Genomic DNA, 64,837 nt, shown 5'->3' with positions numbered 1-64,837 from the left:
AATCGCGCCTGTTTGCCATCCTAAGGTGTGCAGGTCCGAAATCAGGCTCCGGTGTCACTGGCTAACAGTGCGGTACCGCCAGGGCTGCATTCCTCTCTGGAGGTTCTAGGATCGAGCTTACTTTCTTACTTTTCCAGCATCTAAGGGCAGCTTGCCCCCTCAGCTCAAGGCCCCTCCTTCCACCTCCGAAGCCAGCACCGTCTGTTCGAGTCCCTGACTCGCTGCGCGTCTGCCATCAGACCTCCCTCTGCCCCCCTCTTCCATCTCTAAGGACGCTTGTTTACACTGGCCCGGCTACATAACCTGAGAACCCCTAACATAATCGTCTCCGTAAAGTCCCTTTTTCCATGTAAAGTATCGTATTTGTAAGTCCTGGAATTAGGATGCGGCGCGGGCATCTGTGGGGGCCGTCATTCTGCCTGCGGGACAGGAAGGAAGATGGTCTTTCCCACAAATGGTGCTGGATCTAGTCTGCACCCGCCAGGGGGGAGTCATCTCGGACGCCTGCCTCATAATATGCAAAACAAACACATGTCACTTCCAAGTGATCATAAGCCTAAATGTGAAAGAACAGTTACGTTTCTAGGATAAAACATAAGAGAATGTCGTCACGACCTTGGGGTAGCAAAGATTTCTTCAATCATAAAAAGTACTCACCACAAAAGAGATTAAATCATTAAAATCAAGAACTTCTGCCCTGGCTGGTGGGGCTCAGTGGACTGAGTGCCGGCCTGTGAACCAAAAGGTTGGCGGTTTGATGCCCAATCAGCGCACAGGCCTGGGTTGCAGGCTGGGTGCTCAGTGAGGGGCACATGAGAGGCAACCACACATTGCTGTTTCATGCCCTCTCTCCCTCCCTCCCTTCCCCCTCTCTAAAAATAAATAAATAAATAAATAATTTTTTTAACACAAGAACTTCTATTCATCGAAAGACACCATTAGAGTTGAAAAGATAATCCACTGATTGGGAGAAAATGCTTGCAATATATGTATCTAAGGACCCATATCCAGAATATACAAAGAACTCTTAGAAATCAACAAGAAAAAGGCAGGGGACCCATTGGAGACATGGACAAAAAACTAGCTTTCCATGGGCACTTCGCAAAAAGAGGGGACACAGTTGGTCAAGGACATACGAAAACCTGCTTCAAAACCTGTAGGGGTGAAAGGAAGGCAGAATGAACCGCGGTAAGCCCCGTGTTTTCCAGAGTGAACCTCACCATGACGGCAAAAGCGAGGACCGGCAAGGACGTGGGGCGCCCGCCCCGCCCAGTGGGGGGCGGGCTGAGCATGTTGGCAGAGCCGCTCCGGAGGACCACGCGTCGGGAGCTCCTCACGCTGAACTTTAGCGCACCCTGACCAGCAAGTCCACTCCTGTCAAAGCCAGACGTTTGTGCTGCAAATGCCCCATGCAAGTGTTTGTGGCAACGTTATAGCCCAAAATAGCAGGTCCCTCAACTGCAACGCTGATAAGCAAATTGTGGTTGTCTGTCTAATAAGATACTGCACAGCGAGGGAAAAGAGCTCATGTTGCCCACAACGCTGGGGAATTTGACAGACGTAATGGTGAGCGAAAGGAGCCGGACAGAAAAAGGCATACACTGTGTGGTTCCATTCATGTAAAATGAAAAACAGGCTACGTGGATTCTTGGCCGTTGAAACCGGAGGAGAGGTTATCTCTGAGAGGGGTGGGGTCAGCGGGGCACGAGGCAGCCGCCTGCCTGGATTGGACAGGGGGCTGCCGGCCTGTGGCCGAAAACGGCCCCTGACTATGTGGAGGGCTCGAGGGGGCCACTTGGCTATAATGCCACGAGGCAGAATGAAAACGTAACTCATTAAAAATGAAGACTGTCCCTTTTAAAGGTTTACATATGTTTGCAATATGTATTTGCAATCACACTGACCCGGCAACCCAGCCTCTCGGGATCTGTCCTTGACTCCATTGTGCCAAGGTCAGGTTTATACACAGAAATGTCTACAAAGAGCCTGAGAAAGGTGTTTTGTCGGTCATGTGAAACTGGCCGAGGTTGACAGTCCAGGCTCCCTTCCATCCCGCCGCCCATGGTGCTTGGTGGCAGAGGAAAGGAGAAGGGTTAAGGGGCCTCCTTCACTTTAAAGACCGGTCCCCTGAAGTCCCAGTTCTAGCTTCCAGCATCCCTCTCTCGCTGGCTTGCTCGCCCTGGGACCCGACTCTAAACCCCCTTCAGGCCCGGCAGGCCCCACAGGTAAACCTGCCACCTGCCCCCGCCCCCCCTTCCTCTCTCCCTGTTTAAATTTCCTCCTCGAGCCTCAGAGTCGCTCTCTTGCACACACCTCAACTCCGCCTGCCCCTCCTTCCCTTTATCGGTCTTTCGGGCCAAACTCCAACCTGGTCAAATCCAACTCCACCTGCTCTGCGTCTGAGCGTGGCTGAAGTACAGCCCCCAGCCCTGCTGACTCTTCCTCTGGCACCCTGATCCCTCGCCTGACTCCTAACCTGACGCCTAGACCGAGTCCCTATCCCGGTCTCTGACCTGAGCCCCTGACCTCATCTCTAACCTTCTAACCTCCCAACCAGGGCGCTCCTGCTGCCGGGACATGCCGCTCTGTTTCTCTCAACTCTTGTCACTTGTGTAAATGTGGGGCGACTGTGGGAGGTCATGTACATTTTGGGGGAGGACAGGGGCGAGGATAAGGAAGCCCCCCCAAAGAAAAGAGCCCACAGTATTAAAGCCACCCAGCCGTGCACTTGGACTGCTGTGGCAGGGAGAGGCAGGGCGGCGAGACGGCTGAGGTGTGGCAGTATGTTGTGCATTGCAAGCGGTGGGACACCGTGTTTCTACTCTTTTCTACTTATTTTTATAAACTTGAAAAAGCTACTCTAAGTACATGTTCTCTACATAATTAAAAAAAAATCCAGTGAAGTTATTGTTGAAAAATGAGTTTCTCTAAAACTCCAACCTGCCTGGGCTGCAGAGGACTCAAAGCCGGTGCCCAGAGGCCACGGACACAGAGCCCCTGCCCCTCCGCGGAGGCCCTTTTTCTGGCTTCTCCCTCCGACCTCTCCGCAGCCGACCCAGGGGTAAGTCATCCGAAGGGCAGGTGACCAGTGTTGCTACCTTTCTTCACACCTGCAGCCAATGGCAATAGAGGGGGAGGGGGCTTTCCTCCCCCTCCCCAACCCATGTCTTCAAATGTCCTGCAAACAGACACTCCTGTTGGTTGACCCCTCACTGCCTCCTGTTCAGCCTTGTCTTGCACCACCTGAGACCCCTGGGCATCTCCAGGAACCAGCTTTGATTCTCACCTGCACCTTTGGTGGGGCCTCACCTCCCTGCCCCTGCATGGCTTTGGGACAGAGCGGCACGGGGCCTGTCAGCTAGCAGTACCGCGGCAAGCCTACGCCCACACTTCGGGCATTAGGATGCCAGTCCCGTGTAACCGAGTGCCTGTCCACCCTCTTTCAGGCCTGAACTTGGGTGCAGGGACAAGGACTGTCCTTCTTTATCTCTCCCGTTCACCTCCTAGGGGTCTGGGTAGGAAGAGGCCTGGCTTCGTGGTTTTCTGGCATGTGTGCTTAGATTAACTTGCATTTGCTGTCTATGGCGCTCAATGCCGTGCTAACATAGGCACATCGTGTGACTTTCAAAGGGCCCTGCACTAACTGGCACCACCTTCTCCCAACTGGGATGGGGACACCCGGCCCAGCAACTGGCAGCTCTTGGTTAAGAAGGCTGTTTCTTCCAGACGGTAACAGTGAGAGGTGGGGAAGCCTCCTGGGGAGACGTGCCGTTCACCATGTTCTGAAGACTAGGGAGCCTACTGGGGTTAGGAGCTCCACGCTCATGCACCCGAGAACAGACGTGCACTGAGTGTGAACTGCAGGACCCCCCGACCCCGCCCCGTGTAGTGGACGTCAGTGAACAAGGCTGATAGGCGGACGGGGCCGGCGGGGGCGGGGGGGACGGACAAGCCTTTCCAGGCACAGGGCCTGAGAGGAGCAAAGGTGGGAAGCAGTATGGCGAGTCCCGTGGAAGGATCTGGTGGGACTTGGTTGGAGGGCAGGGCGGCGGGAGGATCCCACACGCCGCCTAGACTGCTCTTCTTGCGTGACCTCGTCGATCCCCCCGGGGCCGCTGCGAGTGTGACCTCATCTTAGGGAAGGGAAGGGTGGGGCTCAAAGATCAAGCCGCCGAGTCTCGCTCAGGAGCAGGCGCTGGAGCTCAGTGGGGCGGTCCGCAGGATGGGTAGGCCCTGGTGCGAATTCCGGAGGCCCCATCCCGAACGGCGGATGGGCAGGCCTGAGCGGAACACAACTCCAGGCGGCGGACGCGGCGTGCAGGGTCTAGCTCGTTGCGCGCGCTGCCCCGGGACTGGGCCGAGGCCGACTACGCACAGGCGCGGCGCCTAGCGTCCCGCAGCCCTCGGCGGCGCTGTCTACGCTCGACGCTACGGCACTCGGCTCGGCGGCGCCCGCGCTGCTCGCCGCCGCCGGACTCGGAAGGGTCCTTCACGCATGCGCGGCCCGCGCGCCCGGCGGCGGCGCGGCGAGGACCAGAATGCAGCGCGCGGGGCCGGCCGCGGGGCCCGCCGGGACCGGTAGTAAGGCGCAGGGCACGCTGGGACCTCCCTCACCTGGCCGGCGGCGGGCGCCCCAGAGGCCCGATGGGAGTGGCGCCCGGTCGCCCCGCCCCGCGCCGCCGGACGTCTGTGCCGGGACATGGCCGCCGCCGGTGCCGGGTCCTTGAGCTGAGCGCCCGCCGCCGGGAGCCAACCGCCGCCCTCAGCCGTCCGTGCGGGCGGGCCGAGGCGCCGCCGGGCCAGCGAGGAGCCGCGGAGGAGGAGGCAGCAGCAGCAGGCCGGCGTGGCCGCCGCGGCCGGGCACATGGCGTCCATCTTACTGAGGAGCTGTCGCGGCCCGCCTGCCCGTCTCCCGGCGCCCCGCGCCGCCGCCCGGAGGGGTAAGCGCTCGGCCGGTGGCGCGGGCCGGGGGTCTGGGAGGCGCCGGGACGGACGACACGCTTGCCGGGGCAGGGGTCACCCCGGGCTGGACCCTGGCCGGCCCTGCTCCTGCGCCTCTCCCGGGCGGCCGTGGTTGCCGTGCGCTCGGGACAGCCCGGCACGGGCGGCGCCTGTGACTCACTCGCGCTGTGACCTCAGGCGCCCTGCTGCTGGCCGCCGCGTCGAGAGCGGCTTCGGAAAGTTTTGCAGGGAGCGCGCTGACAGCCAGCCCCGGGAAGCTGTCGGCGCTGCTCTCGGAGCTGAGCTCGGTGGCACGCGCAGCTCATCACGAGGACTGTCGTGTTCTTGGGCCCCTTCCCGGGCTCTCGAGATGAGGTGGCCAGGCTGGCAGACCCTGGCGAGAAGGACCTGCACGCTTGCGGGGTGCCCGTGGGACCGGTGTGGCGTCCTGGGGCGTCTATAGAGAGTCCTCAGGCCTTGCGGGGCCGGGGCCGGGCCCGGTCCGTGGAGCCGGAAGCCTCCGTGACCCTCGCAGTGACGCGGGGATCACACCTACGGCCGGGCCCTTTGGAGTCGACGGGCGGGGTGCCGGCACTCTCTCGCCCCCTGTCCCTGCCTCTCTTTTATGTTATTCCCTCCCGGAGTCTGGTCCTTGGTTGTAAGATTGGGGTAAAGATAACACTTGCCCTGGAAGGCTGAGGCTGAAGTACGATGATGTACTTTGAGGTGCTTCGCAGCTTCCCAGGGAGCTGCGGGAAGGGACGGGACTCCTGCTGTTTCCGGCGGTAGCCGCTCAGACCTCGGGCGGGCTGGCGGGCGCGCGCTCGGTGGAGGGTGCGGACCGGAGCGCTGTGGCCTCTCTGCGCTTCCGTAGCCGCGGCTTGCGGGTCGCCGGACCTGTCTTGGGGTTGTGCCCTTTCGGGAACACGAATGTTTCCTGTGATTACGGCCCCATTATATCAGGTTTGCTGCGGGACCCGTCGGGACCCCGGATCCCTGAACCCCGCGAAACGACACGCAGCGGTGCCGTGGCCTTTGCTGGCTACATCCCCCGTTACTGACATCGGACGTCACTCTGATTCTTTATCACGATTACTGAGTTAGCGTTGCTACGTTGCTGTTAACTGCGCCCCGCACTCCGCGCCAGTCCCCTTTACTGAGCTGACTGTGGTCCTGGGACGCACTTTCCCGCTGCGCTGCAGACTTTCCTGACGGATCGCACTGCGTTCAGCTGCGATTGTCTTCAGCCCGGGACAGCTCCTGACTTCCCCCCTTGCAGGTGTGAGGAGGGCTGCCCGTGCAGCGGCAGGACTCCCCTCTGTGGGGTTCGCCTGATGTTCTCACGGGGTCAGACTGGGGTTGTGGGTTGGGGGAGAAGTGTCCCCATCGCACCCTGAGAAGGAGCCCACGGGTAGCGCGAGTTACGGCGGTCACGCAGCCTGGGTGGGGGCTGAGGTGCGGACCCGCAGGGCCCTCCTGGGCAGTGCCTGCACTTTGCCCGGTTTCACACCCTGCTCTATGGGAGGGAGCGTTGAGTGCCCTGCATACTTGGGAGCTGGCTGGTCTGCCTGGAGGTGGGCTGACCAGATTCACCCCTGGGAGGCTCCAGCCTCTGGCTGTCCTTGAACCCAGGGCCTGGGAGGAGCAGCTGGGGAGCCTGGGGGTCTGGGAGTGGGCGCCTGGGGGGCCCTGGCCCTCTGGGTCCTCTGCCTGCAGCAGCTGGGAGGGCGGCCGGAGAGGAGAGTCTGGTCCCCAGAAGGCAGGTGAAGAAAAGCGTGGGGCATGAAGACGTGAGACTGGGTCCAGCCCCTCCCCGGTGCCAGGCCGGGCCCTAGAAGGCCGTGGAGTGGCCGAGTGGTCCGGCTGTCCTGTCACTTACAGTGGGCCCCTTCCACGACCAGAGGTTGTGTTAACGAGGCGCCAGCAACGCAGGGCTGGGCCTTCCAACCCGCCCAAACCTCCAGGGAGGAGTGGGGTCCGGAGGTTGAGTTCATTTGCCAACGGCCAATAATGTGGCCGGTCATGCCTCGGGGACAAGGGTGCACACTCTTCAACGGGGGCTGGGGAGCTTCCGGGTTGGGGGCGTTGGGCAGCCCCACAGGGCCAGAGTGGCTGCACTTAGGGCCTCAGGCTGGGCACCTCTGCGCGCAGATGGTGTGACCCTTCACAGCAGGGGCAGGGGCAGAGCGCATTCCGAGTCCTGTGTCGTTCCAGCACAGCATCAAAACTGGGGGTCACGGAAGCCCTGGGTTTGTAGTTGGCAGGGTGTGGGTGGCCTGGGGACCCTGCGTGCAACTTGTGTGTGGAGCGGGGACTGAGCCTTAACCTGTGGGCCTGCCTGCAGCCTGGGCAGTGTCAGAAATGAATCGTAGGACGGCACCCGCGTGGAGCGCGAGGGTTGGTTGTGGGACTAAAGATGGAGGGGCTTCCAGGAGGGCGCGGCCCGGGGACCGCAACCCTGCCGCAGGGGGGAGGGGAAGAGGGGACAGAGCCTTGGAGCCCGCGCTGGGTCTCCCCGGAAGGCTGGGGGAGGCCTGCGGAGTGCTGTGTGGGGGAAGGGAGCGGGTGGGGGGTTCATGCCGCTTGCACGTGCGAGGCAGGCCAGGGAGCCCTGGGCTGAGACGGCCGCCTCCTCGCTGGGGCACCTGCGAGGCAGGGAGAGTCTCCGGGCCAGCCTGTGGAGGGGGCTGGCCCAGGCACAGGGGAGGGGAGGCTTCTGTTTGGGGGACAGCAAGGGGGTGCTCCTCAGCTGGAATGGTGTCATCTTTGTCACCTGCTTTTTCATTTTAACTGAAAATGTAACATTTAAATCATGGTGACTGAGCTCATGAGCCCGGCTCCCAACCCAAAACGAGGCTGGCATCCGTCTACAAGGTCTTAAATGTAATGTTTGATGGAAACAGCCGTCTGAACCAGAACGTGAGATTTGCCCGTGTTGGCACCGGCCTCCTATTGAATTACGTAAGTGACAACTGGAAGTCTGTGTCCCCAGAGGGCCCCCCTCGCCGGGCCTGCTCCGAGGGTGCCCAGGCGTGGAGCCTCTTCCCTGCCCTGCCCACCTTCCCTGTGCCAGACACTGCTGCCCGCAGGGCCGTACGGGCCGCCCGCCTTTCCAGGCTCGCTGCCTGGTGGCCCGTCAGGGTCGGTCTGGTCTCCTTGCAGGCTGTTTCGCAGCCCAGGGCTTGATCGCGGGTGGTCCTGAACGTTGGCCATGTGGGTGAGCCTTGAATTTGTGCTTACGGGAACCAGAGTGATCGAAAATACATCAAAACCTTACAATTGTACTGTATTGTTTAACCAAGAAATGGCTTACTTTTGGCACTTGGTTTTCCAGTAACTCTCAGGCCTCGCCCCCTTGTGTGGGCAGGGAAGACTTCAAGTCATTTTCACGTGGCCCTTGCTTGCGCTGTGGGGCTGCCTGTGCGTGGGGGTCGTGTGTATCCTGGCCTCTGCCTGCTAAAGCCAGGCTGGAGCAAGTGGAGCATGGTCCCCGGCTGGGAGACCGGAATGTCAGACTTGCTGGGCCCTTGCCCGGTGGAGCCTGGTGTCCCTACTTGGGATGCGAGGAGCTGGGGGCCACCTTGAGACACAGCGTCCTGCAAAGGGGCTTCCAGCAACTCGGCCCACAGAAGAGGGGCGTGCTCTCCGACTGAAAGCTGGTGTCAGCATCGAGCGCCCGGCCTGGGACTCATCTCAGTTCTCTCTGTTTTTCTCGCAGGTAGCCTGGGGGATCACGCTTGTCTCAGCTGTGCCAGCACCGTGGGGTGGATAAGCCGCGTGTAAGTAAACGAACACCACTGTCCGCCCTGGTGCTGCCTGGGCGCTGCGCGACCCCTGCCGGGGAGCCAGCGTCGCCCGCCTTGCTGTGCTCTGTCTCTCCTGTTGAGCTGTGTCTTTTCATTTTGAAATACACACCACATCCATTGGTGAATCTGTGGGAAATAAACGAACATTCATCATCCCAGTGCCTGTTACAAATGTTATTAGCATTTGGTGCATTTTATTCTGGTCTTACAGCATTTACAGCACAGTGTGCGTGCCGAGCGGGACAAATCTTCCCCGCACTCACACGGCTGCCGTGGTGGTGGCCCATCGCGCGTCTCTGCGGAAAGACGCTGGGTGGGTGTCGGCAGGCAGCGCTGTCAGCACCCGGCTGTCAGCGAACCCCCGGCAGACCCTGCCTCCCACACACAGCCCCTCCAGGGCCGAGTGCTGGCCACGGGGCTCGCCCTGCCGAGCTCTGGGGACATGTCTGGAATGTGGTGGGCTTCCCTTTCGTGAAAGAGGGCCGTCGTTGCTGCTGCGAGGCTGGAGGGCTCCCTGGAGGCAGTGGCACCCACCCTTCTCAGTCCACCATGCCACGCACACCGTAATGTCCCTCGGGGCTGCTGTGCTCTCCCACTGGCCATCCCCTGTCCTGGCACCAGGCTTTTGTCCACCTGCCTGGACACCCAGAGCAGGGGTCCCCTCTCCCAACACCCCCGGTCCTCCCTGTGCGAGGGCACCCGGCCTCCTGGCTGCGTGCTGCTGACCGTCCTCCCAGCCCCGCGCTGTGGAGCTGTGCGATCTTTCGGGTCTCACTCATTTGAGGTTATTAACGCGTCACCTCATCTTGGCTATAAAACTTCCCTGGAGGATGCGTCCTGGGACGGATTTAATTCTCTAAAACTGCACACGTCATCCCTGACAGCTTGGTGGTTAAAGCAAGCCTGTTTCCGCTTTAAGGCCCGGGATGTGCTCACGTGCGCAGCCCGTGCGGTGTCTGTGATGGGACTGGCGTGCGGGCTGGGCCTTGGGACCAGCAGGGCCTGTTTGGAAGCCCTGCCCCGCTGCCCGGTGCTCCGGCCTGTCAGCTTCAACTTCAGCTGGGTTTCTATAGCATGGGACCCGTTGTGAAATCTTTTTTTCTATGGCGTGGAGCCATTGACGTTTCAGCACAGGACATCTTTACTTTCGGCCTTTACAGATTTCATTCGGGAGTAAACTTTGTAGTCTTCAGGTAGCATTTCAGGGGCGTTGGGCCTATGGGTGGCTGGAAGCAGGGTGGCTCAGCGACCCGAAGGTACAGGCATGGTTGCCAGGGAAGTCTCTGGGGTTTTTGTTGTGTTTTTGTTTTGTTTTTAGAGAGAGGGGAACGGAAAGAGAGAGGGAGAGAAACTGATGTGGAACATTGATCTGTTGTTGCCTTTCGTAGGCACCCTGAATGGGGACCTAACCTGCAAACCTAGGCGTGTGTCCTAAGTGGCGGCCCTCTGCTTTGTGGGATGACACCCAACCCACCCAGACCCGCCGGTCAGGCAGGGCACGGGGTCCGGCTCTAGAGCGCCGAGGGTTCGGGGAGGCCGGGGCGCTGCGCGCTGGGGTCTGCCGTCAGGGGACAACCCTGCGTGGGGGTGGCACCGCGGGCCCGGGCCCAGCGCACGCAGGACCAGCACGCCCGTCCCTCCGCGCGGGGCATCCGCTGCTCCCCGTGGCCCGCGCGGCCGCTCAGCTCCGTGAGCCCTCCAGCCGCTCTCGTCTCGGGGGCCAGGCCTTGCATGTCTTTTTTGGGGACTGTCCCGCTGGTTGGACTGGAGAATTATTTCAGTTCTAGAATAGTCTTTTCAGGATTGGAACTGGAATGTCATTAAACCCATAAAAATCACTGGGGAATAGTGACTTTTAAGTCGTGTGTATTTTTCCCAGATGTAAATCATTTTTTATTTTGATTTTATTTACTTTTAGAGAGAGGGGAAGGGAGGGAGAGAGACAGCAATGTGCAAGTGACAACATCGACTGGTTGCCTCCTGAGCGCCCCCCACTGGGGACCTGGCCAACAGCCCAGGCCTGCGCCCTGACCAGGGATCGAACCGGTGACCTTTCAGTTCCCAGGCCGGTGCTCAGCCCACTGAGCCACACCAGCCAGGGCAGTTTTATTAAAAACTTTTCTTTCAGAAAAAGGTTTGTCATTTTTGTTACATAGGCCACATGCACTGCTTTTAAGACAGTTCCCAGATGTGACCTGTGGGGTTGGCCAAGAAGTCCGTTTAGTTTTTTCCATAAAAGATGCATTTTTATTTTCACAAATAACTATACTGATTTGGATATTTTGAGTATTTTGGCTGTCTCCAGTGTTGTACAATGTTGCTTGTTCTCAGTTGACGTCTTGATTTGATCGCTGTCAACTTCAGCTGGTCTACCTGGCTGTGGAGCATTGTCCAGGGAGAAATCTCTAGCCCGAAGCTCTGCAAACCACTTTTGACATGTTTTATCAGCCACAGCACCTTCTCTGTACACTGCACAAACCTTTTTTCACACTTCAATTGTGTTTTTACCTTTCTTGAAATAAAGTATAACATGCCAAAAACGTTGCATATTTTCTTCCATCTTCGTATTAAAAGGCTACACAAAAATTCACCAATTTTGATAAGATTTTTAAAATGCACGCTGATATGGCAGCAGTCCCAATGCAATCTAACAAAATTGTTTCAAATGAAGTTAAAGACAGTTAAGTGCTACTAGAGCCATCGTACAGAAAAAGCCAAACGGACTCTGGCCAGCCCAGCACTTGGCGGTGGCGACGACCTCCCTCTCCACGGTCCTCTCTCAGGGATGGTTACTCAGCCGTGTCCGTCCTGTGCCAGCCGCTTTACCCAGCCCCACTGCGCAGCCTGAGCCGCTGCCGCCACACCGTTGCAGGCGGTGCCGGGGGCTGTCCTCGCTGCAGGCTTGTCCCCCCAGGGCCACGGCTTCTGTGGTGCTGCCGGCTCTGGTCTCAGCGGCCAGGCCTGCTGCCACCCAGCTGTGGCCGTCCGCGCATTCTCATGGCTGCGCCGCTCGGAGCCTCCAGCGTGTGGCCGCTCTGTGCCTTGTCGGCTCCTGTCTGTTTTCAGAGTGTTTCCGTTAGGTGTGTGTGTTCAGTTGATCAAGTCCCTTAAGATTCAGAGATACCTGCCTGCATTTAAGGTTCCTACTGAAACATAAAAGCACCCTGGTCTAGTAGCTCTGTTGTCTGGAGGGCTGTCCCGCCTCACCAAGGTTGGGGGTCCGCCGCCCGGGTCGGCGCACGCGAGGCTCAGTGCGCGCACAGGCGCACCAGCAAATCCGAGCTGCCCTCTCCCCCGCCCCGCCCCCTCCTTCCCTAAAAGCAACAAATAAAAATTAGGGAAAAAACCAAAAGTTGTGCTTTATTAACATACCTTTTAATAAGTCCATAATTCTTAGACAGTTCATAAGAACTGTAAGACTGTTTTGCTGAACTCATACAGGTCAAGTTAGGAATTACAGATGAGAGTCAAAATCTTAGGTCTCAACATCCGAAAGTTTTTTCATTTGATCGCACAACCTAAGGAAACTTGAGTCAGTCACACATGTAAGTTTGCAAGTGGGGGCCGTTTGTATCCACTGTTTTGAAAGCCGCCTTCCGTCGCAACGGCCCAGACCCCTGGCCCAGGCCCACGTCATGGACGGTGCCGTGCTGCCCGACGGCCTTCATCCCGGGGCCGCGGCAGGGGGGCTCCAGGGTGTGAGGCGGCCGCCAGGCTGTAGGGCAACGGCTTTCAAACCTCACTCAGTGCAAGGACCTGTGGGGCGGGGGCTGTTTGCACTCTCACGCCTCACTCAGCGCGGCCGCTCACAAGACGGCGGGAATATCGACGTGTTGGTGACAGGTGCCCCGCACTCGCTGCTCTGGATGGCGCGGGGCCTGGGCCCCCCGAGGCATCGAGGCCGCAGGCAGCGGCCTCCCAGCTCCCCAGCTGCGCGAGTGGGGTCTCATCCCCTGCCTCCAGGCAGGGCGGTCCTGCTCTTCTGGGACCATCCTCTTCGCCCGGGTGCTGCCGGCATCACTGGCGTGTCCCTGGAGAGCGGCGGTGTGTAGGGTTGCCGTCCTCTCAGGCCCGGCCTTGGGCCCTTGAGTTGGTGAGCTGTTCCCTTCAAGGGGACATGTTAGCGGCAGCTTAGTGACCGCAGGCATGTCCACGCCTGGCTGCAGAGTCGGGGGTGCTGCAGCGGAGGGCTGGCCTGGCGCCTGCCACCCGCAGCCGTGGCCCAGCACCGTGAGCGCCGTTGCTCCGCTGGGCGCTGCGCAGTCCCCCTCCTCTCGGAGGGCGGCATGGCATCCAAAAGGCCAGCCTTCCTTTGGTGACCACGTGTTTCTTGTTGACATGTCGTTGCCCAGAATATCCCCCTCCCCCACTGCTCAGAAGGTGGTTTATTTAAAAAGATAAAAAGAGGAAGGACAGACAGACAAAGAGCAGGAGCAGGTGCGGTGATGGGGTGGTGGGAGGCTGAGCCTCCGGCCGCACAGCGGTGCCAGTGGGCGCTCCTCGGGGCCCCGGGGCGGAGCAGGGCCGGCGTGCACAACGACGATGTCTGTCCCAGCCGCTTCTGGACAGGTGGCGGTGCCCAGGCTGGTGTGGATGGGAATTTTTAAAATAGTAAATGACACGGTTCTGTGCTTTTGGAAACAGCCAACCCTTTCTGGCCACGGCCAGCAGTGATCCGTCTAACGTGCGTGAAGGCAGCGGCCTCGCCGGCACACCGTGTGCTCCTCCGCTCAGTCTGTCTCCACGTGTCTGTTGGCGGCCCCTGGCCACTGCTGACGTCATGCCTTCTCGTAGAAGCCACTTGCTTCCTTGCCACTTGAGGGTTGGAAATCGGATACTTAGGCTCGAGGAAGCCAGGAGCGAGGTCGTCTCTGTGTGTGGCCGCTGTCCTCTCTGCCCCAAGAGCCGAGGCTGGGGCCCAGGGGCCTGCTTCCTAGTCGCAGGTGGTCGGGGGCGGCCTGGGCCAGAGCAGCTCGGCCATCCTCCGTGCAGCCTGTCCCGTGGGGGCCGTGACTGTGAGGACGGGGCTTGGAGGGGCCCTCCACGGGACAGGGCTGGCCCTGCCCTCGGAAGGCAGGAGCAGGGGCTCAGGACAGGAGGGGCTGGCAGGGGCCGGGTGGGGTGGCCCAGCAGAGCCGTGCCAGCTGCCACTGCCCGCCACAGGCTGCGGCTTGCCGGTCCGCACCCACTGTGTGGGCGGGGCAGCTGGGCCGGCCGTTCCCTAGCCCCCTCCCAGCCCCGCCTGGCAGCTCCCCGGCGGTTTGGTGGGGCAGTGATGACGGCTGCCATTTCTGTGCTGGCCGTCGCTGTGCACCAGACACGGTTCTGGGTGCCCTGTGTGCGAGAAGGCCAGGGCACAGGGCTACGGAGGACGCCCTTGAGGCGCAGAGACTCAGAGAGGCTCGGCTGCTTTCCACCGTCACGCAGCCGAGCGTGGTGCAGCTGGCCCTGAGCCCGCCCTGCCGCGCCGAGCCAGGCGCAGAGGAGGCAGGCGGGAAGGAGCGTTGCCCCTGAAACGTCTGGAGCCTGTGGCCGCCTAGACGTGGATTTGTACGCAGCAGGGAGAGGCCCCTGGGGACAGTAGACGGCGCGGGTTGAATACGAACCCTGGGCCCTGGCTGGGCACCGTGTGCTGTGGGCGGCGCGGGACACTCAGGCTGCGGTGTCCCCTCGCAGGGCTGTCGTGCAGGTGGACGCCCAGGGTGCGGCTGCCCTGGGCTGGGGAGGGCAGGCGGCCCCATGGGCGTCAGAGCGTGGTCAGAGAGGCCTCCACCCACAGAAGCCCCTGTGGCTTCCCCCAGGGCCTGGTGGAGCCCTGGGGGCCAGTGGGAGACGCAGCGTGCGCGGTGGATCCGGGAGTGGCGCCGGCTAGGAGGACAGGGAGGCGGCCATGGCCTGAGCGAGCCCCGGACCTGTGGGCGGCCAGGAGGAGGCCAGCACAACGAGCAAGCGAGGCCCAAGTGGGAGCGCGAGGGCTGGGGGTGGCACTCGTTGGTTTCTGCCCGTTCGCGCCGCCGCCTTTGGGCAGCGGATGCAGCAGTCTGGGCCACCCCCGGCTGCAGCGTCCTGGCTGACTTTCAGGCCTTGAGGGTCTTTGTGAAAGTCGCCCGTTAGGGGAGAGGCCCACCCTGCCCCACCCCCCACCTCCACACACTCCGTCTTTGGGCACAGGCCTGGGACCCCCCAGAGCTGGGTCTGCCTGTTCCGGGGTCGGGTGTTGGTGTCCATCCCGCCCACCTGAAGCTCCCCAGCCCCCCGACCCCACTTTGAATCGCGGGGCAGCTCCTTCACCCCAGCTCTGGAGGGGAAGGGCCCCCCCTTCCCTGCCCCGCAGGGGGCACGGTGGGGGAGCTGGTTTAGACACCGAGGAGATTGGGGGTGGGGTTGAGACTCGGTCGGAGACACCGCTCTTTCTCATCTTCCAGGCATGTTCCGCTGGGCCGCGCCTCCATGCACCCCAAGTACCTTTACTTCGGAGGCGACCCCCTGGGCTGCCGGACGCGGAGGCTCGAGCGCGCAGCCGCGGTGGCCCGCGTGCCGTGGGCGCCGGCCTCAGCAGGTCTGCTGGGCCCCGCGTCGCAGTTCCTGCCGGCGCGCTGCTGGCACTCGTCGCCCCGGCTGGGCGACGACTCGGTGGTGGAGAAGTCGCTCAAGTCCTTGAAGGACAAGAACAAGAAGCTGGAGGAGGGCGGCCCCGTGTACAGCCCGCCCACGGAGGTGGCCGTGAAGAAGTCGCTGGGACAGCGCGTCGTGGACGAGCTGCGGCACTACTACCACGGCTTCCGCCTGCTCTGGATCGACACCAAGATCGCCGCGCGCATGCTCTGGCGCATCCTCAACGGCCACAGCCTGACGCGCCGCGAGCGCCGGCAGGTACGTGCGCCGCGCCCCGCCCCCCGCCCCCACGCGCCGGAACCGTGGGGGGCGGGGCGCGGGCGGCGGGGCCTGTGGGTCTCCCCGCTTCCCGCTGCCCTCGGGCAGCGCCTGCCCCTCTGGGCTTGGTTCCGTTTGCTGTGTGCGATCTGTGTTCCCGACCCGGAGGTGTCCTCAGTGGCAGAACCTGCCGCTTGCGCTTCTGGGGTTCGGGGGCTTTTTTATTTTCTTAATTCAACCTTTTTTAAAAAAATACTTATTTTTGGAGAAAGGGACGGAGAAAGAGAGGGAGAGAAACATCCATGTGTGGTTGCTTCTGCGACCCCAGCCGGGGACCTGGCCCGCAGCCCAGGCAGGTGCCCTGACTGGGAGTCGAACCCACAGCCCTTTGGTGCGCAGGCCGGCGCTCAGTGCACTGAGTCACACCTGCCAGGGCTGAATCCAATCCTCATTATAAATTTTGCATCCGGTTTAGTCCCCTTACGCCCCGTCCCCTCTGCGGGGGCCTCTGGTTAGGCATTTGGTACCCCGCTCCCTCGGGGGTTCTTCCTGGCTTCCAGCTGCTCAGACTCTGGTCTCTCTTGCCTGGTCCCTGAAATGCCTGACAGCTGTGCTGTGAGTTTGCCTTCCTCTTCCCCTTTCTTTTCCTTGTTGCTCAGTCACAGGGGACAAGGGACAGCTTCAGGCTCTCAGTGCCCTCAGACGCTCCAAGGAGAGCGCGGAAATGTGCCCCCTCAGAGTCGGCCGCCAGGGGGCCCCTCCGGGAGGGAGTGGGGGCCTGACCGCGCCCTGGGAAGGGGCCGACACCTGCCGGAGCAGCGGCTTCTGGCTTCATGCTTGCTCTCAAGGGCTCTCATTGAGGACACCGGTGGGTTTTGGCGCGCTGGGCCTTTCCAGGGCGTGCTGTTTTAGAAGGGTGCAGAGCAGTGGTTTGAAGAAAGAGCAGCGGGGGCAGAACTTCAGTCACCCGCCTGCTGGCCGCTGATGACAGCATCACGCTTCGTGGCTCAGGTTCTCTCCAGCCCCGCCCTGTCTGGCTCTGCTGGGAGTGACGGGGTTTTTGCCACTCAGTCATTGAGGACAGTTTGAACTGTTAAGAAAAAAGTTGGAGCAGCCGAGTTAGCCCTGGGGAGGCCTGAGGGCTGGTGGCGGTGGCCTGGCAGGGGCTGGTACTGCCAGCGGCCCGAGAGGCAGGTTCGGGGCCTGGGCTGGTTTTCCCTTGGTTTGGGGCTTCGTTACGGGCCCCGGTTGTGGCAGAGAAGCGACTCTTACAAGTACAGCATTCACAAAGACAAAGGCAGGCACCACAGAAACGTTCAAGTGCATAAATAAAACTTACACAAGAGGTAAAGCGGGAGGCACAGTCGAACTGTGAACTTGGCTCATGTGACTGTTGAATGCCTGCTTGTCACGTTCTGCAGAGGGACAGCAAAGGCTGAGGGCTCGTGTGGGGCGTGGGGCGTCTGGGGGTGGCTTTGTCCCTGGCGCTGCAGCTGGGACCTGCGGCTTCAGTGTGGAGAGGGCGCCTGTCCCCAGGTGCCTGCCCCTGACCCGCAGACCCGGCTTTCATGCTGACAGCCTTTTAAAGTGACAGGGCAGCCCGGGGGCCCCGCTGGTGGCGCGTCACCCCACGCAGCCAAGGGCTGAGGGTGCGAGCCCGTCGGGGCTCACGTGGGGGACAAGCGGTTAGTGTTTCCCTCTTACGTCGATGCTTCCTCCCTCCTCCCTCCCACCCCTGCCACTTCCTGTCTAAAAGCAGTAAACGTGTCCTCGGTAAGAAAATATAAATAGGTGAAAAAGCAAAGTGACAGGGCAAAGACGGGGTAGACAGGATGCATGGCAGTGCGGGGTGAGGCCCCAGCGCACGCCCGGACTGCGTGGGCGAGGACGGGGGGCCTGCACGGCGCGAGACCACCGTGGGGAGGTCGATGGCATTTCTATATGTTCGCGATCAAGAACTGGACATAGACATTGTACCTTTTTTTTTTAAGGCTTTATTCATTTTTAGAGGGGGAGGGAGAAGGAGAGGGAGGGCAACATCCAAGGGCAGTTGCCTCTCACGTGCCCCCTCCTGGGGACCTGGCCCGCGACCCAGGCCTGGGCCCCGGCTGGGAATGAACCAGTGACCTTTTGGCTCGTAGGCTGGCACTCAGTCCACCGCGTCACCCAGCCAGGGCAGGAAATGGACATTTTAAACATTCCATTAACTCCAGGAGCCAAAGGATGGAAACATCCCGAGTGTCCATTGCAGGGTGAAAGGGTCACCAAAGGAGGTGCCCCGACACCATGGAATGGGACTCAGCCTTAAGAGGGAGGGGCTCTAACCCCCGCCAGGACACGGGGGGCCGCCAGGACGTTGTGCTCCAGGAAACAAGCCAGCCCCCAAGAGAAAACCACTGCATGACCCCCAGATTCAGAGATGGCCGGGAGAGCCGTGGAGCCAGGGGCCGGGAAGGGCAGGGTGGGCTCCCTCCGACGGGGTGCTGTCCGGAAGTCACTGTTTGGGCAGCCGCGGGGCGATGGGATGGGCCAGCGGCCCAGGGAGGAAGGCGGGTGGGGGTGTGGCCTCAGGGCCGCCTCGCGCCGCCCTGGGAGGGCGCCCCACCCGAACTTGTTCTCCTCGAGGACGGTCACCCAGACCCAGCTGGGAAGAGGCGTGTCTGGACCTAACGTCAGCCTTCACAGACGCATGGAGAGGACACGGGGAGGGGGCCGTCTCGGTCCCCGAGCCGCGGCCGTCATGGTGAAGCGACGCGCACCAGGAGTGCCTGGGGAGGAGGGTCTCGCAGCCAGAGACCCCGCGCCCTGCTCCCTGTGCCCAGGATTTGTGGTGCCCCCGAGCGGCTCTGGGAAGGGCACCGCCCACAGTGTGTTCCTGTTGAAGCACTCGGGTTCATCCCAGTGAAGGCTGTGTGGCCTAGCGAATCTGACCATCTCAGGAAAGACCAGAGGAGAGCACAGCGTTTGGGGTCAGGGGCGCAGCCACAGCCTTCTCTGCAGGGAGCTGTCCTCTGCCGCCACTCTTGGCCGGCCAGGTGGGCAGCGCCGTGACTGCCTCAGCTAGTTTTGCAGAGCAGGACCCCACGGTCCCAGGTCAGTGGCGCTGGGCAGGGCCACCCCAGGCAGAACGTGGGCTCCTGCCAGCTTCCCTGTAGGCCGCAGCACGCGTGCACGGTGGCCCTCGGGAGCCGCCGGTGCGCCGCTGGGGGCCTGCCGGCGCCCTCTGACCCCGCTGCTTTCTGCAGTTCCTCCGGATCTGCGCCGACCTCTTCCGCCTGGTGCCCTTCCTGGTCTTCGTGGTGGTGCCCTTCATGGAGTTCCTCCTGCCCGTCGTCGTGAAGCTCTTCCCCAACATGCTGCCCTCCACGTTCGAGACCCAGTCCAGCAAGGTGACTCACGGAGGCTGCTGTGCAGGTCGCGGTTCTTAGTGGCCATCATGCGGCATCTGGGGCGTTTGCCAGACCCCAGGGTCCAGGCCTGCCCCTGAACGCATCTGAAAGCACGGCTTCCCTAGACCCGTGGCTTCAAGCCTGGGCTGAGCCTGTTTGTTGGGGCGGGACCCAGGGTGGGCTTTCTTGCTGTTGCAGTCAGTTGGGCCTTGTGGGGAGACATGTGCCCAGCCGTGTGCGTACCCCTGGCCATCCCTGCTTGGGTCCCCCAGTGTGTGGGAGCCGGGGAGGCGGTTCCGCACATGGGCCCTGGTGGGGCTCCGGGCAGACCAGTGCAGCGCCCTGTCTCTGTCCCGCAGGAGGAGAGGCTGAAGAAGGAGCTACGGGTCAAGCTGGAGCTGGCCAAGTTCCTTCAGGACACCATCGAGGAGATGGCCTTGAAGAACAAGGCAGCCAAGGGGAACGCCACCAAAGACTTCTCCGTGTTTTTCCAGAAGGTGCCCTGATGCTTCGGAGCCCTCGTGGCCTCTGCCCGCGGGTCCCGAGTGCTGGTTAGAGGCTCGGCCACCGCCCTTGCCTGGGTGTGGTCCCCACTGCTGTTCTCTCTCTTTCTACCGTGGCAACAGGGGCGCCCCTGGGCGGGCGGCAGCTGCCGCCCCCTGGCTCAGGGACGCTCGGCAAGGTCGAGCCTCCGTGGGGGACTCGGACCTCCTGACATGCCGTCCCGTGCCTGTGTGTCTGAGTTTGCGGCAGCCCGGGGGGGAGGGAGAGTTTGGCAGGGGAGCCTGAAACCCTGCAGTCGTGACTAACTGGGGGGCCAGGGCTGCTGCACAGCCGCGTCCGAGGTGGGGAGAGGGTGGCAGGGTCTCCTGTCCAGCAGCAAGGGGCCTGGGCCCTCTTTCGGTCCCTAGCCTGGCCCCGCGGCCCAGGTTGCCCCCGGGGAGTTGAGTCTGAGGGGCCACCTACGAGGGGTCCTGGTGGTGCAGGCCCCCGGGCCAACCCCTGCCCCCTGCCTGCGGGTGGGGTGGGGGTGGGCGCTGCAGAGCCGCCGCGCCGTGGTGACCTTGCCCTTGCTCTCGCAGATCCGGGAGACCGGGGAGAGGCCCAGCAACGAGGAGATCATGCGCTTCTCCAAGCTGTTTGAGGACGAGCTGACGCTGGACAACCTGACGCGGCCGCAGCTGGTGGCGCTGTGCAAGCTGCTGGAGCTGCAGTCCATGGGCACCAACAACTTCCTGCGCTTCCAGCTCACCATGCGGCTGCGCTCCATCAAGGCCGACGACAAGGTGAGCGCAGGCGGGCAGAGGGGTGTCCCTGGTGGCCCGTGGGCCTGGGCCGCGGCCGCGCCCGCCTCGTTCGCGCGGTCTCCGCGCCGGTCCCCGGGCGGGGCAGTCGGAGGTCTCCCATGCTGCCAGGAGTCATTGAAAGGGTGAGGGGAACTCCGACCGGGTGCCGCCTGCAGAAATGCTCTGACCGGGGAATCAGACCTGCAACCTATGCGTGCGCCCGCCCTGGGAATGGAACCCGTGACCTTTACGGGATGATGCCCCAACCTCCCAAGCCCCCGGCCGGAGGGAAAGGGGGGTTGAGTGCCTGCCTGGTGCCGCGCTGTGTGTGCTGCATAGCGCCCCTCCTGGAGCCCGTCTCTTGCTGCCCTGACCTGCAGCCCAGCAAACTCTTTTCCGCGTGGGATTTTGCCCGAGCTCTCTGACGATCTCCCTCATTAGGGCCCTGGAATCGGGCCTCCGAGTGGAAGGCAGGGGGTGAGAAGCAAGCCCCCGCTGGCCCGCGGTGCGCCCGGGGCTCCTCCACGGTGGTCGGGGAGCAGCCCTGCTCCCCAGCGGCACCTCTCGCCCCGACAGGGGGCGCGGTCTGGTGTTCCGACCATGTGCTTGTCCACAGCCCGTCTGCCCCGGCCGTCGGGGTGTGTGATCGCCTCTCTTTCCTTGTTCTGGAGGAATCTAGGGTTTTTGCTATGTCACCCCTCTGCCCCATCAGCGTAGTCCTTGTCATCTTGGCAGTTTCCCTGGAGGCGATGGCACACTCCCCCACAGCTCCCAGCGGGGCCCCTGCGCCCTCACCTCCATCTGCTGCCGCGGGGCCGCGGCCGCGTCCCGGCCGTGAGCGGCACCTCCTGCCCTTCCCGCCCTGGCGTCGTCTCCGCCCAGGCTCCCACCCTGAGCTTGGGGCACACCCCGTGCCCGCGGTGCGGGGGCCGCCCCCTGGTTCTTGGGGCGCACTTGGCTAGGCGTGGAGCGCCAGGCTGGTGTTCAGCGGTGCGGGGGGTGTCGCGAGCCTGTCGGCGCCCCTCCCAGGGCGGCCACCGGGCGGCCTCCGAGGTGCGCTGCGCGTTTGGAGGTCAGCCCTTTCACAGCCGTGCTGCGCCAGGCGTGCCCGTGTTCGCCGCTGTCCCATCAGGGGTCAGGGCTCCTGCCCCTGCCGGCGCCCAGACCAGCGCTTCCCCCAACCCCGTGTCCCCGCGTCCTTCTGTGCTTCCGTGGACGAATCTCTCTTCCTGGGTCTGCTTGCTCTTAAACCCATTTCTGAGTTCTTCATTTCAATCCTAGGAATTCTGTTCAGAGCTTTACACTTTTTACAAATTTCACTTTTCACATAAAACTGTCCCGTCTTGCCGTGTTTTCTTGAACGTGCTAACCTTAGTCCGCATCTGATTCTCCCCCTAGCAGCACGAAGTGAGGAGCCTGGTGGGGACGAGGCGGCACCCTACCACCTGGGGCGCGGTTTACGGGGGGCTCCGGCCACAAGGAGCTCAGTGCCCGGGGAAGGAGCCCGTTGTCCACAGCCCTTGGAAACGGTCACGGCAGCCCTTCGGGCCGCCCCTCCAGCCATGTGAGGCCTCGACCCGCCCCCCAACCTGGAAGCAGAAGCAGCCAGGGAAGGGGGAGGGGCCGGTCCCCGCTGTGATTACGAGGGGGTGGGAGTGGCCAGCTGGAGGCGCTCTGGGCGGGGCAGGAAGTGAAACCCAGAGGCTGGGGTTTGTGGTCGGAGGGCTTGAAAAAGCCGGGCTGCTGCGGGGATGGAAATAACTTTGGCCGTTAGGTTAGATGTAACAGATGCTGCCTCACCAGTTACAAAATCTACCCTCGGGCCCATGCCCGAGCCATGTCAGAGGGCGCGAGCTGCGACAGGCGAGCAGAGTGAGACCCCCAGGGCATCCAGGGGCAGCAGGGAGTGGCCCCCAATGCCCAGAACCGGGGGCCCAGCAGGAATGGCAGGGGCGAAGCGTGGGCGCCGGCGCGAGGAGGACGGGCCAGGGGGCCCCCGCAGCCTCAGAGCCTCACTGGGAGCCTCGGCCGCGGCAGGCGCTGCGGGAGCCTGGAAACACCGTCTCCCCGGGAAGAAGCGGGCAGAGGGGAGCCGAGTGGGGGCTCTGTTAAAAGCACCCTCCCGCGGAGAAGGCAGGGCGGGAGACGGCAGCAGCGACCTCGGTGCGAAACAGCAGGGACTGCGTGCCTGCACACCGGAGTGGAAGCCGCGAGGGAGCGGCCCGCACAGGGCCTGGGCCACCGTCGCAGAGCTGCGGGCCTGTCGCCGGGCTCCAGAGTGGGAGGGGCCCCGCAGAGCTGAGAAGGCCCTCGAAGGAACAATGGCTGACCACTTCCCAAAATCCGTGAAGGACAGAGCTGCAGCTTTCAGCAGCTGAGGGAGCCTCGTGCAGGATAAACCCAAGGAGACCCACACCAGGACGCCTCGTGGTCCAGCTGATGCGCGCACGAGGCCAGAAGCAACTCTGGCAGCAGGGGGAGAGGACAGCATCTTGCCAGCGGGGAAAAGAATGCCAGCGGCAGCGGACTTCTCGCCAGGAGCCATGGAGGCCAGGAGGAAGCGGTCAGTGTCTCTCGGGGTCTAGAAACCAGCGACCAGAACCCCGTCCAGCAGCAGTGTCCTAGGGACGAGGAGGAAATGAGACGCCCTCAGATGAGGAACAGCTAAGAGGCCTGTCGCCAGCAGGCACGTCCTAGAAGAACCCGAGGGAGAGTCCCTACACAGGAGGGAGGGGAACCCGCCCCTTGGAGCACCAGAGGGGGCGCGGCAGGAGAAGCATGGGCGGCCCCGCGAGCGTCCCCGCCCCCCCGCCGCGTGCCTGCCTAACCGAGTGCGATGGGTGTGACAGAAGGGGTGGCGTGGGGGCCGTGCCTCTGGCTGCAGAGTGAGGGGCGGAAAAACAAGGTGGCCCTGGCCAGGCGGCTCGGGTGGCTGAGCATCACCCCGTGCACGGAAGGGTCGCAGGCTCGAGTCCCAGTCGGGGCGCGTGCAGGAGGCGACCAGGCACTGTGTCTCATCACTCTCTCAAATCGATCAAAATACCTTGAGATGAGGATTTTTTAAGACATGCCGTGGCTGGGTAGCTTGTTTGGTTAGCCATCGTCCCGATGCACCAAAGCCTTCTCCCCGGGCTGGGGAGGCACTTCGGCCGAGGCCAAGAGCCATCTCAGGAGCCTTCGGGCCCCCCGCCCGCCGTCCGGCAGACCCTGAGCAGGCTGCTCGGTGCGGGCGGGATGTGGGGCTGGGGCCGGGGCCGGGGCTGGGGTGCACTTTGGACCGAGCCTCAGGGTTGGTGCTGGCCCACGGCCCGTCCGTCAGGCGGCCCGGTCCCCACAGACCCAGCGCCAGCCCCAGTGGGCGTGGTCTGCCTGTGCCGTGGCAGGGCACACCGGGAAAGGGACTCGTGACTGGATACCTGGTTCACAAGCGCGTGGCCTCCACGCCATCGACCTCGGGAGGCTTTTCCAAGTGGGAACGTGTTGACTTCTCTTCCAGCTGATTGCTGAGGAGGGCGTGGACAGCCTCAACGTCAAGGAGCTGCAGGCGGCCTGCCGGGCACGAGGCATGCGGGCCCTGGGCGTCACTGAAGACCGCCTGCGGGACCAGCTGAAGCAGGTGCGTGGGCGCAGGCCCGGCCCGCGGTCCGGGGCTTGCCCTCCGTCAGACCCGTGGAGGCTCCTGGGGGCGGCTTGGAGGAGATGGGGACGTCCTGAGAGCCGGGGACGCCCTGCCGGGCCTCTGCTCCCGCCTGGCCGGGCTGGACAGGGCGTGTCGCGACCTGGTCCTGTGAGGGCGGCTCTGGCTCTTCTCAGTGGCTTGTGGTGGACGGTGATGTCCTTTCTGTCTCTGCCGTCATCTGTGGACAGAGGAGGCCTCGGTTAACTCCCTCTGTCTCGGGCCTGGCTCTCACCAAGGGCAGGGGGCTCAGCACACCCTGGCCCCTCCAGCAGCTCGGACAGGGCAGCGCTGCCCACCCCTCCACTGTCGGACCTCGAAAGGGCGGCAGGCGTACGATCCGCTTTCCACGTCAGCAGGCGTAAGCCTGCGGGGTCCTCCTGACTGCCCAGGCTGCCGCTGCCGCCCCATGGTCGTCTGCACGTCCTCCTCGTGGAGGCCAGCATGCGTCCCGTCAGGTCCCCCGACACACGCGGCCGTCACGAAGTGCGTTCCGCCTCTCGTCCCGGGCTGGCACGCCTTCCGTGTGGCGCCTGGTGGCCTGCCCTGTGCGGCCACGGCCCATCTGCCGTGGGCTGCCTGCTCTCGCCTCTTCCCTCTCTGGCTGCCGCACGCTCCTTAGCGATCCTCCCTGGTCGGCAGGTTCCTCCTCCTCTCATCTTCTGCCCTGTGTCCAGTGTCGTCCCAATGTTGTCAGGCTCTCGTCAGCCTGAGTGTTGCCTTTTTCTCACTCAAGTGGCCTAACATGGTGCCTGACCCACGGTCGGTGTGTAGGCCCCGAGTGCGGCATGAATTCACAGCCGCCACCGGTGGGGTCTGCATGCCCTGCTGAGGCGAAGGCTTTGTGGGCAGCGAGTCTGGTCTCGCCCAGTGTGTCCCACGCCCTGAGGCCCAGCTGCCGGGGCGCCGGTTCCAGGTCCCTCAGCCCCTCGTGCGCGGCTGGCTCGGGGGCCTTGAGTCGTGAAACGAGGCAGTAAGCTGACCCGAGCAAAGCGCCAGGGCCAGCGCCCCGTCCAGACCGCAGGGGTGGGTCGCACGGGGCCAGCAGGTGAGTCTCGGTCTTGAACTCCCAATCCCAGTGGCTGGAGCTGCACCTGCACCAGGAGATCCCGACGTCGCTGCTCATCCTGTCCCGGGCCATGTACCTCCCAGACACCCTGTCGCCGGCTGACCAGCTTAAGTCCACATTGCAGACCCTCCCAGAGATAGTGGTGCGTGCTGCCAGGAGACCCCGCTGCTTGCCCCGTGAGGCGCCCTCCTTCCCCAGAGACGGGCCACACTAACACCGCCCCGCGGCCGCGGCCACCCGGGGCCCACCCGCTCCCCTCCCCTGCTCTCTGGTCCGTCCTTCCTCTGAACAGCGAGTGCCCCTGTCCGACCTGCCGACCCTTGGGGGCCTCGAGCTGTTCCCAGCAGCGCCTCCTGCTGCCTCCAGGCGGGGGCGGGGGCTGCCAGGGCCTTTCTGCGGGGGCCTGCGCGGGCTCACTGCCAGGCACATCCTTTCTGAAGGCGAAAGAGGCTCAGGTGAAGGTGGCCGAGGTGGAGGGGGAGCAGGTGGACAACAAGGCGAAGCTGGAGGCCACGCTGCAGGAGGAGGAGGCCATCCGGCAGGAGCTGCAGGAGAAGGAGCTGCAGAGGCTCTCTGAGGCCAAGGTGAACGGCCGCTGGCGTCCGGGACAGGGCACGGGGTCCCCCTGCTGTCGGCGCCTGGGGCTCTGCAGGCCTGGCTCCTCTGTCCTCAGGGGCGGCGGGGGGGCAGCGGGGCAGGGAGGCTGGGGCGTGCCGGGGAACTGGGAGTCGAGAGGCGCTGGCGCTCCCTTGGTTTGGGTGCTGGTCGGCGCGCGGGGCCAGCTTAGGCCCCGGCCCAGGCTCTGCATGGGCTCGGCTCCCGACACGCATGCCCACGGGGTATCCACCCTGCACATCCGGGGTGGCTTCGTGCAGCAGACGGGAAGGGACAGAAGACCCGAGGTGCTGTAGCTGCTGGTGGAGGCCCGGCGGCCCAGGGAGCGCTGTGCGCCGCTGCGGGGCCGTGGGGACACGCCTGGTCACGCGCTCGGCCCCGGCGGGGAGCCCTGTGCTGAAACCTGCGGAAGGCACGCGTCCCCGCGGCCACACAGCGGGCCTGCTCGAGGTGTGCCCGTGCGGACGCTCGGGAAGGCCGCGGGGGTGGTGCGTGGCCCTGAGCCGGCCCTGGCCTGTGTTCAGAAGGAAGTGGCGCCGGAAGCGGCAGAAGCTGCCCCCGGGGGGCCCGTGGCCGAGCTGCAGCCGGAAGTGCCAGATGTGGTCCTGCCAGCCGAGGCCCTGAAGGACGCCGCCCCCGTCCTGCGAGGCGTGCAGGTAACAGCCCCGCGCGCCCCACAGGGGAGCGGCCGCAGGGCTGAGCCGCGGGGTGAGGCCAGCGCCTTGGGCTGGAAGGCCAAGGGGAGGTGGCCGCTCCCTAGCGCCCGGGCCCTCTGGCTCCGAGTGGCAGGGCCCCCACAGGTCGGTCTCCAGGCTCCTCGTCAGCCGAGCTGGACTTTGGCAGGGGACACGGGGATGACCCCTCCACAGAGGCCCACCTGCTGTCACCCTCTGTCACCTTCTCTGGTAGCCCGTGATGTGCCAGGTGCTCTGGGGGCCTCGCCCTCCTGATACAGCCTGTTCCCCAAGGGGGTTCCTTCTGTCTACACCTCCCAGGTGGGCCCGGGGCAAGGAGCTCCTGTTTGGAGCTGCTCACCGGCCGTCGTGAGGAGGACGTCAGCAACAGATGGCCACGGCCGCTTGGCCGCTTGGCCGCTCTGGTGGGAGAGCAGGGCCGCCAGCCTGTCCGGAGGAGGGCGTGCTGAGGGCCGGGGGGACGAGGCCTGAGGATGGACTCTGGTGGGCGGCGTGGGGTCGCCAGCGGCCTTGGCAGGGGCAGTCCTCGGCAGAGGCAGGAGGAGGGCGGCAGGGCGTCGTGGGGAGGGCCCAGGGCTCGGGAAGGTCCCAGCTGTTCCTGAGAAAAGACAGAGCCCCCCCAGTGGGCTGCTGCCGTCGAGGGACCGTGACCCCGGAGGCGGTGTGTGCTGGGGGAGGCGGGGTGGGGGGGCGCTTTCCAGAGCCGGCGGGGAGGGGCTGCTTTTGGGCGCTGGCGTGGCTTGAAATGAGCCGGGGTGGGGAGCTCTGTTGACTCCACGGACAGCCTTGAGGCCCAGGGGGCGGCTGGGAGCAAACACGCGGATCCAGTGTGCTGAGGCCTGGGCGGGGGCTGGGGGGGGGCGTTCCGGGGAGCCCGGCTGGGCCAGGAGGAAGGGTGCCCGGGAGTTCGGCGGAGCCGGACTTGAAGGGTCAGGGACCAAGACACGGGCCATTTTTTAGAGGGTGTGGGGCCAGGAGAGCTGAGCCAAGGGGGTGAGCCAGGCCAGCCGTGGGGCCTGCGTGGGTGAGGGGCCGCCGCCACAGGTGGGCCCAGAACGGCTGCTGGCTCCTCGGAGACAGTCGCCTCCCACCTCTGGGGTGAAGGCTTGGGTGTCCAAGGCAACATGACCTCACACGAGGACTTGGGAGCTGAGTGTTGCCCAAGACGTGTTAGCAGGGAGCACAAACCTTCAGACGGGACCCTGGAGAGCTGCGGTTTGAAGAGATGCCCTGCGGTGGGGGCCAGCGCCCTGCCCTAGGGTCCCCGCAGGCCTGGGCGTCCTCGGGCAGAGAAGCCAAGGGATGGGTCCCTGCTTGGAGGGGCAGCGCGCGGCTGGAGGGCCGTGTGCAGAGGACGCCTCCGGCCTATCTGCTTCCGGGAAAGGCGCCAGGGGCTGGGGACAGGCCTGCCCTGCAGTGCCGCGAGCTCCTGGTGGGGGTCGGGAGCCAGACAACGTGACGCGGGGCCAGGCTGGTGCGAGAAAGCTGGCCGCGTCCAAGGACCGCGGGGGCGGGAAGGCTCAGCGGGCCCAGCAGGTCAGCGGCGGCTGCGCCGCACGGGGGACGCTGCATCGCGGGGCTCCCAGGGGACAGCCCGTCCGCCCCGTCGCTCACAGCCTAGCGGGGTTGGGGGGCGCTGCATGCGGTCGTTTCTGTGGGCAGGAAGAGGCGCTGACCACGCAGCTGTGTCCTCTGGTGGGGCGCGTCCCCACCGAGCCAGGGAGGGGCCGCCTCGGCTCCACAGGGCCCTGGGCCGGCGCACAGCCCGCCCTCGCCACCCGTTCTTGGCGCTGCGGGCCTGGCTGGGACAGTGGCTGAGGGGGAAACCGTGCAGGTCAGAAAGGAGCGAAGCGTCTTTGTTCACAAAGGATCTGAAAACCGGTGTGCGTCTCTGTGCTCGTGATGAATAATCAGAAGTCGCACATTCCAAAAGCCTGTCATTTATTTATTTAAGATTTTATTTATCTTTAGGGAGGGGGATGGGAGGAGGGAAGAGAGGATGAGAAACATGGATGTGTGAGAGAGAACACGGTTGCCTTGCGCGCGCGTCCTACTGAGGACCTGGCCCACAACCCAGGCCTGCGCCCTGACTGGGGATCGAACTGGTGACCTTTTGGTTTTCAGGCCGGTGCTTAGTCCACTGAGCCTCACCAGCCAGGGCTCAAAAAGCATGCCAATCACAGTAACATCCGAAAAGTGGACTGTTCGGGGGCAGGTTTGAAAGTAGCTGCGTGAGACCCGCTCGCTGAGCGCTGTCCGCACTGCGGGGCCCTGTCAGAGCCAGGCAGACGGAGGTGTCTGCACCTGCAGGTACCGCGGGGACTCGGGAGGAGGCGCGTTCTCCAGCTGCTCTGTAAGGGCGAGGCCAGCATGACCCCAGCGTGCTCCTCTGCTGGGATTCAGTTACTCTAAAATTCACGTGGAAAGTCAAAGGACCTAGAATAGGCAAGACGGTGGGCGAGCCAGTTTGGTGTCTCCACTGGATGGAACACTCACTACTCGGCCATCACGGGAACGCGCCCAGGGGCCTCGGAGCTGGAGGAGAGCAGTCAGGCGAAACCCTGTGTGTGTGAGGTTCGGGCAGAAGACAGACCGGGGGGCGGGGGTAGGGCAGGGTTCCGGGGCGCCAGGAAGCCTCGGGTGACAGATGCTTCTCGTTGGTGGTGACGGTCTCACGCGTGTCCATGTGTCGGGTCTTGTACATGTCCTGTAGCGTGTCCATGTCTCACGTGTGTCCGTGTGTCAGGTCTTCTCTACACGTCCTGTAGAGAAGAGCAAAGGCGGGGCCTGTGCCTGCGGCCCCGAGGCGCCGCTGCGCGCCGTGAACGCGACAGGCACAGCGCGGTCCCTCCACCCAGGTGTTTCTGTTTTGTTTCCTTCCCAGGAAGAGGAAATCACCAAGGAGGAAATCGACATCCTCAGCGACGCCTGTTCAAAGCTGAAGGAGCAGAAGTCATCCCTGACAAAGGAGAAGGAGGAGCTGGAGCTGCTGAAGGAGGACGTGCAGGACTACAACGAGGTGCGGGGCCGGGGCGCGTGCGGTCCGCCCCTAGGACTGCGTTCGTGTCTCCCGGGCCCCCGGTTTCTAGTGACACCTCTGTCCCACGTTTGGTGAGCTAGGGAGTCCAACACCGAAGGGCCGTTGGAGAGGAGAGTGAGTTCTGAGCGAGTGGCTCGCAGAACCCGCACAGCCATGGCCCCTGTCACTGCCTCCCGGGAGCGGGCCCTTGGCCCTGCAGGCGGCGAGCTCGCGCCCTGCGCCGCTTCTGTGCTGCGTGGAGGTGCGAGGAGGGTCTGGTCCGCGGATACGGGAAATCCTGCTTTCATTCCTGACTTCCCGACTTGCTCTCATAGTGGCGATTGCTTTTTTTCTTTTTAATGAAAACTTTTTTTTATTTATCGGTAGTACTTCTTAATCTGACTTAAAAAACTCTTTTCATTGCTCTATTGGGAAAAGAGGACTAATTTTGAGTTTGGTAAAAGTAATCTGCTGTGTTTGGACTTTGTTCTGACACAGCCCCTGTGCTCATGGGCTCCCTCAGACGCCGGGGCTTGTAGTGACCGCAGCCTTTGCCGCGTACCCCCAACCCTCCGTCTTTGCTCCTGGGAAAGGTGGCGTGGAATTGAAGGAGACACACACCGTTCCTTGATTCTTTCATCCATTTACTTATTCTTTAGCAGATAGGAGGGAAGTTGAGATTCAAAACAGACTCCATTCCCTTTGCTACACAGAAGGCCCGGGTCTGCGGGAGCCAGCGCGCACCTGTGTGCTAGGTCGGACGGGGCAGCCCCCACGGCGGGGCCCACGGCTCTGCCGCTGCGCAGGCTGCGGCGCGTCCCCTTCGGGTGCTAGTTTGGGTGAATTACAGGGCAAGTTTCGTTGTAAGAGTTTTTTTAAGGCAGACTTTTTACAATCAAATACCTTCATTAGGACTTGCAAGAGATTAAGAAGGAGCTCTCGAAGACCGGCAAAGAGATGGAAGTGGAAGAGTCCAAAGCCAGCAAGCGGCTGACCAAGAGGGTGCAGCAGATGATTGGGCAGATTGACGGGCTTCTCGCGCAGCTGGAGGCCGACCAGCAGGCCGGCAAGCTGGGCGCGGCTGCCCCGGGCTCGCCCGCGGGGTGAGTGTGGGCGCGGGCGCCAGGGCCGAGGGCTCCGCGCTGGCCGCTCTGCCTTTTGACCCAGGGGTTCCAGGCAGAAACCCGGCCTCGGCAGGGACCCCCGTGCGGGCATGGGGCCGCCTCTGCCCAGGACAAAGCTGCCCACTAGGAGGTGGCAGCTGACCCTCCGCACCCCAGGGGCCAGGCTCCGGGCTGTCCCAAGGCTGCTGGCCCTTCCCCCCTAGACAAGGCCAGCTCCCCGTCCTGGGTTGTCTGCTGTGTTACGTGGGCCCACCCGCCCTCCCTGGTCAGGGGGCAGCTCCCCCACTGACCCAGGGCAGACAGGCCTGCAGGAACTCCGCCCAGGCTCGCAGTGGCTGCTCTCGGCGTCCCCACAGGAAGGCGCGTGGCCTGGGAGCCTTGGGGCCGTGGGGGTGGGCGGAGCCACATGCAGGCTGCCCCTTCCCCAGGGAGACTGTCATCAGCGTCACAGAGCTCATCAGTGCCATGAAGCAAATCAAGCACATTCCGGAAAGCAAGCTAGTCAGCCTGGCCTCCGCACTGGACGAGAACAAGGACGGCAAGGTCAACATCAACGACCTCGTCAAGGTGGGTGCAGGCCGGGACGGCGGGCGAGGGTGCGGGGTGGGCAGCCTGCGGGTCTGCTGTCCCGCGTGGCCCCTGTGGTCCTGGTCTCTCCAGCTGGTTACCGAGCATCGGCCCCCTCGGTTCCTTGGAGGCCGAGGGTCAGCAGGTGCTCGTCTGAGCACCACGTCCTCACTCGCTGCAGAGACAGAGCAGGCCAGCTCCACGCCCCGCCCCTTCCCGGGGCCCTTCTTGCCGTGACGGCAGCTCGGGTGTTCGCACCCTGCACTCTGCTCAGTGGGGTGAGGGGCGGGGTCTCTGTCCAGGGCAGGTTCCGCGGCCCAGCAGGGATGTGTCCCTGCAGCCGGGGTCCCAGAAACACTCTGTCGCTCTGGTGGCCTGTAACCTGGGGTCTTTGGAGTCTTTCGGCCCCTCAGGAGGCGGGGGCCTCATTCTGGGGCCCCTGGTGGAACAGTGGTGGCGTCCGAGGGCCCGGAGGCCGGCTCAGCCCGTGGTCGAGGAAACGCACCCTAGCCCCCGTCCTTCCCTGTGCGTGCAGGTGATCGAGCTGGTGGACAAAGAAGACATCCACATTTCCACCAGCCAGGTGGCTGAGATTGTGGCCATGCTGGGGAAGGAGGAGAAGGTGGAGGAGCAGGAGAAGGCCAAGGGGAAGGCCGAGAAGGCGGAGAAGGAGGCCGCCGAGGTGAAGGGGTAGCCACCCGCGGCCCGGCCCCAGCTGCTGTGAGGTGGCCCTTAGGGACATGACTGATAGTTCGTCTGGAATAAATTGGAAACGTCCATCATCAAGTAACTTAATTTTCACCATTCCACGAAGAGTCAGCCTGGAGTCCCCAAGCCCCCGGAATCGCGCCTGCGTGCTCACTGTGGTTGCGCACGGCCCAGCTCAGTGGCTGCGGGGGCCTGCGGCCTGGTGGTGGCTGTCCGGGCAGAAGAGGACCCGGCGGCACGTGGACCCCGGCCGCCCTCGGCCCAGGAGAGGACGCTGGCCCGCGGACTCGGGCGGCCGCAGCGCGGCAGCGGCTGGGTGGCTGGGGCGTGTTTCCAGGGCCCCATCTGCCTGCCGGGGAGCGCCCACCGCCCGGGCGGGGGCCGCTGCAGGGCCGTGCTCTGGCAGGGGTGCCGTCCCGCGCGGGCGTCCTGGTCTGTGCGCCAGCTCTTCTTGATCCGCCTGTACGTCCACCTCATCCTGTACCGATTACCATGCACAGACACCCCCCCGGCAGCCAGCCTCACTCAGTGACGCCTGATGCGCCCCGGGGCCCAGGCCCCAATGAAGCCGAACAAACGAGCGTTCACGTCTGAGCGGTTTATTGTGCTGTCGCGGTTTTAGAGCGTCTCCTAACTTGGGTTGGTGGCCCCCGCTGCCCCCTTGGGTGACTGGAGCGGATCCCGCCGCGTCGGTCGGCCCTGTGGCCTCTGGCCCTGCGGCCTCTGGCCCTGCCACAGCCCCGCAGCACCGGGGCCTGCGCGGGTCACGGCTCCGCCCGCAGGAGCCGGCTGGGGTCCCCGCAGGGTCCCCAGGCGCTGGCAGAGTGGCTCGGGCTGCCGCCCTGGTGGCCAGCAGTCTTGGCACCTGGCCTTCAGGCAGGGCCACTGCCCGGGGCCCGGTAGGGCCAGGCGTCCAGTGGCCTCAGCTTTGTCTGACCTGCCCTTTGAAGGCAAGAATGTTCTTTCGGGGGATGCAAGCCTGGGAGGCAGGGCTGAGGGGCCGGAAGAGCCTGGTGAGGGGCCGGGAGACTCGGGAACGAGCGCCTCCCAGCCCCCTGAACCTCCTCACCAGCCCCCGAGAGACCCGACACGGTGTCGGACAAGGGCTGTGTGCTCAGACGCGGGCCTTTGTGCGGCGACCATGGGGAGCTGCAGCGTTCCCAGTGTTTCGGCCACTGCGCCGGACGCCTCCTGCGTGTCTGTGGCCTGGCGTTGAGCTGCCCCGCCCGGCGGCCTGTGGGCCCCTTCTGCCGCCCGCCCATGTCTGCAGCTTCGAGGAGCTGCCCGCTCTGGCGCTGCAGGGGTTCCGTGCGTGCCCGAGGCGCCCCAGCTGCTGGCCGGACCCTGGCTCGGCTCCCGTGCGGGGGGTGCTGGTCGGCCAGCGCTTCCCCTCCGCTGCGTGTCTGCTGTCCCTGGCCCGACCCTCACGGCAGCTGAAACGTGCCCGGGGTGGCGTGGAAAGTGGGCTCAGAAGCGAGAGTGTCGTGGGCGGGGGGTGCGAAGCGGGGTGGGCTGTGCGGCCAGGCGCCTGACGTCGGCGCCTGCCGGAGGGTGAAACGGGCCCTCGGCGCGTGTGCCATCCGCCACCCAAACGCCCACTTTTCAGTAGAGATGCAGGAAATTGGCGCGTGGTTCCCGTGGTCATTTTGGAGACCCAAAATTGGGACTTTTTAAAGATGCAGGCAGAACACCTGTCACTGAAGAATAACCTCCAGGCAGTGGCTCTCGGGGGGCCGGCAGGGGCGCCCCGGGCCCTGTGTGCGCTGGCTGTTTCCACGTGTTCCCTGGGGTCCCAGGTTTATACGTGAGCACCTTTTTTAGAAATGTTTTTATTAAAATACCAAATTAACGTTCCTAGAACAGCTCAAAGTGAGACCCGGAACCCCGGTGGAAGGCGTCCCCGTTGCGTGGCGTCTGCCTCTGGGACCAACCGGCCGCGGCCCGGGGCTGGCTCTGGCCTCCTGCCAGAGGGGCTGGCGAGCGGCCATGGGCTCGGAGGGCGCTGGGACCCTCCACTCCCGGCGCGTGGGCGCCGCCTGCCGGTCCCTCCGTGCGCCCAGGCGGTGGTTCCACTGCCGGGGCCTGGCCAGGGCTGCTGTAAGGAGGGCACTGAATAAGGCGTCGCCTCGGGGACCCGTCCCACGCAGTGACTGCTCTGTCCGGGCTGGGGAGGGGGTCGGTCGCTGCCCGACCGGTGCTCCCCCACGCACCCCTTAGTGGGTGCCTTGGACCTGGGGCCCCCCGCCCAGCAGGGCCCTGAAAGCCAGTTCTGTTCGTCCTGTTCCGAAAGCCCGAGGGTCTCCGGCTTGGGGAGAGTGGGGACCAAGGGCATAGCCCCCACAGCAGGGGGGCGGGGTCGTGGAGATGGCAGGCAGGTCCCCCCACAGCCTGCTCCCCAGAGAGCCGAGGGGCCGTGGGCAGGGGCCTCCCCGCTGGTGGAGTGTGGAGGCCTGGCTGGGAGGGCCGCCTGGCAGAGGGCCCCACGGTGTGCAGGACAGCCGTGGGGCCTCCCCGCCAGGCCCGCAGTGGACAGGCCCCTCCCTGGGTGTCCACCCTGTCTCGGGGGCCTGGCCCTGTGCTTGCACCAGGCTACGTGGGGGGCCGTGGGGGCTGCTTGTGACCTTGCCGCGGGCCAGCACCCCACCCAAGGGCCGCCCCTGCTTCCCCCTCGCTGAGCTGGCCGTGGCCTCTGCCCCCGCCATGACTGGCCCAGCCTGGCTGTGCACCCAGTGTCCCCGGGTGCCTCCAGAGGGCGCCGGACCCCTTGTGCCTGGGCCTTGTTCGCACTGTGGGCCTGCGAGCCGGTGGCCCTGGCCAGCTGTGGGCAGGTAGGGACCGGAGCCGGACTGCAGCAGGCGCTGCAGGACCTGAGGCCTGGCCTGGGGCCCGTTTCTCCCCTGGAGCCCTGCGAATCGCTGTTCAGAAGACCCCGTGAAGGCTCAGGCCCGGGGCAGGCTGACTCCCTGCTGGGGGGGCCGGGGGGTCACGGGGCACAGCGGCTCGCCGGAAGGGACGCCCCGGCCAAAGCCAGGGCAGAACAAGTACCAAAACAGCAAAGAGAAGCGATTGGACAGAAAAGGTCCCCCATTCCTCTGTGAAAACGGGGCTGCGAGGCCGGTGCTGCTCGTCTTCCGGAAGCTCTGCCGGAGAATCCCAGCTGCCCCCGCGCCACCTGTCCTGCCCCTCCGGCTGCTGGCTGGGCCCCGTGCCCTGGCCCCGCCCCCCGTGGGAGCCCCCAGCACGTCCGGGGAAGCGGGCCTTCCGTAGGCCGAGCTGCTCCCTCAGGGCGCCAGCAGGGCTGCTCCAGACAGGACGCGGGACCCCCCCGCCCCCCGTAGGGCCCTGATCTAGAGGTGCCTCAGCAGCCCTGGCCAGGGCTCCACGGCTGGAGCGTCATCACGATACGCCGAGGCCACAGGTTCACTCCCCGGCCAGGGCACATAAAGCAGCAACCAGCCCTGGCCGGTGCGGCGCCGTGGTCTGAACACCGGCCTGCGAACCAGAGGGCCGTTGGTCCGATTCCCAGTTGGGGCACAGGCCTGGGTTGTGGGCCAGGTCCCCGGTGGGGGGCGCGCGAGAGGCAGCCATGTGTGGATGTTTTTCTCTCTCCCTTTGCCTCTCTCTAAAAATAAAAAAAAATCTTTTTAAAAAAGCAATCATTGGTGCATCCGCGTGTGGAACAAATAATTTGGGTCTCTCTGAAGGAAAAAAAATGGGGGACAGACAATGCATCTGAACGCATCCACCCCCCACCTGGGGACAGGACACAGGCGCCTGGTTCGTGTCCAGCCGGGCGGCAGCGTGGGCAGGGGGCGGTCCCAGGCTGCGAACGAGATTCTGAAGGCCCCTCCTCCCCTCGGGGAGGGGAAGGTGGGTGCTGGCCAGGTCGGGGACCGGGGGTGGAGCTGCGCTGCTGGGCCCTGGGGGGGCCTGGAGCAGCCTGTGCCGACCGCCCGGCGCCCAGGGTGCCCCGCAGAGGTCTCCATCCCCCTGGCATCCCAGGCAGCCAACCCACAACCCTGGACGTTAGGTCCCGGTGCCCAGAGCGCACGCCAAGCCAGGCCGGCCCGCTGGCTGGAGGACAGGGCCGCGAGGACACAACCCCCCGACGCTAGGGGGCGCCTCCGGCCTGCGCGAGGCCCGATGCGGGCTGGGGGGCGGGGCGTGTTCCCTGCCGTCTGGGCTCTGTTGCCGCTTTGTCCCCAGGGCACTGGGAGTGCAGGTCCGGGGGCCTGGTGCCAGAACGCGGCCCTGAGTCGGGTCAAGGTGGCGGGACGCACCGCCCCCTGGAGCCCCAACAGGCGCACGGAACGCGGCAGACGGGGCAGCGAGTTTCTCAGAAGCCAGAGCCCAAGTGCACACGGCCCAGAGGCTCTCCCCCGGCGCCCTCAGGCAACCGAGAGGAGGGGAGGGGCCGCAGGGACGGGTCCAGGCCCCGAGGCGGCGGTGGGGGTGCGGGCGGGCCGGCTGGCCCTGGACAGCACTGGGCCCCCGGGTTTGTTCGTCTGCGTGGTACCTGTCCCAGTCTCCCCACCTGACCTGGGCACTGCCGCCTCCTCCCGGAAGCCTTCCTAGACTTACTCCCCAGAACTGCCACGGGGGTGCCCTGCTCTGTGTCCTCTCCCGCCAGTCACAGGAGCGGGGGTGTGGGAGCCCTGGTGGACCCCCAGGGGAGGGCAGCAGCCCTGCTGCGGGGAGGGGGAGAGGCAGGAAGGCAGCCAGGAGCACAAGAGCAGCCCCAGGGCAGGCAGCCGTCTCCGGGAGTCTGGCTGGGTCAGGGCACGAGGTGAAGGTGAAGGTTTTGCTTACGTGGGGTTCCTTGGGGGCCCCTCCTAGGAAGCACCCTGCACACCCCAGGGGCTGGGGCGAGAAGGGGGAGCCTCAGAACCAGATGCGGGAATCTGGACATAACCCCCACGGCCCACCTGGACTCCAAGAGCCGGGGCAGCTGGGGGCTGGACAGGCCCACGGCCCCTCCTCACTCAGCGCCGCCCCCCACCCCGGCCCCGCGGACACCAGGGTGTCGACACTCCCTGCACTGGGCGGCCTCCAGCAACGAGGACCATCGGGGGCACGGATGCTTGCCCTCGCCAGCAGCAGCCCCCACGTGGCCGGACACGCTGCGCCCCTCACCCTGGCTTTGCCCAGGGCTGGTCCGATCCAAGCCAGAGACCGGGGCTGGAAGGTGTCGGTGGTGGCCAGCCCAGGCGGGGGCCACCCCGCATCAGGGTCGACGGAGCCCGTCCCGGGGGGGGGGGGGGGGGGGGGCCGCGAGGACACGAAGCTGCTCGGAGTTGCAGGAGGGCCGGAGACCGGAAAACTCCAAGCAGGATCTGAACTGAATCACTGTTTATTTTTGGAAAGCACGTCTGCCAGTTTGTGGGCGACACCTTTGGCCCCCACAAGGCTGGGGGCCGAGAACAGACCACCCCGAGCCCCTGCCGGGCCTGCCCGCTGACAAGCAGGGAACAGCCACCCGAACTGAACAGTACAAAAAGTAACAAAACTGAATTCACGGCTTTCTCTCCCAAGCTTTGAAAGGTAGCAGTCCGGGCTATAAAAGTCTAGAAGCATTGCGTAAGAAGTGTTAAATCTACAGCAAATACATCTTGTAAAAACTCAATAAATTATATATATAGATACATATAAACTTGTAACATCTACTAACGTCTGAACCTGCTGCAGGGCTGGCCCTGCTGGAAGCTGCCTCCCACCCAGCGCACGGCAGTGAGGGCTTGTGTGGAAATGCCAGCTTGCTCTGAAGTCCACAAAAATAAATCTCCTAAAGAATCCTACAGAAATTGAGTTCCCCTGCAAAAAGAAGGCCAAAGGAAAGAAAACACCCTTGCCAGGGTCACCTCGCACGACAGCGACGCTGGGGGCCCGAGGGGCTGCTCCGGCCGGGGGCGCGGGCCAGGGTGCCCAGCGGGCACACCCTCGGCGGCCCCTCTGACTGAGGCGGCCGCCTTCTCAGCTGTGAATAAGTTAAGGCTTCAGCCACAGGCGTGGGGCGGGCTAAACGCTACGGCTTTGTGGGGGAGGGGGCACCGGGCCTGGGGGCCCATAAATAGCTTTACAAATATACAGGTCCAGGTACAATTTTTAAAACAAAACTGTGGTTCTGGGAAAGCCCCCCCCCCTCCTCGGCGGCCTCTGTGTGTCTCGCTGCGGGGACTTCCCAGTCCCGGGCCTCAGTTGTCCTGGGAGCCTTTCTTCTTCCATATAGATATTTATATATATGTATGTGCACCACTCACGGCATCTATTTATATAAATGTACACTCATCTCTGGAATAAACCTCTCGGATAGAAGTCAAAGGCTCCCGCCTTCTGGTACCCGTAATCTCAGTCTCTGAGGGACAGGGGTCGGGGGAGGCCTGGGGGCAGGGGTGCTCACCCCCAGGCGCAAGGTGCCACGTGGGTGGGAGGAGGCACGCCCCGCGGGGGCACTTGGAGGATGCCCAAGCCCAGAGCTGCTCCCCGCGGGGCGGCAGCGCGGGCACGGGTAGCCTGGGGCGGGCCCGCGGAGGAGCCCCTTACATTCTGTGTTCGGTTCCTCCCGGAGCCGCTGGCACAGCGGCCGGGGGCCATTGTACAGCAGGGTAGGCCCCGGGAACCCCGGCGCCGGGGCTCTCAGACTCTCTCTCTCCCTCTCTCTCTCTCTCTCTCTCACACACACACACACACACACACACACAGCTGTCTGTCCACCCGTCCATCCGTCTGGCCGCGGGCCTGGGCTGCAGGCATGCCCAGAGCAGCCCCCCGGGCTGGGCCCGCTCTCACATCGGCGGGGGCTCGGCCCGCAGGCCAGAGCCCTTCACGTCTGCGGGCCCCCGCCGCTGGGAGGGGCCGGGGGCAGCAGGTCATGGGCAAACACGGAGTCGTCCCCTGAGGAGCCGGAGCTGGGGGTGTCCTGGCCGCCCGGCGAGTACTGCTCGAAGGGCACGGACAGGTCCAGGTATTCCTGCGGGCGGGCGGGCGGGCAGGCGGGCAGGGGTCAGCGCCCCCGCCGCCCGCGCCCCCGCCCCGGGCCACCCCGCCGGGGGGGGCCGGCACTCACGTCGGTGGACGTCACGGTGAGGACGCGGTCCAGGTCCTCCACCAGCTGCTTGAAGGTAGGCCGCTGCGAGGGCACGGCGTGCCAGCACTCCCGCATGATCATGTACCTGGGGGGCGCACAGTGAGGCGCCGGCGGGCCGCCCCCAGCCCCTGCCCGGACCCCGCGCCCCCGCCCCCGTCCAGGGCAGGGGGCCGCGCACTCACAGGTCATGCGTGCAGTTGGCGGGCTTGTCCATGCGGTGCCCCTCCCGCAGCAGCTTGAAGAGCTCCTCCACAGGGATGCCAGGGTATGGCGAGCCCCCCAGCGTGAAGATCTCCCAGAGCAGGACCCCGAAGGACCACCTGTGGGATGTGCAGGGCCGTCAGCCTCCGCCGGCCCCGGACAGGCCCCGCTGGAGGCAGGGCCCCGGCCAGGCTGAGGGACCCCAGCTGGGCACCAAGGTCCGCCCCCAGGCCCCCTGGGCCCTGCCCTGATCCCCAGGCCCCGCCCCACTGCCTGAGGCCTGGCGGGGGTTCACATACACGTCGCTCTGGTGGGTGTAGACGCGGTCAAACAAGGCCTCGGGCGCCATCCACTTCACGGGCAGCCGGCCCTGAGGAGGAAGCGGCAGGCGGTAGGTTGGCTGCCGGGTGCCCCCGGCCCGGACGCCCCCGCCCGCCCCGAGCCCGGCTCACGTTGGTGGTCTTTTTGTAGTAGTCAAGGTTGTGCACGTCGCGGGCCAAGCCGAAGTCCGCGATCTTCATCACATTGTCCTCGGTCACCAGCACATTGCGTGCCGCCAGGTCCCGGTGGATGCACTGGGGGCAGAGGCTGGGCTGAGGCCGCCCCGCCGGCAACGCCCCCGCGGGCCCCGCTCCCGGCGCCCCCTGCCCCCCAGCTGGAGCCCTGGTGGCCCGGAGACCGCTCCCCCACACCCGCGCACCTTCTGCGAGGCCAGGTACTCCATGCCCCGCGCCACCTGGTAGGCACAGGACACCAGGTCCTTGAAGGTGAGCTGCTCCTCGGGCAGCTTGCAGGTGTCGAAGGAGTAGTCTGTGCCCGGGGGCCGCCGGGCCCGCAGGTACTCGCGCAGGTTGCCCTTGGCTGCGTACTCCACGAGCACGTACAGGGGCCCTGTGGGGACAGGCTCCTCAGGGGCCGCCCCTGCGCCCGCCCCACGGGCACCCGCCGCCCCCAGCACCGCCGCCCCGCATGCACCCACCGCCCTGCGTGCAGGCGCCCAGCAGGTTGATGATGTTCTTGTGCTTCCCGATCATCTTCATCATCTCCATCTCGGACACCAGGTCGGACAGGTCCTTGTCGGTGGCGTCATCTGCGCGGCGGCGACAGAGGGTGTCAGGCGGTGCAGTCCCAGAGGTTGGCCCCGGGGCCCTGCCACCTGCCTCCTCACCTTTCAGCATCTTCACGGCCACAGTGACAGGCTTGGCGGCCCGGTCCTTGTCGATGCCGATGGCCTCCGCCATGACCACCTGGCCGAAGCAGCCCTCCCCGAGGGGCTTGCCCAGGGTCAGCCTGGCGGCAGATGGGGGCGGTCAGCGCTCCTGTCACTCAGCCCCGCCCTGGGGGCCACCGCTTCCAGGAAGCCCTCCACACTCGCCCCCAAGACTGTGCTCACGAGGATGAAGGACGCTGCCCTCTGGTGCATGGCCCCTGCCGTGCCCTCCAGACGGAGCCGTTTGAGGGGGCGGGTCCGCCCCCACGGTCCCCACCTCTGGAGATCGTGGGCCAGGCACCACCTCCTCCACCAGCCTCACATCCAACAGTCATCCTGACGCCCACCAAGTGGCGGTTTGGTGGCCTGCCCCCCTGGGGCCCCGCCCCACCCTCGCCCGCTCAGGCCCCGGCACCCCGTGTCCCGTCTGCCCCACTGACCGGGCCCGGGGCAGCTCCCACTTGGGGTCGGCGGGCAGCTCGAGCTCCGAGACGTTGGCCAGCGCAGGCCCCTCCCCCGAGGACAGACGGGCGATGCGGACCAGCGGCGTGTTGGAGTTCATGGACGAGTTGGACTCCAAGGACACCTGCTTGGGTCGTCAGGGGCAGGTTGGTGCCACAGGGCCACACAACGGGGGGCGGGGGCGGGGCGCGGCCCCAGGGACGGCCCTCCCTCCGCAGAGACGGGAGCCCCGGGCCCTCGGCACCACAGGCGTCCCTGAGCTCGGGCGCCAGAAGAGTGGGCCACGGGGGGCCCTGGGCGGCCGCGGCAGGCGGACGGGCAGCTCGGAACCTGGTATCTACTTTCTGTTACCTGTCGCTTGAGCGGGAAGCGGGAGACCTTGTGCACGGTGGGCGCCAGGCCCTTCTTGGGGGGGCTGCGCAGGCGGCAGAGCGTCACGGCGGCCACCACCAGGATGAAGAGCAGGAAGCCCATGCCGTAGCTGAGGACACCTGCGTACACGCTGCCCGCCTCGCCCGCCGCCACCAGCTCCTCCTCGGCTGCAAAGACATGGGCATCGGGGCCTGGCCTAGCCGCATGCGAACCCCCACGGGCCCCCGGCCACCCGGGGCCGCAGGGGCATGGGGGCCAGGAGGGGAGCTCAGCCCCGGTGGGGGCGCTGAGGCCGACGCCCCACTCAGTGAGGGTCCTGTGGTCAGAAATGCCCAAGAGGAGGAGCCCAGCAGAGCCAGCAGCACCCACGCCCGCAACCCAGGGAGACGCCAACGCTGCCGCGCGGGCTGTGAGGGCCCAGCTGGGCGCAGGGGCTCCATGGGGGCCCCGCTGGGTCAGGACAGGGCCAGGTTGACTTTGACCCCGTCCCAGGCACGGGGCCTGGCACCGGGCAGGGCGGCCGTGAGCCTCAGGGTGCCCCGCCCGTCCCTGGCAGCGCTGGCGTGTCCCAAGCCCGCGGCCCGCGGACAGGTGCAGAGCGAGCAGCAGCAGGAGCCAGTACCTGGCAGCACCACCAGCCACGCAGAGTGATGGGAAAACCCGATAGAATTGCCCGCCAGACACGTGTACTCCCCCGCGTCCTCAAAGGTGACATTGCGCAAGGACAGAACCTCTAGCTCCTTGTCGGTGGTGTTAGCGCCCGCCGTCTACAAAGAGAGAACAGAGCGCGATAGGCGAGCGCCCGCTCCCCCAGGGGCACCAGAGCCAGCGTCCCCACGGCGACGATCCGGCCAGGCTGCAAAGAAAACGCGGCCGCCACCACCGCCACCGCCACGGTGGCCGAGGGTCCTCCGCCTCGCGCGTCCACACCGAGCCCGAAGCCAGTCCCTTCACCGGCGAGTCCTCTGTCCCACGTGAGCACCAGGCGTGTGGCCAGCAGCGTGCGGGGTTAGCGCAGACACTCGGAGGGGGGCACAGGCAGACGGACAGGAAGACGGACAGGAAGTGAGCAGGCAGCGGGGCCGGGGCCTCGGCGGCGGGAGGAAAGCGGTGCCCGCAGGAAGGGGGCCCGGCCCCTGCGGGGCGGAAGGCCTTGGGGGGGGGCACAGGCGGGGTCAGCAGGCCACGGGGCTCCAGGCAGGCAGTCACACGCAGGCCAGAGGCGCCGGCCTCGCCGAGGCGGCCGCGCATGAAGCGGAGCGAGCGGAGGGGCGGGGAGCGAGCAGGGCGGGGCGTGCCGCGGGCGCGTGGCCAGGGCGTCGGCGCTGGAGCTCGGCGGGCCAGGCAGGCGTGGGACAGAGTTGTTACCTGCTTGGGGCCCGTGGACGCGCAGCCAAAAGGCCTTCTCAGACACGCCTATGAAATTGGAGGCCCGACAGAGGTACTCGCCCTCGTCGTGCTCGGACACATTGGCCAGGCGGAGGCGCGCGTCGGCCTCCACGGCCTCACTGATCCAGGACTGCGGGGACAAGAGGCCCGGCTCAGGCGCCCCGCGGCGGCCCGGCCGCGCCCGGGGTGGCTGCGCGCGGGAGCGGCCCGGTCTGGGCCCAGGACCCCAGCCCCACCCCCGAGGGCCGCCCCAGGTCCTGAGGCTCCGGAGCCGGCGGCAGGAGACCCTCGAGGAGAGGGCGGGGCCGGGTCAGCCCAGAGGGCTGCCTGGGGGAGGGGCGGAGACCCCCCCCCGCCCCCGCAGAAGCCTGTTCCAGGGGACATGCCTTCTCTGCGCCCACCCGCCCGGGCCCCGAGCCGAGCCCTGGCAGGCACCCCCGGGAGGCCCCGCAGGGCTGCTGCTCAGCCCACCCGCCCCGGAGCCAGGCCTGCCCAGCCCGGGACGCGGCAGGCGGCTCACGTGCGGCCCCGGGAGCCCAGACACCGCCCGCGGGGCCCCGCTGGCCTCTCCCAGCCGGGTCTGGACTCCTCCGCCTGGGCCCCGCTCCCCTCCCCCGTCGGCCTGTCTCGTCTCTAAACAGATGTTTCTCTTTGGGCTGCAAGTGTCGCAACCATCCCAACTCGGGTGGCCCCCACCCAGGGGCCCTGGGAACAGAGCTGAGGCCGTCCTGCCCCGAGGCTGAGAGGCAGGCCGGGTGGCGAGCTGCTCGGCACACAAGGGCCACGCCCAGGCCCCCCACTCCTCCCAGCTCCGGCAGGGCCTGGCCTCCCAGGCCCGAGCCGGGGCTCGGCGGGCTCAGCAGCACCTGCGGGCTAGGGCCTGGGGCTGCGCCCACCCCGGGGTGCCCTCTGCTTCCAGGGCGAGGCCCCTGCTGAGAGCAGACAGGGAAACTGAGCTGGGACTCAGCCCCACCTCCTGGGCAGGGCAGGGCCCAGTGCAGTTCCCCGCGGGCCCAGCCCCTGCGCCCAACCACGGGCGGGCCGGGACGCCCGCCCCAGCTCCCACCAGCCGGGGGCGGCGCCCACCTTGAGCACGGTGACGTAGGGCGTGCCGTCCGGCCCCACTCTGCTGCCGTTGACCTCCACATGCTTGAGCCACTGGATGTGGGGCTGCGCGTCGCTGTACACCTTGCAGTGGAACTCCACATCGCTGCCCAGCACCGCCGTCTGGTTGGCCGGCAGCCCCGCCTGCAGGATCGGCCGGTGCGGAGAGCGCTCTGGGGACACACGGACCGGCCTGGGCTTAGCAGCGGCCGCCGGGCCCCCGCCCCGCCCGCCGCCCGGCGGCCCCAGGCCTCACCCAGCACGTCCAGGGTGTAGGTCTGCCGGATGCTGCCGAACTGGTTCTGCACGACGCAGGTGTAGTTGCCGCGGTCGGAGGGCACCACGCTCTCCATGACCAGGCTCCACTGCTGGCGACGCAGCTGCGGGCGGACACGGCGGTGAGGGCGGCTGGCCAGGCGGCCCCGGAGCCCACGGCCGGCCCCCGCCCCCGGGCCCACCTTGATGCCCCCGATGCGGTGCTCGCCCCGGAACTCCTTGCCGTTCTTCAGCCAGGTGATGGACGGGGTGGGGCTGCCGGCAGCCGGGCAGCGGAAGCGGACGGTGTTGGCGGCCGGCACAGCCAGCAGCTTCTTCTCCATCCGCTCGGGTCGAGTCCAGTAAGGGGCTCCCGCTGGCGACAGGCACCGGGAGGCCGTGAGCCAGGGGTGCTGAGGCCCAAGGCCCACCCTCCAGCCTGTTTCCCCTCTGCGGGGGGCCTTTCGAGGACCCCTGCCTGGGCTGGCGGCCCCGGCAGATTCCCCGCCACCTGCGGTGTCCTCTCAGCCGGGCCCCACGTCCCCCGGGGGCCGCCCCCAGAGCCTTCCAGGGAGGAGGGGCCTCCCGGGGGCCTGCCCGGCGGGCAGAGGGGCCGGTCAGGGCACTCAGCACAGGAGGAGCAGGCCTGGCCTCAGGGCACCACAGGGCCCGCACGGCCACTCCTCCCGCCAGGAGCCCTGGGGGCTCCCGGGCGCCACCCTCTGCTGCGCCCCGGGGCCTGAAGGGCAGCAGCTGGGACACAGTGACGTGGCCCCCAGAGGCCCCGCCCCCCGCCCCTGGTTTCAGGGCTGCCCCCGCCCCCACCCTCAGAGCGCAACTGGTTTTTCTCCTTCTCCGTCTCTGGGGTCAGGGTGGGGGCCGCATTCCTGCCGTGGGGGGCTGAGCAGGCGTCCCCCCGGGGGCTCCCCTCCCCGTGAGCCTGCCGCCCTCCACGGGAGGGCGCTGAGGCCCGCGCAGGGGGTGCGTGGACAGGCGCTGGGCGGGGCCCTCCCAGGTGTCCGGAGTCCAGGGGGCAGAGGCACCCACAGCCCACACAGACAGAGGGACGGCAGGCCTCAGCCCGAAACGGCCAGGACCCCCAGCGAGCGAGGCCGGGAGAGGGCGGGGGGCGACCAGGCAGGGTGACGTTCAGCTCCGACCCCTTGACGGACCAAGGGCAGCGCATCCTCGTCCTCGGGCCGGAGCCCTTCCTGCCGCCCTGAGGCCTGGGGCCTGGGCCCTCGGGGCCGTGGGCCCAGCCCCCGACTCTCCCAGGCCCCTCTCTGGGCTCTGCCCAGCCGGTCCCTCCCCACCTGCCTGCCCGCTGGAGCCCAGGGGGGCGTTTCCCGCTCCTCGGAACCCTGGTCTCTCACCCGCATCTTCTGCCTCCTCCTCTTCATCTTCATCGTCTCCCGAGGACGGGGCATCTGCAGGGCAGGGAAGAGGGGACGTGGGGGAGGGCCCGCGTCCGGCACCCAGGTCGAGGTGGCGGCCCATCCTGGCCTGTCCCTCAGTGTCGCCCGGGGAGGCCCTGCTCTCCCTCATCCGAGGCCCCGCCTCCACACTGCCCGGGGGGCTGGCAGACACCCACCTGTCACACGCACGCGGAAGTGGCACAGGACGTGCTGGGTGAGCCTCTGCCGGCAGCTGTAGGCCCCGGCGTCCTCGTGGGAGGCGTTGAGCACCTGCAGCCGCTGCGGCCCCACCAGGACTCGGTCCGAGGGTGTCAGCCCGGCCCCGTCCTTAACCCAGACCGTGGGCCCCGTGGGGCCACCGGCAGGCGAGTGGCAGCTCAGCTCCACGGTGTCCCCACTGCCAAAGACCAGCTGCTCCTGCGGGCCGGGCTCTGGCCCCGGGAGCTCTGTGGGCAAGACAGGCAACCGTGAGGGCAGTGTGCGCGCCGAGAACACCGGGCGCTCAGCAGCACCTCTGGGAGGCGCCACGGCCCCCACCTCCCAGACACGCCGCACGGCTGCGGCAGGAGGGCATCGGGCCGAGGCGTCATTTCACCTGCCCGCCGGCCTCACCCCGGGGACGGCCCTGCCGCTCCGGCATCTGCGTGCAGCCCGCACACCCGGGGGTGGCCGCATCCCGGCGGGGCCTCGTTTGTGCACCCAGTCCCACCTCAGGGTGTCACGAAGGAGGCGTCTTCCTCCGCAGTTTTTTCAGCCATTTAGAAACGCAAAACTCCATCCTGCGTTTGGCGTGAAGGGGCCTGGGACCCCCATTTTACAGGTGACAAAAGGCTGGGGAAGGAGACGTCCGAAGAGGAGCCCCCCAGCCCCGCCAGCGGCTGCCCAGCTCCCAGGAGGCCCACCCGCCGGGGACCCAGGGACACAGCCCTGGCCCGGCCGCCCCCACCCCCGCCCGCCCCGCCGGGGCCAGACAATGCCAGGCGCAGGGCCCTGTCCGCTGCACAGGCCGCCTCCCCACCCGACTGGGTCAGCTGCTCCGTTACTTGTCATTCTGCCGACGCATGGCCTAGATTCGAGGGCCAGCTGCCCCTCGGGCCACACTGCCCCCGGCTCCCGGGCAGGCCCAGGTCTGCCTGCCCGCCTCCCGCTTCTCGCAAGCCCGGCACCGCCAGAGGGAGTCTGAGGACGTCTGGCCTGGCCTCCAGCCCCCCCAGCCTTGGCCACTGCATCCTGTGGGGACCACCCAGGGCCGGGAGTGGACGAGGCCCCCCAGAAGGCCAAGAAGCGGCCGGAGCAGCAGTCTCAACCCCAGGCGCCGGCCCAAGGGCAACAGCCGTCGGTTCCGCTTTGGCCTGGGCAGGTCAAACCATCCGCACAAGCATTCGCTTCAACCCGGTCCAGCGCCGGGCTGAGGGGACGCAGAGCGAACCAGGCCAGCCACGCCTGGCAGCGCCCGCGGGGTGGGGGCGGGGCTCGCCCCTGCGCCGCCCGCCCCCTGCGCGGCTCCGGGCCTGCAGGGCGGTCACCCCCAGACCAGGTCAGCGATCCCCGCAGAGTCTCCGCCCCAGCAGAGCCAAAACACAGGCCCCGTGCAGCCTCGGGGGCGCACGAGGTGGGGTGGGGGGGCAGCAGGGGGCCCCACGGAAGGCCAGGGTCCAGGGTCCGGCTCTACCTGGGGGGCCTGCAGCCCCGCCCCCAAAGAGGCCTGGGGACGGGGTCTTTCTTGAGTAAGAAAAAGGGGGCTCCCTAGACCCACACAGACACTGCGGCCCACACACAGGAAGACAGGAGTCCTGCACGCCCCAGCGGCACTTGCGAGCCGCGGCGGCGGGTGGGCAGGTGGAACCTCTGCCCCTGTGGGCTCCACGGGGCTGCTCCGCCCTGTGCAACCCGCCCCCCGGCGCCGCTGCCCGGGGCTGAGCTCGACCGGGGGCTGCAGGCCAAGGGCAGCCCGTCGCCGGAGCCCGAGGGGTGGCGACCCCGGAGGGGCCGGGCGGGCCTGCAGGCGTCTCTCCCAGCCACGGAGCTCCCCGGCTCTGACACGCCCTGGCCCCGTGCCTCCGTTTCCACCCCCGTGCACCGGGTAAAATGCCGCTGGCAGGGCAGAGGACCACCACAAGCCGCTAGCGCCCCGGAGCACACGGCAGTGGGGCGAGAGCCCCTCCTGGCCCTGGGCCTGCTGCCAGGGCTGACGGCCCCCGGGCCGTGGTCAGAGCCAGCCTGTGTGTGCTCCCGGTGAGGAGTCACCAAGCCACGGGGGCACCAGCGCCCAGGTGACAAGGTCCTTGTGGGCGACGCCAGGAAACAAGCGTCCGACGCAGAGCGGACCCCAAGGTGCCCACGGCTGCAGGGCACCGTCACGGCCCCCCTCGGGTGGGGGGTGCGGCCCGGGATACGCTGTGAAGGGGCCTAAGGGAGGAGCCCCCCCAGGCAAAGGTTCTGGCCTCCGAACCTGGAAACGTCCTGACGAGTTTTGTAACAAAGTCAGAACAAAAAGGGGGGGCCCCGGCGGCGGGCGGGCCACCGAGGGCTTTCAGGGTGATCCTGCCGCACCCTCTCAGCAGCCCTCCCCTTCCCGGCCTTCTGGGGCAGGCGAGGGAACCGAGGCGGGAGGGGGCACCCAGGGCCCGGTGGGCCGCTGGCGGCCTGAGCCCCCAACGCAGGGCCTGGGGTCAGGGCGCCCGCCCCGCCCAGCCCGAAGGGGCTCCGCCGTCCCCAGCTCATTTCCCTTTTACATCACTCAGGCCTGTGGGGGCCGGCGGGGGGCGCCCCCAAACCCCAGCCGGGCAGACCGGTCCCACCTCCTCAAGGACACCCCTCTTCCCTCTCTAGGTCCACCTGTGACATGGGGCTCGTGGATAGAAAAGGGGCCACACACTACACCCGACCAGCTCCGGGGAGGCCAGGCCCAGAGACGGACAACGTCACCACGCAGAGTGGCCTGATCGTAAAACTGCCCGACGGACCGGGTCAGGGCCGGGGGTCAGGGCCGCGGGTCACGCGCCAGGCCCGTAGCTTCCTTGACAAAGGTCAGTTTTGACCTTTGAAACCGATCCTCTGCGCACCGAAGATAAGGGAGCGCACTGTTGAACCATCCCAGCGATCTCCTCCAGGCCCCTGCGGGGCACACGGGGGCGGGGGGGGGCGCTGTGGCCTCGTTCCCCCGCGCACCGCCACGGCCCCGGACCCCCGACGCAGCAACGCCTGTGTCTCCCTCCTCCAACCCCAGAGGCTTCCCTGCTTTCGCTCTGAGGGAGGAAAGAAGCCACGCGGACGGCCGCCTCCCGAGCGCTGCCGCAGTCCTGTGAGGTTTCGCTTCCCGCGTCAGTTTGGCTCAAATAAACCCCTACAAGGCTTTTTTCTAGGGCGACGGGCCCCCGTGGGACCTGCAGCCCCGGAGCTTGGGGGGAGGCCCTGGTGGACTCCGGCCTGGGGCTCAGCCCAGGTTAATGAACCACCCAGAGGCCCCGGAGGCTCAAAGTCCAGCCCCGCGGAGGGAGAGCTGCAGCCAGTGCCTGAAGGGAGGCCCCGCACCCGCCAGACCCCTGCTGACTGGGTGCGGTCAGGCTGCAGGGGGCCAGCCTCCTGCTGCTCCCACCGGCCTCCCTGCCCCGCCGGGGATCCTGCCTGGGCCCCTCCCCGAGAACGTGACCCCCTGCGGAGAGGCAGGCCGCCTCCTGGGCCTGGAGCTGCTCCGCAGCACCTCGCAGCAGGTCACCTTCCCCACCACTGTCCTTGACCCCGGCCGGCTCCGGCTCTGTGACTTACGTTCCCCGGAAAGTGCCAGCCGGCACCTCTGGACATTGCACAAGGCCTTTGTGTGTTTGCTGCCCAGCCCATCTCTCAAAGGAACCGGATTAGGTTTATTGACCTATCTACTTACTACCTGTTTCACCAGCTGCACTGCGGGGGCGGAGGAGAGGGCCCGCTCTGCTGAGACAGGAGGCCCTGGCCCCCTTCCCGCGTCCCTGAGGGTCTTCGCCGCGTCCCGACCCAGGCCCGCATCCGGCGGGGGCACCGCAGGCTTTGCGGCCTCGGAACTGGGCCTCGAGGCCCTGCGGGCTCCGGGAGGGGGACGGAGGCGGCCAGAGCCCCGAGCGCCACAGGGGTCCAGGAGAGGGTCTGCGGCTGGCCCGCCGCCCCCTCCCCCGGCTCTAGTTGACATTCCCCGGCCATAGGGAGTAATATCTTTATCTGAATGCGAATGCGAATGCTAATGCGCCCCCCTCCCCCGCGGCCGCTTATTCGGCGCCCCTGGAAGCGGGGGGCCGCCCGAGCAGGCGCTAAAAGCGCGCGCTGACCTCCCGACGGCCTCTGTCACGCCGCTGAATGACACGCACATTCAAGCGCCGGGCCCACTTTCATTCATAAAAAAATGACATTGTTCCGGGAGGCTGCAGCCGCCGCCGGAGAAAGGGGCGCGGGGGCGCAGGGAGGGGCGGGCCACCATCTGCCTGCGTCCTGCCCGCGGCCGGCCGCCGCCTCGCTGGCACGGCGCGCCCCAGCCGCTGCGCTCACACCTCCCCGCGAGGCGGCCGGCCCCGCCATCAATGCGCGTCTGTGGCCGCGCCGAGGTACAAAGGAGCGGCTGTTCGGGTGCGCCCGGGTGGGGCGTGAGCTCACCGGGCGAAGGCCTCCCTCCGCGCGGCTGCCGGGCCGCGGGCAGGCGTCGCGCAGCCCCCTCATCCGCGCCCCGGAGGTGGCCGTCCCCAGGCGGCGGGCTCCCCGTGGCCGCGAGCCGGACCACGCGTTCCTGCCCTGCCGCCCGGAGCCCGGAGGCGCGCTTGCGGGGCGGTGGCACGGGGAGCGTCCGGCCAGGCCGGCGGGGCGCGCTCACCGCCTCGAGGGCCGTGGCGCGTGTGCGGGGCGGGGCCTGGCGCCCAGACGCGCTCCCACACCTCAGAGGCCATCGCCCGGCCGGCCGGGCCCTCCTGGAGACCTTTGACGTCCCGCGGGACCTGGACCACCATCCGGGGTCCGCAGCTCCAGGTCCCTCGGATGTCCGCCCTCGCACTCGCGGTGCCCAGCGTGTGCCCGTCGGGGGCAGACACGTCCAGCCACAGGGCCGGAGAGCGGGGCGGGCGGCCGGAGGCACTGGAAGGCAGCGCCTTGTCAGGCGGGCCGCCGGGGAGCGCGGGCCCTGCCGCGCGCTGACGCACTCTCCTGCCCTCCCTCTAAAGTGCGGTCCCTCGCCTTGGCCGAAGCTGGCCATGAACTGGGGCCCGAAGGCGATTGGGGGAGCGGCACCAACAATAGAAACTTTCCGTCAGTGCAAAACCCACAGAACAACAATAGGGATCCTGGAAACGCAGAGCCCGCGCCCTCCCGACGGCGCCGGGGCCGACTGCACCCCCACCCGGGGGGCCGCGCAGAGGCGGGGGGCTGCAGACGCCAGGGCCCGGCCGGCACCCACCGCAGCCGCGCACTTGGGTGGTAGCCCTGCGGCTCCAGGCGCCCCACACACTGCCGTGCCAGCTCTGGCCGCGATCCCCAGGGAGGGAGGGCGACAGAAACCCCGACACTGCCGCCGCGATGCCAGCCCGCGGCGCGCCCTGGGGCCCACTTGGATCGGCGTCCACCACCCACCCAGGCGCCCGTTCCCAGGCCGGGACGCTTCTTCTGCCCACCGGGCCCGTGGCCCCTCCCCTGTCTCCGTCCGGCCCGTCCTTACCTGCCACTCTCCGCACGACGCGCTGCTCCACGCCCGGGGGCCCCGAAGCGGTGCCGGTCACGACCGCCACAGCCACGCAGAACGCGACAGCCCAAGCCGGAGCGCCCATCGCGGGGGCGGGGGCTACGGCGTCTTCAAGCAGTGCTCGCGGGCATGCTGCCCCCCATGGCCCGGCCTTGGCACCGGCAGGAGGAGGGCGCCGCTCGGGAGTCTGCGGGAGGCGGGCAGCTCGTTACCCGGGCAGACCCGGCGCTCAAGGGAGGAAGCGGCGGCGGCCGGGTCCTGCGCCCCGGCCCCTCCGACCCCCGGCCGTTCGGGCCGCCCCGCCCGCCGCCGCCGCCCAGGGCTCCCGGGCCGCCTGGCGCCGGCCGCCTCCTCCCCGCCGCGGTCCCTCCCTCCTCCCCCTTCCCCGCCTGGCTGCTGCAGAGCCCTCCCAGGGCGGCGGCGGCGGCAAACTTTCCAGAGCGGGAAGCCCGCGCCCCGGCCGGGCCCCGCTACAGGGACCGCTCGGGATCCGAGCCCGCCGCGCGCTCTGGCCCCGCCGCGCGCTTGCCTCGACCCCTCCCGCGCCCGCCCTGGCCCCGCGCACCGACCTGGCGGTCGCCGGTGTCCTATTCGTTGCCCTTTCTTCCGCTCACAGCCCGCCGGCCCAGCGCCTGCACCCGGTCCCTCCGGCCGTCGGCTCGCCGGTGCGTCCGTGCGCCCGGCCGACCAGGACCGCGCAGCACCAGCCGCCCGCGCCGCCGCCGCCGCCACCTCGCACTGAGTCCTGGCGGCCGGGCGCGCGGCAGCCAGTGGGGGCCGGCCCGCGCCCGCCCCGCCCCCGGCCCCGCCCCGGCCTAGCCCGGCCTAGCCCGGCCACGCCCGCCCGACGCGCAGGGCCGAGGGGACACGCCCCTCCCCTGGGGCGGTCCGGGGGCGGGCCCGCAGCCTGACTCTCCGCAGCCCGCGGAGGGGATTAGAGGGGGCGGGGCCGGGCGGGGGCGCCGGGCGGTCTCGGAGGGCGTGGGAGCCGGGGCTAGGCGGGTGAGGTCCCGGATCCCGCCGCTGGGCGCACGGGGAGGCCGAGCGTACGCCTCTGCGCAGCGCGCAGTCCCGGTTTCCCGCCAGCCGCCGACCGGGGGCTCAGGGTGGTCTCAGTGGGTGAAGCCCGAGTGCAGCAGCGCTGCGTGGGGCGGTGGCGGCGAACGAAGGGGAGGAATGCTAGATGCAAGGACCTGGGGCTGACCTGCATGGGGACTGCACCCCAGGAGCTCGCTGCTGCTTTTATAGAGCGACCGTGGCACACATGTCGCTGGGCTGCCTGAGCTCCCTGCCGGAGGGGTCCTTACCCCGCTTCCCCAGGAGACACAAGTGTGGAGGCCGTGTGCTTCCCGGCCTCGGAAGGCAGAGCAGGGGCTGGGGCCCAGCCTTAGGGCCCTGAGGAAGGACCCCGGGGAGCGGGTGGCAGGCCCGCGCCAGCCTGGCTGTGCCCATGTGGCTGTGGCTTCTGTGCCCACCTTCACGAGGAGAGGGCTCTTCTCCGCTTCAGACACTCCCAGGAGGGAGGAGCCCATGGGAGCCAGAGCTGGTGTCCGCTGGGCAAGGCTTGGCCACCCCGGCAGAGCCCCTCTGGCCCACCTGGCTTGGCTGCTGGGGCTCGGTTTGTCCATCAGGAAAGTGGGCCGTGAATGCCCCTTTGGCACTGGCTGCTCAGGCCACCCTCAGCTCCAGGGGCTGCCCATTGTGTGGGGGCCAGCGGGGGCCCCCCCCCGCCTCTGAGGCCAGACTTCCAGGCCCTGGAAGAGCCCCCCACGGGGAGCCCTCACATCACCCCCCCCACTCGCGTGCCCGCCAGCAGCGGAGCACCCCGACCACACCAGGCTGTCCTTGGCGCCCGCCCCGCTGCACTCTGCCCGAGTCTCCCAGGCAGGCTGGGGTCCGCTGAACTCGGGGGGCCCTCCGGGTCCCTCTGGCGCACAGCCCTAGGCCCTCCCCCAGGACACCCTCCCGACGGCACATTCTGGCGCAGTCTGCCAGCCAGCTCCTTAGCTAGTTACTGAGTGTACCAGGGTCGCGGTGGGCTGCCACTCTCCTCCCTGGGGAGCAGGGGCTGGCCGGGTCCCGAACCTCTGCTGCCTTTGTAGGAGCAGCTGGCCGCCTGGGCAGGAGTCAGCCTGGGGCGGGGCGGGGCAGGGAGGAGGGCCCGGTGGCTGGCACCTGAGGGCTGGCCTTCCCGGGGACCCTCCTGAGGCCCAGAAGGGCTCCGCAGAGCCTGCCGTAGGTCCCCCCCTCCAGGGGTGGAGCCCGCAGCCCCTCCATGGCCCCCCGTGGCCTCTGAGAGGGGGGGCGTCCACCCATTGTCCCCGAGCAGCTTCCTGCTCTCTGCCCCCAGGCCTGTGCCCTTGGCTGAGGAGCCGCGGGGGCCGGAGGGCCTGTGCTCGCCGTTCTCCAGGGGTGTCCCCACCAGCTCACATGGCGTCACAGGCCCGCCTGCTCTCCAGCTTTGTGTGGGTTTGGCCAGCAGGCAGCACACGGGCAGTGCCCCCGCTGCGGGCTGCTCCGCCCGCCTCTGGCCTGCGGGGAGGGGGCCCCCCCTGGGCAGCCCTGGGTGCTGACAGCCTGTGCTCCTTTCCCAGCGCTGCTGCTGCAGGTCCCCCCACACTCAGAGCCCCGGAGGCGAGGGGCCTGGGAGCAAGGGGTCGCAGGGCGGGGCCCCTGCAGGGGGCTCCAGGGGGCTCCTCCCGCCCCTTCCAGCCTCTGGGGGCTCCAGGCATCCTTGGCTTGTGGCTGCATCCCTCCAGCCTCTTTAGTCCATGGTTTATAAGGACACGTACCATTGGACGTAGGACCCACCCGGTATTCCAACACCATCTCTTCCTCTCAAGAGCTTCCCTTAATTGCAAGGACCCTTTTTCCAAATAAGGTCACACGGCTGGGTTTCGGGGGCCAGGGCATTGACCGGTTCTTCGGGGACCCCCATCTGCCCTCCACATCCCCCGTCCTGGCTGGTTCCTTTGGTGCTGCCCCCCACAAACGGAGTGGTCCCTTCATCCAGCCTCCCCAGTGGCTGTCTGGTGGCGTGTAGGCCAAAGGTCAGGAGCATTTTTGCGGCTCTGGGCTGATTTGGGCTCTGAAGGGGGGTCAGGCTTCAAAGGGGCCCGAGCGCTGCCCACGGCCAACACCCAAGAGCCGCGGTCCCTGGCGCCCAGGGGAGGGCCCCGCGTGCGGCGGCGTTGAGGTTCCTGACCACACACTGTTGCTCCTCACGGCCGTCGCTTCCCAGGCGCCCGCACGGTGCCCCCGGGCCACCCCTCTGCTCCGGCCGGGCCTGCTGTCGGGGGCGCCAACCCCTGCCCGCGATGTAGACGTCAGCGACACTTTCATAGAGGAGCCCTCAGCACCCACCCCTTGATGGGCCATGTCCCCGGAGACCCTCTGCAACGTCACCTGGCGCCCCTGGGCCACCAGACAGGTGAGCCAGGCGGGGCAGTGGGGAACAGCCCGCCAGGGGCCAGAACAGCGCACGCACAGGGCTCCGAGGGGCTGCCCCGGCCCCGCCCCGCGCCCCGCACGCCCACCGGTCTCCCAGGGCCCACGCCCGAGGGGTCCTGAGCCGCGGCGAGTAGGGTAGGCCCGGGAGGCAGGAGTCGGGGCTGGGGCAGCCGTGCCCGGCCCAGCCTTGGGTGACTCAGAGCCGGCGGCTGGCTTGCTGGGGCCTGTGCCGTGAGCTCCGAAAGCACCTCCGTGGGAGGGAAGCTGGGTGCAGCCTGCCCTGGGCGCAGCTGCTGCCCTGGTTACCTGCCCCGCACCCCCCTAGCCCGGCCCGGGCCGCCAGTGCTGGGGCAGGCTCTGAGGGGCACCCAGCCGTGGGGACCTTCCCGCTGCGGCCTTGAATCCACATCCCGCCGCTGTTTGCCGCACTCCCGGCGGCTGCCACGCACACCCCATCCACCGGTGCCCACCAAGGCCACGGCCAGGCCCGGCCCCAGGCAGGGGAGCCCTGCTCAGCTCCCGTCCGGAGACAGTGTCGAGCCAGAGGCGGCTCCGCGGCCTCCGCCGGCCCCCCCCCACCCAGGAGAAAGAGCGAATTTGAGGGCGGCTGCAGCTGTTGTGGGCCGCGGACAACTTCTGCCTTTTTCTCTCTTTCGCAAAGAAATTCAGGCCTCAAATAAAAAGTGCGGTGGGCGGCTCCTCGTCACGGAAAAGGAACCTGCAGGAACGTGGACAGGGGAAGACACTCCAAAATGCATTGATTGGCCAGCACTAGCTACGGCAGCACGTCCTCGCTTTTCGCTCTGAGCTTCCTGTCAGGCCGAGCAAAAAGGGCAGCACCACACGCCCTGTGCTGTCTAGAGGCTGTCTTCTCAGAGGGGCCCTGACCGCCCCAGTCAAACAGGCTGCTCTTCCTGCCCCTGGGTTCACGCAGACCGCTAGGCCTCAAGTCCCGACTTTGGATTTGGAAAATGTGGTCGCTTCCGGAGGAGCAAAAAAGGGAGACCGGGGCTGTCTATAGACACAGGAACGGCGGGGGCGGGGGGTGCAGTGATGAAGGCTCAGGCTGGCCCGGGGGACTCCGGCCCAGGCTGGGGATGAGGGGCCCCCCTGCTCCCAGCGGAGCCTGGCACCAAGGGCTGCCCCGCGGCTTGAGGGGCAGGAGGTGGCTGGTGGGGGCAGAAGCGGCCCCGGGGGCGGGCCGAGAGTGAGGGCGGTGTGGAGGCGGCCCCGGGCGGCCAGGGAGGGGTTAAGGCTGCCGCAGTTCCTGGGCTGGGCTGGCGGGGGCCAGGCCGGTAGCCGCTGAGCAGCTCAGAAATCTATTTTCCTAAGCACTTGGCATTTGCCTGAAACCTCAAGTGTATTTTCCCTAAGTTTTATTTTTTCTTTGACCCCAAACTCTGGTAAATTTAAGGGAAATTTAATTATGATGTTTTGGGTCCATTTACACTTAAACCTTCTCAGCATTTTTTCCAGGACCCTTTTGGTGTTCGGCACGTCTTGGGAGCCTTCTAAATGAGCGTTTTTATTATTATTATTTTTTGAAAGGCTTCACTCCCCGCCTCCGCCCCCCAGCACCGGCCTTCCTGCCAAGAATAAACAAGCCCGACTCCACAGGCTCCGGCTGAATTCGGCATCCAGGCCCGGGCCCTCGGGCCAGGCCCCGCCGTGCCCTCCTCCCCCGGCGGGCTGCCGCGCCCGCGGGGGATGCCCCTTCCTCTCGGTCCTGCTGGCTCCCCGCCTGCTCCAGGGGGCCTCAGCCAGAGCCCCGCGGGGCCTGGCCCCCTTCCGCCCCTGCTGGTCCCTGCACAGGTCGCTCTTGGACAAACCGCAGCCAAGCTCCTGGCCACAGCGCCAGTCCAAGTGGCCGGCTGGGCCCAGCAGGCGCTGGGACGTCGACCTCTGCGGGCTGGTGGCTGCAGACCCCACCCAGGCCAGGGCCAGGAGACACCCCCCGAGACGGGGGCTGGGGCGACCCGTGTCCGGTGGGACTGGGCACGAGGCGGGCGCGGGGGCACGGGCGTTGGCGGCGATGGCGATTTCTGACAAAGCAGCCGCGGGGCTGACCCTCACACCAGCCCCGTCCTCAGCCCTGTTTGACGGGTGGGGAAACTGAGGCATAGAACCTTGGGCGGCGTGGCCCGCACAGGTCCGCAGTGACCAGGTGTGGCCGCCCTGCCCGAGGCGGCTTCAGCCGAGCCTGGGAGGGGAAGGCGGGTGATGCCGGCCGCACTGAGGGCGTCCGGGGAGCGGGCTTGGGCCCCCAGCCTCAGGCAGGCGCCCAGCAGCCAGAGGGAGGCCGGCCCTGCCCCCACTCGCCCGGCCGCCGGATGCTGGCACGCAGGGCTGCTCGGAGCTAATTGGAGGAGGCAGCCGCGCGCAGGGCGAACTTGCTGAGGCTGGGCAGAGGCCGCTGGCTCGCCGAGCAGCCGCCGTCGGGAGCCCGCTCCCTGTGTGCGCCCCCGGCCGGGCCCACCAGGAGCCGCGACCGCCCCGCCGCTGGGGCCGGGCGCCCTGCCCAGGAGCAGGCGGCTCGGGGGACGCGGCCCCCATCTGGGCCGCCCCGGCCGCCGGCTCAGGCCCCTGCTCTGGGTGACTCCCTGACACTGCGGGAAGCCCAGCAGCTGCTGCCCTCACCTGGGGTGGGCGGGGGCGAAAGGTCAGAGGCGGAGTCTGAGGCAGAACTGGGGCTTGGGCGGCACCGCTGTGGCCCAGTGCTGTGGCTTCCGTGGACTGTCTGAACAGCACCTGCTTGGAGGGCTGCGGAGGGTGGGGGTGGGTGGGGGGCGGGGTCCTGGGCTTCCCTGTCAGGGAGCCTGGGTCCGGAGGTTCCAGCAGGGAGTCACGGGCTGGGCTCTGCAGGTCCAGGACACCCCCATGAAAGGGCTTCCTGGGGAACGGCTGGCCCACGGGGGACCTCGCCCCCAGCCCAGCGGAGCGGGGGCCACCGTTGCTTGGGGTCTTGTCAGCCCCTGACTTGGGTTCTGGTCCCACCCACCCAGGAGATTGGAACTCCGGTGGGTTCCCCCAGCCCCTGAGCTTCTCAGAATCCTGATCCGGCGAAGGCCGGGCACCAGGGCGGGTGCGTCCAGTCGGCCCTGAGAGCTGCCCTGCGGTGAGCGCCGCGCCCTGGGGCGGATGGGGGAACAAGGGCGCAGCACGGGGAAGTGCCGACCTGGTCCCTCCCTGCGCCTGTCGGTGGCGGAGGGTCTGCTCAGGCGACGGCGGCGGCCCCCAGGGGGCCCCGGGGTCCTGGCGCCCTGGACACCCAGGGTGCCTGCAGCCCCAGCCTCAGCGTGCCCCTCCACCCAAGGGGCTTGCTGTCCAGGGTGGGGCCCAGGGCCCTGAAGGACAGAGCTACCGCTGCCCACGCCGGCCACTCCGCCCGCTCTCTCTGGCCCCTACACTGGGCAGGGCCTGAGGCCCCTAATAGAGATGTGTTTGCGGGACCTCCCTCCCCAGCCACGCCTGCCTGCCTTCCGTCCAAAGCTGCTGACAGCTTCATCGATCCGCTGGCCTGCCCTGCAGGGACCGAGGAGGAGGGGAGGGTGGCCCGGCAGGGGCGGCTGTTGGGGAGCGGGCGCCGGGCAGGGCCACACAGCCCACACGCAGCTGCGTCCGCACCTGGGCCCACACCGGTCCGCAGCCTGGGGCGCAAGGGCCGCCTCCCAGCCCCAGGTGGGGAGCGGCCCCTCGGGGGCCCCAGGCTCAGGGTGACAGTGAGCGGGAGCTGGGCCGGGAGTGAGGCCGGGCGGGGGGGCTGGGTACAGCGAGGCGGGGCTGGGGTGGGCACCGGGCAGGGCAGGGCAGGGCAGGCCCCCCTCGCTGCGGCCAGGCCCGCTCCGTGTGGCCCCTGTCCCAGCTTCCAGCCTCTCCTGCCTGAGCACCAGCCGCCCCCTGGGGGTCTTGGGGCTGGGGGCCGGTTCCCAGGCCCAGGCTCCCTCTGGACAGGGCCTGTGTTGCCTCAGGGCGGATCAAACGGGCTTATCAGGCCGGGGCTCCCTTCCCACGCTGCTCTCCGCCCTCCCCCGCCCTCCTGCCTCCCACCAGACCCTGCCCTGGAAGTGCCCCTGCTGCCCCCACCCCGTGGACCCTCCCTCCCAGTCCCTTCTGGGGCATGTCCGGCCCTTCCGGCCCCTGGGACTCCTGGGCTGAGACTCAGGGCTGCGGCCCCCAGGCTCCGCGACGGGCCCCCAGGAGGGAGGTTGGCCGTGGAGGGCCGCCGGGCCGGGCTTGGCTAGGGCACCGGTTCGTCTGGGGGCAGAAGACAGGGCTGCGCAGGACAGCCCGGCGGCCAGGGCGGGGGGAGGCGCCGGGCAGGACGCAGGTGGGCCCAGCAGGTACCGGGCGTGGGCCTGGCGCACCCGCGTGCCTGGGTCTGTGTGTGTGTGTTCCCAGGGAGCGGCCAGCCCTCGGCACGGCACACCGCGCCAGGCAGCACCCCCAGGACACGGCCGCGGCCAGGCCGTGCTGCTGACGAGTTCCCGCTGCAGGGCCGCCTGCCCGCCCGGGCACGGGGCGCGGGCCCGGGAAACTGGGTCAGAGCAAGGCTGGGCAGGCTCGCCGCCGCCCGAGGGGCATCAGGGCCCGCGCCCCTGGGCCGGCGCCGAGGCTGGGTGGCCCGCTCCTGGGGGTGCGAGCAGGGTCTCAGGTGGCAGCTGAGCCTCTGCCCGGGGCTCTGGCATCCCCCGGCCCCACAGGCCCCAGACCGGGCGCGGGGCGAGCTCGGCCAGCGGGGGCTGCAGGCGCCATGTTCCCAGGCAGCCCGCCCTGGCCAGCTCCGGAAAGGGCTCCCTTCTCTGGGGATGAAAGGGGCTAAGGAGAGGTGGACAGGGGACGGACCTACGCGGACCCAGAGGGGCCGCGACCTGCCAGGCCCCCACGGCAAAGCCAGGGGGCCGCTCCTCTGCACGCCCGGGCCGTGCGGCCCAGTCTCCGGTCTCCGTTAGCGGCCCTCCCGGGCACCTCGCCGCCGACGGGCACCGCTGTGTCCGACGTCGGCCTCAGAGGTCTCCGGGGGCTCGGCCAGGCCTCTCCCTACAGCCTGGCTCCTGGCCCTGCCCCGGGGGGCCCATCAGTGCCCACGGTTTGTCCCGCCGGTAGCCGGGGCCGCCGGGCTGAGGTGCAGCCCAGCCCACCACTGTCCCCACGGCCTGGTGTTGTGAGGGGACAGGCCTCACCATGGCCGGCTGGGACAGCCGGGCTGTCCACACGCCGTGCCGTGCTGGGTTGGGGGCCGCCCCCACCCCAGTCCCCTGCTGCATCCAACCATCTCCCGGGGGCCAGGGAGGGGGTGCACCCCTGAGCCGGGAGCTGGTGGTGCGTGAAGGTCCCCGCAGTCCTCGCACCCCACTGCCCTGAGCCCCGCCCCCGAGACAGGGCGGTGGCCGGGCCCCCATCCGCCCCACGCACAGGCTGACCCGGCGCAGCTCCCCCACCCCCAGGACACCCGGTGCCACCCAGTGTCACGGGACCCGTGGCTGAGAGGAGCACCCCCTCTCCTTCCCCGTGGCCCAGACACCGCGTTCTCCTTGTAAAGAGCTTAAAGGATTCCGGGCTGTTTGCTCCTGCGGAGCTCACAGAACTGGAAGTGCCAGAAAGGCTGCTCACTGGGCAGGTGGAGACTCGAAGGGGGCCAGCCCGCTCCCCTCCCCGGGCGGGGGCGCTCGGCCGTCCGGAGCCTGCCCCGCCCCCGCCCCCGCCCCCGAAGGGGACCCTCCGGAGAGGGGAGCGGGGTGCATACCTGCCCTCTCCAGCAGACGTCCCCACTCTGCCCCCGACCGGGGCCTGGGCGTCCGCACCCGGCTCCCCACGGACCCCTCCGAGGCCCCGCCTTGCTCTCTCAGGGGTGGTCCCGGCTCAGCGGGCACTGCTGAGTGGTCCCAGGCATGTTCATAATGCGGGACAGGAGAGGCGCCGCGCGATGGGGCGAGGGGCGGAGGCGTGGGCCTCGTCGGGAGCCCCGGGAAGCGCCGCTGGGCTCCAGCCGCTGCCGGCTTCACACCCTCAGGGCGCGCCCCGCCCTCTGCTGCCCTGGGGACCTACCCACCGGCCTTTGCCAGGACCCCGGAGGGCCCTCCACTCTGAACCAGCAGCTCAGGGATCCCCGAGACGCTGGACCAGGGGCTCCGGGGCGGGGTCTCTGAGGTCCCAGGAGCGCGTGGGACCCTGGAGAGTTGGGGCTGGCCGCCAGAAGCCCTTCTGGGTGCAGCTGTACGGGCTTCATGCTGCCACGTGCCATGCGCTTCTCTCCTGCTGGGATGCCCCCGCTGTGGATAGCCTGCCGGGGACGGGAAGCCAGTGCCGCTCTGCAGGGCCGGCCTCGGCAGGGGCTCTGCTCGGCTGTCGGGGTGCGAGCCAGTCTCCCACATCTCCCCTCTCTCCGGCCTCCAGTGCTGCCCGCCAGGGGCCCTGCCCTGGGCCCGGACCACTGGGGTCCTCATCCCAGGAGGGGGCCCAAGGTGCTGGAGGGCCCAGGAGGACCATGAGCCCAGGCCCGGCCCGGCCCGGCCCGGCCCAGCCCCGCGCTGAGGGGAGGAGCCCGGGGCTGGCGGAGGCCGCCAGGAGGGTCTGGGCCCCTCAGCGTCCGGACCTGAGTCCCCAGGAAGGGCTGCGGCTGTGTGGGCGGGAGCAGCAGGCTGAGGCCGGCACCCACGGCCCAGCGTCCCCTTTGGGACAGCTGGCTGGGTGCAGGCGTGTCTGAGCCGCCGCTCACCCTCTGCACAGGCGGCTCCCAGAGCCAAGCCCCCAGAGTGCGGACCACTCCCTAGCTGAGGGGCCCCCCGTCCAGGCCCTGTGTGGCTGCCAGCGGCTGCCCGCTGGAGCCGGGCCTGCCCGCCAGGGCACACGTGCACCGCCCGGTGGGCAGGGTCAGTGGCCCCCGAGGAGCACAAGGGCCTGTTGACAGTGGCCATGCACAGCCATGGCCACGGGCTGCCTGCCAGGCCCTGGGCTCGCCAAGCCCCCGGCCGGCTCCCCAGACCCCGGGGCCCGGCCCGCGGGGAGCACCCAGGCAGGGCGGACGTCGCCCAGATGCATGGGGCACCTGGTGCCAGAGCCTCGCCGCCTGGCTGCTCCCCACTCTGGCGTGACACTTCCCTGAGCCCAGCGCCTGTCATGGTAGCTGCGCCGGGGTCCCAGACACACACACGCGGTGGTCGCAGCGCAACCAGTCGGAAGCAGGGAGCTCAGTCCTGCTGGGGACACCCCTCCCCCTAGGAGGCCGCGGGGGCTCGGGGAAGTCCCCAGGTCCTTGACGAGGGACCGCACGTGCAGGCGGTGGCCTGTGTGTGTGTGAGTGTGGGTGCTCTCGGGGACAGGGTGGGCTCCAGGGCTCCCTGGGGCCTGAGGACTGGCTGAGCGTTAGTGCCGGAGCGGCCCGGCACTGCCCGGCCCTGGCCGTGCTCTCTCGGTGACCAGCCCCAACCGGGCCTGGGACTGCAGGCCTGAGGGAGCGGGGGGCTCTGCTGGGGCCGGGGTGGGGGGTGGGTCCCTGTCCCGTCTGGGCCTTGGGGCTGAGAGAGAGGGACCGTGTGCCCCGGGAAGCAGGCACCGGGCAGGTCTGTGAGGCCGGTTTCAGCTGGAAGTGCTTTTCCACTCCGCGTTTATTGAGGCCAAGAAAAGAGACCCACGCCAGAACCTGGGAGGAGAGCTGCTGCTCCCGAGGCCTCGGCTTGACCCTGGGCTCCCGGGCAGGCGGGGGAAGAGGAGAGGCCGAAACTGCTGGGGCCCCACACCTGCCCAGGGCAGAGCGGCGCAGGCTGTCCTGCTGCGGCAGGGCCTTGCGCTCTGCGGCCACGTCTCCTCTGAGGGCCGAGACCACGGCCTGGAGGGTCTGACAGCGAGAGGCTCTGGGCCCAGGCCCTGCCCTAGGCACGGGGGCGCCGAGGGGCGCCGAGCAGGGTAGCCTGGGGCTCTGCCCTGGCGTGAGGTGGGCAGGACCTCTTGGTTGGGGGCAGCCCTGCCGGCCCCCGAGCCTCACCCGGCTTGCGGGGCTTCAGCCGCCAGGCCGTGTGCGCGGGGCGAGGGCAGAGGGCAGAGGGCAGAGGCGGCCGCTGTGCCATCTGGGCGGGGGGCCGGCTGGGCCAGCACCGCCCTCTCCTCACGCGCTGCTCTTGCCCTACTCCGTGCGTGTGACCAGTCATTCCTCCTCCCTCCCTCCCTCCCTCCCTCCCGTCCTCCCTCCCTCCCTCCCTCCCTCCCTCCCTTCCTCCCTCCCTCCCTCCCTCCCGTCCTCCCTTCCGCAGCTCCCGCAGCGCCGCCCGTGCCTGGCCGGCTCACGCCGGGCCGGGAGGACTGCCCTCCAGACGGGGGCGAACTGTGGGGAGGGTGGCGCGGGGCTCTGCCTGTGGCACACGGGGAGCCGGTCACGCTGCGACGACCACGGGTGCCCGGAGGGCACGGGCGGGGGGCCAGCCCTGGCCGAGCGGGGCAGAGGGGCTGTGGGCCAGGCAGCCTGGGCCTTGGCCTCTCCTCAGCAGGCGGGCCCCGGAGGGTCTGGAGCCAGGCAGGGGCTGATCTGATGGGGGTGTCGGGGCGCGGGCCGTGCGCGTGACAAGGAGGCTGGGTCCCGGGTGCTGGGGGGCACCTGGTGCCGGGTCCCCGTCTTGGTGGCCCTGGGTTGGGTCCTGAGCACGGGGACGGGGGACCGGCCCCTGTGGGTGCACCTAGGTGGGGCCCTGCCCCGCTGGTCCCGGGGGGCCCCCCCCCGGCAGCCCAAGCCCCAGCCCCATCCCACCTCACCTGACTGGGGCTCCCTGACACCTGCCGAGGGGAGGGGCCCCGTGCTGGCTCAGGATGGATGCCAGACCTGGCAGGGCGCCACCCCCGGCCGGCTGCCCCCGCCCCGAGCGAGCACCCCCAGGAGACAGGCCAGGGAGCTCATCTTCCCACGCGGGGCGGAAGAGGGTGTCTGCAGAGGGGACACCCTGCCCCCGCCGGCACTGCGCCAGCCTCCCTCCAGCCCCTGAGTCCTCTCCCAGGCGGGGGCCGCGGCGGCCGGGGCTTTGTCCCTCCTGGTCACCCTCCATCCCCTGGGACCTCCCCCGCCAGGCTCAGGTTCCTGGCACCCTGTCGGACGCCCCCCCAGGCCGGCCTGAGACGAGGCCACTAAAACGGCCTGGGGTTGCTGAGCCCAGCCACCGCGGGGGGCGAGGCCCGGGGTCTGCCCGGGTGGCCCTTGGGGTCGGTGCAGTCGCGGACCATGAATGGGCGCCGACGCCGTCCGGCTGCGCGGCCGGAGGGCAGCTCCGGAGAGGAGGGGCCGCTCTCGGTGCACCTGGCGCTGCCTCGGGACAGGAGCCTCCGGGCGGCGGCCCCGGGGAAAGGACGAGGGCCGCCGCCCCCCTTCCGACGGGGCCGCCGTGGGGGCCACGCGTGCCCTTCTGCTCTGAGCCTGGGACCCCCTCACCCACGCGGTGGGCCGAGTGTCGGGCTTGGGCCGGGGGCCGGGCACCAGCCTCGGGGGCTGGCAGCGCGGGGGGCGGGGCGGTGGGCGGGACGCGGGGAGAAGGTCAGGCCGGGTGAGAGCAGGCTGGGGGGCGGGCAGGGGAGGCCCCCCGGGCGCCACGGGGCAGGGTGGCGGAGGGCAAGACCAGGTGGGCAGGGGAGGCGGCCGCCAGCCGGCCCTGCGGCTAGGGCAGGGGTGCCTTCGATTCCACCGGGCACTGGGCGGCCCCCGGGGTCCAGCTGGAGTGCGCCGTGGCCCGGGTGAGCCGCCGTCTCTCTGCCTGGCGGGACGGGGCGAGGTGGCCAAGGCCCGGGCCTGCTGGTCGGTCCAGCCCGTCGGGGCCCCAGGCCCGCGCGGGGCCCGGGAGGGTGCGGGCAGCTGATGTTGGGGACGCTGGGTGGGGGGCGGGGGAGGGGCCGAGCGGAGGGGCGCTGACGGCTCAATCCGGCCCGTCAGCGCTCAATGGGCCCTTGTCCCTGGCCATTGAGCACCGCATTCCCGGCCCCCTGGCAACCGGCTGGCCACCTCTGGGGAGGCAGGAATGCGGCGGGCGGGGCCCCGGCTGGGGGTGGGGGCTCCCGTTCTCACGCCCGCTGGCCACTCCGGCCCGACTCAATTGGAATTTAAATGCCGACCATTGTTGTCCCCCCGAACGGCCAGGAGTCAGTGCTGGACCAGACCCGCACTAGGGCAGGGCCCGCAGGCGACCTGCCCCTTCTGCCCTGGCAGCCTTTCCCCGCCCCCTCCTCCAGGCAGCCCTCCTGGACCCCTCCAGCCCACCTCTGCCTGCCTGGCTCCGGCTCTGACCCTGTCTGCCTGACCGTGGCACCTGCTCTCCCTGGGGACCCTGTAGTGTCCCCGCCGGCTGGGCCCTCTGTGGAGAGAAGCTCCTGCCCTTCCTAGCACCACAGTCCAGAGCGCCGGGGGCCCCGAGCCAAGCCCTTGGGGTTCAGAGCAGGTTTCTGGGTACCCTTGAGCCCCATG

The 64,837-nt window shown here is 67.6% G+C and overlaps 2 protein-coding genes across 6 annotated transcripts; one reads left to right on the top strand and one right to left on the bottom strand.

Moving 5' to 3' along the window:
* Positions 1 to 4,669: 4,669 nt before the first annotated feature.
* LETM1 (leucine zipper and EF-hand containing transmembrane protein 1) lies at positions 4,670 to 32,344 on the top strand. Of its 2 annotated transcripts, none has more exons than XM_054581863.1 (14): positions 4,670 to 4,940; positions 8,660 to 8,720; positions 15,173 to 15,620; positions 18,866 to 19,009; positions 19,369 to 19,506; positions 20,092 to 20,295; positions 23,792 to 23,911; positions 25,051 to 25,182; positions 25,481 to 25,624; positions 26,183 to 26,311; positions 29,235 to 29,369; positions 30,282 to 30,472; positions 30,922 to 31,060; positions 31,596 to 32,344. In XM_054581863.1, exons 1-14 carry the CDS (start codon positions 4,865 to 4,867, stop codon positions 31,752 to 31,754), a joined length of 2,220 nt encoding a protein of 739 aa, XP_054437838.1. In that variant the 5' UTR covers positions 4,670 to 4,864; the 3' UTR covers positions 31,755 to 32,344. The 2 variants fall into 2 exon arrangements, with proteins under 2 accessions (XP_054437838.1, XP_054437837.1); XM_054581862.1 differs by having other exon boundaries at positions 26,180 to 26,311.
* Positions 32,345 to 37,118: 4,774 nt separating this feature from the next.
* FGFR3 (fibroblast growth factor receptor 3) lies at positions 37,119 to 51,689 on the bottom strand. 4 transcript variants are annotated; one of them, XM_054581857.1, is made up of 18 exons: positions 51,525 to 51,689; positions 50,932 to 51,142; positions 45,437 to 45,706; positions 45,219 to 45,272; positions 44,049 to 44,221; positions 43,847 to 43,970; positions 43,573 to 43,763; positions 42,466 to 42,616; positions 41,077 to 41,264; positions 40,704 to 40,852; positions 40,222 to 40,343; positions 40,033 to 40,143; positions 39,754 to 39,944; positions 39,506 to 39,628; positions 39,353 to 39,423; positions 39,035 to 39,172; positions 38,832 to 38,937; positions 37,119 to 38,735 (listed from the first exon to the last, which is right to left on the bottom strand). In XM_054581857.1, the coding sequence occupies exons 2-18, from the start codon at positions 51,038 to 51,040 to the stop codon at positions 38,589 to 38,591; spliced, it is 2,418 nt and encodes an 805-aa protein (XP_054437832.1). In that variant the 5' UTR covers positions 51,041 to 51,142; positions 51,525 to 51,689; the 3' UTR covers positions 37,119 to 38,588. The 4 variants fall into 4 exon arrangements, with proteins under 4 accessions (XP_054437832.1, XP_054437833.1, XP_054437834.1 ...); XM_054581858.1 differs by having other exon boundaries at positions 40,704 to 40,849; XM_054581859.1 differs by lacking the exon at positions 42,466 to 42,616 and adding an exon at positions 41,720 to 41,864.
* Between the last annotated feature and the right edge of the window lie 13,148 nt (positions 51,690 to 64,837).

This window comes from Pteronotus mesoamericanus, unplaced genomic scaffold (assembly GCF_021234165.1).
Source record: "Pteronotus mesoamericanus isolate MK-2021 breed Mesoamerican mustached bat unplaced genomic scaffold, CSHL_Meso_final contig_68, whole genome shotgun sequence".
Taxonomy (NCBI): Eukaryota; Metazoa; Chordata; class Mammalia; order Chiroptera; family Mormoopidae; genus Pteronotus; species Pteronotus mesoamericanus.
The sequence above is the reverse complement of the archived record's forward strand: the minus strand, read 5'-3'. Positions and strand labels throughout refer to the sequence as shown.

What these genes read in the sequence shown, in the direction of transcription:
- LETM1 (XM_054581862.1), top strand. Translation starts at nt 4,865, where the DNA reads ATGGCGTCCATCTTACTGAGGAGCTGTCGCGGCCCGCCTGCCCGTCTC. An exon ending in CCGCGCCGCCGCCCGGAGGG is followed by an intron (nt 4,941 to 8,659) that starts GTAAGCGCTCGG and finishes TTTTTCTCGCAG; the next exon opens with GTAGCCTGGGGGATCACGCT. An exon ending in AGACCCTCCCAGAGATAGTG is followed by an intron (nt 25,183 to 25,480) that starts GTGCGTGCTGCC and finishes TCCTTTCTGAAG; the next exon opens with GCGAAAGAGGCTCAGGTGAA.
- FGFR3 (XM_054581857.1), bottom strand. Translation starts at nt 51,040, where the DNA reads ATGGGCGCTCCGGCTTGGGCTGTCGCGTTCTGCGTGGCTGTGGCGGTC. An exon ending in GGCCGTGAAGATGCTGAAAG is followed by an intron (nt 40,144 to 40,221) that starts GTGAGGAGGCAG and finishes GCCGCCGCGCAG; the next exon opens with ATGACGCCACCGACAAGGAC. An exon ending in GCCAACTGCACGCATGACCT is followed by an intron (nt 38,938 to 39,034) that starts GTGAGTGCGCGG and finishes TGCGCCCCCCAG; the next exon opens with GTACATGATCATGCGGGAGT.